At 43.6% G+C, this 70,464-nt stretch overlaps 4 protein-coding genes across 7 annotated transcripts in view; 2 read left to right on the top strand and 2 right to left on the bottom strand.

Annotated features, from left to right (window-relative positions):
• The first annotated feature begins 29,827 nt into the window (after nucleotides 1–29,827).
• LOC129200236 (complement C1q tumor necrosis factor-related protein 4-like) lies at nucleotides 29,828–51,710 on the top strand. Of its 2 annotated transcripts, XM_054811571.1 has the most exons (3): nucleotides 29,828–30,249; nucleotides 41,079–41,166; nucleotides 50,185–51,710. In XM_054811571.1, the coding sequence occupies exons 2-3, from the start codon at nucleotides 41,124–41,126 to the stop codon at nucleotides 51,291–51,293; spliced, it is 1,152 nt and encodes a 383-aa protein (XP_054667546.1). In that variant the 5' UTR covers nucleotides 29,828–30,249; nucleotides 41,079–41,123; the 3' UTR covers nucleotides 51,294–51,710. The 2 variants fall into 2 exon arrangements, with proteins under 2 accessions (XP_054667546.1, XP_054667548.1); XM_054811573.1 differs by lacking the exon at nucleotides 41,079–41,166 and having other exon boundaries at nucleotides 29,829–30,249.
• Nucleotides 51,711–53,540: 1,830 nt separating this feature from the next.
• On the bottom strand, nucleotides 53,541–58,416 carry LOC129200237 (protein FAM180B-like). Its single transcript, XM_054811574.1, has 4 exons — nucleotides 58,354–58,416; nucleotides 57,277–57,454; nucleotides 55,315–55,394; nucleotides 53,541–54,723 (listed from the first exon to the last, which is right to left on the bottom strand). Exons 2-4 carry the CDS (start codon nucleotides 57,341–57,343, stop codon nucleotides 54,280–54,282), a joined length of 591 nt encoding a protein of 196 aa, XP_054667549.1. The 5' UTR covers nucleotides 57,344–57,454; nucleotides 58,354–58,416; the 3' UTR covers nucleotides 53,541–54,279.
• A 4,202-nt stretch (nucleotides 58,417–62,618) lies between these two features.
• On the bottom strand, nucleotides 62,619–69,415 carry LOC129200239 (NADH dehydrogenase [ubiquinone] iron-sulfur protein 3, mitochondrial-like). Its single transcript, XM_054811578.1, has 7 exons — nucleotides 69,284–69,415; nucleotides 69,065–69,130; nucleotides 68,092–68,189; nucleotides 67,673–67,822; nucleotides 65,633–65,758; nucleotides 65,224–65,343; nucleotides 62,619–64,000 (listed from the first exon to the last, which is right to left on the bottom strand). Exons 1-7 carry the CDS (start codon nucleotides 69,330–69,332, stop codon nucleotides 63,833–63,835), a joined length of 777 nt encoding a protein of 258 aa, XP_054667553.1. The 5' UTR covers nucleotides 69,333–69,415; the 3' UTR covers nucleotides 62,619–63,832.
• Nucleotides 69,416–69,446: 31 nt separating this feature from the next.
• Nucleotides 69,447–70,464, top strand: part of LOC129200238 (kelch repeat and BTB domain-containing protein 4) — a 7,723-nt gene continuing 6,705 nt past the window's right edge. Inside the window, exon 1 of one of the 3 annotated variants that reach the window (XM_054811575.1) lies at nucleotides 69,447–69,583. In XM_054811575.1, coding sequence (XP_054667550.1) covers nucleotides 69,565–69,583 — 19 coding nt within the window. In that variant the 5' untranslated portion in view covers nucleotides 69,447–69,564. Of the gene's footprint in view, nucleotides 69,584–69,981 lie in introns of those variants that run through there. The other 2 variants (XM_054811577.1, XM_054811576.1) reach the window with 2 other exon arrangements.

Genomic DNA, 70,464 nt, shown 5'->3' with positions numbered 1-70,464 from the left:
AGATATAATTAATATCAACCTGGATTGAGGCATAAATTATTCTGAATGAGGTACTCTGCCCCTCTACTCTGCCCTGGTGAGGCCACATCTGGAGTTCTGTGTCCAGTTCTGGGCTCCCCATGTCAAGAAAGACAAGGAACTACTGGAGACAGTCCAGAGGAGGGCTACAAGGATGATTAGGGGACTGGAGTATCTCTCTTATGAGGAAAGGCTGAGAGAGCTGGGTCTGTTTAGCCTGGAGAAGAGAAGACTGAGAGGGGATCTCATCAACGCTTGCAAATATCTAAAGGGTGGATGTCAAGAGGATGGGGCCAGGCTCTTCTCCGTGGTGGCCAGCGACAAGACAAGGGGCAACGGGCCCAAACTGGAACATAGGAAGTTCCACCTGAACATGAGAAAAAACTTCTTCGCTTGGAGGGTGACCGAGCACTGGAACAGGCTGCCCAGGGAGGCCGTGGAGTCTCCTTCTCTGGAGATATTCAAAACCCATCTGGACGTGATCCTGTGCAATCTGCTCTAGGTGATCCTGTTCTAGCAGGGGCGTTGGACTGGATGATCTCCAGAGGTCCCTTCCAACCCCTACCAGTCTGTGTGTGATTCTCTAATTCAACACAGACCTCCCACCTATTCTCCAATGCAGTTAAGAATAGAAGACCTTTTCACAGGACCGCTTCAAGACAACTGTTTGCCAAGAGGCTGTTTATAGGACTGCTATAGACCTAAAATTAAACATGAGGGGGAAAAAATCCCTTCTGTCCAATAAACGGTCAAAAGTATAATAGAAAACAGTTTATATTCTTTTTCCTGCAGTTTCTTTCTGTTCAGGAAAGGCTGAATGACCTTGACAACAAGACTCCAGACCATACTTGTGAGATCAGGTTTCCATTCCCAGCCCCTACCACTCTGTGAATTTGTGAATCTGTACAGACTCGTACTCAGTAGCATCCAAAGGAAGTGGAATTTCTCATGTGGACAGTCAGTCTCACAACTCAGACATATACAAGAAGTCAGAGAGAATTTTAAAACATATTTCACTTTACCTTTGTTTTCTTTCCTCTGGTACAATGAAACAAAATAGCTACAGGCAGCTGGCCGCACCTTTTGGATGATAATTTAAAATGCAATGTTCTGGTAGAACGCTAAGTCTTAGGTTCTGTAAAACCCAAAATATACAGAACAATCTTTGTGAACTAGCTCTTACTCTGTAATTCCATGGAGAATTTAATGTGAATATAATTTTCTGCTGTGTTTGCAGCCTAGTCAAAGTGGCCTTGTTCTAATGCAAAAGAATAAAAAAGTGAAGTCTTAAGCAGAAGTGAAACTTACTGGTCTATTTTCAGCATGTATACCCCAAGATGACTGAAAAACCGAACACTGCTAATGATGAGAAGTAAATAATTTTCATTCTTTCAGTACTAGCTGGTAACTTTAACATTTTAGTATGATTTTTATAGTGACGGCATCCTCTTAAAATAAAACAATAGCTTAATTAAGAAAGTAAACATGTCCATAAATATATGCATAAAAAATTAAACAGCCCCATATTTCTGTGAGAGTAGGAAGTAAGGAGAAAAAAAATGTACAGCATGAGGTCAATATGTACCATTTTGATAAGTTGCTACAAGGTAGAGGAAGAGAAAAGGGGACAGCATCTATCGTAGTATCAAACCCATTGGAGAAATAAATGCTAGTAAAAGTTTGTTGAACCGGATCCTCACATAGCTGGGGCTTTCATCTTTAGTGGAAATAAATGAACTCATCTGACGTGGGAAGAATGTTTGATGAGGGTGGAAAGAATGCAAGGGCTTTTTGAGTAATCAGGGTTTAAGCTTACAGGAAACAAGTGTCAACTTGCTAGAGGTCACTTCACCTCTGTATGACAGGCGATCATTGTGGAGAAGTCACAGTCTAAGATGTGGACAGTGAATGTTGTAAAGGAATGGAGGGCTCCTTCCATTAACCAGAAACGCAAGAATAATCTAAGTGATAATGCATAGCTTTGTATCAGCAAGCAGAGAGGTGGTTTGTATATAACTAGGCATCTAAAGGTCTTGTGAGAGATCAGTTAGAGCTTGGAATTGGAAATAAAACATAAATGAAAGTACCCTGCACCATAAATTTATCATAACAGAACTGGAGATGAGCTCTGAAAAGGTCTTCTGACAACAGTGAGTTTGGCTACAGAAATGACCTGTCTGTTGAGGAGAATAGAGAGAGAGGCTTACAAAAGAAAAAATCCTGGGAAGCAAATAGACAAGGCAGTTTCAGAGGTGGAGGGAAGAAGATAACCTGACAACACACGAAACAAAGCTTTCAAGCACTAGCTAAGTAGTCTTCCGTACACTCACAAAGAAACATAAATTTACTAGCAAAACACAGAGTTAGAAAATATTATGAGCTCGTGGATCCAAACTAGGCCACAGCTGAGTCCAAAATCAGGAGTCTCTGTCCAAACTCAGGTCCAGAGATAATGCTTCTCATTCCTCTTAAACTTCTAAAAATAATTCCCAATGATTTCAAGACTATCCTATTTAGAATTAAGTTGGTGCCAAAAGAAGGCTGCAGCTAGAAAGCCTTGGAGTTCTTTATTTTTTAGGTATCGACAGTGTAGATACAAGACCAGAAATGTCACAGCATGCTTCCTTGTCTCAGAGACAGGAAACTGCTCATGAGCCATATTTAGTCAGGGCCTTGGATACATTAAGGGCACAAACACAAAAAAGTCCCTTTACTGACCCGAAAGCTCTCAGATGCATTCTTTTGCCCCAATATACACATAGCTCTGCTCTCTGGTGCACTTTGCTGCCTTTGCACAGCTATGACAAGTTGCAGAACAGTACCCTCTTGCAAACTGTTCACACTCTGCTGCTCTCGCATGTTTGTCCACCACAGACAAAGACGGAAGTGTTTTAAGGCTTTGAAAAGGACAGAAGAGGAAATGGCATAGCCAGGATGCCCCACCAGGAAAGCCTCAGGCTTTCCCTGCCACTGAAATAGAGAATAGACATTTTGAGCTGCTGCCTCCCTGCCATACTCCTGTGATGTAAGGAGAACTTCTCATTTCCTCTGAAGGGCAGAGAAGCAACTGGGAGGTTCCTGTCTGACGGTGTCAAGACAGCATCTACAACTCCTGTAAGAAGCAGTACCGATGTCTTCTGGATCCTCCCTGCCACCTTGGGGTAGAGAAGGGTGTCTAATGTCTTCTGAGTTTCGAGGCAAGATAATGGCATAGGGAACATTTAAGCAAATACCTCCCAGATCCCTACAATTATTCTGGCTGCTCCTCCAGCTCCTCCCAAGGAAGCTAGCTTGAATCTCAGCTTGGTGCATGTTTCAGTTTCACTGAATGTGCCTGCCCAGCTCTCTGCCAGGTCATTTTGTTTGGCCCTCAGGATGGCAGGGCCCTACATCCAGTCTTCTTCAGCCCTTGCACTGATCTGGAGAGATCACCTGTAAGAGCATGAAAGAAGTTTGTTCTCCAAGATCTGTTAAGCTTCTGGCCTCTGCACTGATTAATACCAACTTTGATGATAAATTTCAATTTAGAAATTGAGTGGTGACCTGTCAGAGCACTGAGGTGTGAAAATTTAACAGAAATTTATCAGTCCTTTCTCTCTTGCATTTGTCTGTAAATATGGCCTTTCCAGTCCTTTCAGAGAAAGTGAGCTGATTTGCCACAGTCTGTCATTATTACTGGAGCTTACAGCTTTTTGAAACCTCAAAAAGTTAAGGGAATAATTTAAATCACCAATAGATTCAGTTACACTCTGACATATGAAGCTGAAAACAAAAACTTTCTGTAATGTGCAATCATTATCCTCCTCTGATGGTGGTGTTAAATTGTGCACAATGGCAAGAAAAGCGAAGATCCCAAACGTACCGACTGCTGTGATAAGAGAGAAAATCCTGAAGTGAACAGGACTGCAGTGGGATTGTGACATTTTAATGATAGTTTAGAAATACAAAAAATGTCTGAAGTGGAGATAGTCAGTCTTCTATTCATTCTCTTTCTGTGTGAATAGCAGTCCTGATGGAAGCATAAGGTGAAATTCATCCACTAGCCTTTCAGTTTTGTAGACGTAGATTTAAGAAACTGTTTTAAATCAGAAATAATTTTTACCTGAAAATAACGTAGTGTTTTAGTTCTGCTTCTACAAAGATCTGTCTATAAGCAGTGATACAAATCCATTGCACATGGCCCTGCTTTCTTCTGGTATTTTCTCCCAAGTTCACACGATCTGACCCCTACCTAATGACTCATAAACCCCCAAAATAATGTCTTCTTCAATTTTTAAGATTTTCCAGTAGACCTCATGATGTAAGGTTAGAAATTCTGTCAGTTTGACACCAAGCTGTTATAATAGGCTGTTCAATACAAAATTGTAGCTATCTGGCTAAATTAGTAAGTATTGTTTCGCAATTGAAATTGATGGAACTGTGTAGGTAGATCAAGATGGGAGCCAGGGAGAGAGCCTGAGTATAAGTGAGGAGGGTTCAAGGTGGAGAGAGAGATCATAGCTAGACTAAGGAAGTAAATTCTGTTAAAAATGTGATGTTTTGGTCAGTGCAGCCTCTAGGCTGCCTTCAGGACTCAAGTTTTCCCCACTTCCACTAGGGCATTAGGAAGTTAAGTGTTTCAAAAAAGCTTTTTAAAAATACATCTTGTATCTAAGCAAAGTGTAGTTTTGAGAAAGTAGCAGAAGAACAAACTGTGGAGTAGACAGTATTTCACAGAGCACCAAAGGAAGGAAATTCATTACGTATGTAAGGGTTTTGGGGAGGATCTGTAGTGTGAAGGCTTATTTGTGGAACGTTTTACTTGCCTCACACCCAGTCATACCACAAAACTGCTTGTTTTAGCTCAGGAAACAAGAGGTTTCGTAATATCTGGTTGCTTGATACAGTTGCATAAAAATAGTAAAACTGAGATAATGGTACCCAGTCTGCAATTATTAAAAGTAATCAGATGACTGGCACTAAGTCTGCAAACAGGTAACATCTATCTGGTCCAGCCAAAATGGGCTGGCTTTCACCTATGAGAAGTAGTAACCCTTTGGACCATGCTCATCCTGGCCCATGCTGAAGGCCCTACAAACAGCAGTGATACACCAAGGGCTCGAGGTCAGGACAAGATGTCCACTTCATTTCCAGCCTTCCTCATCAAACAGCTCTCAATCCAGGCTGTCTTGGAAAATAAGAACCAAGCCAAAATGGCATCAGATTTGCAGTATTCATAGAATCATAGAATGGTTTGGGTTGGAAGGGACCTTACTGGTTCCAACCCCCCTGCTACAGGCAGGGACACCCTCCACTAGACCACATTGCCCAAAGCCCCATCCAACTTGGCCTTAAACACTTCCAGGGATGGGGGCCTCCACAACCTCTCTGGGCAACCTGTTCCAGGGCCTCACCACTCTAACAGTAAAGAATTTCTTTCTGACATCTAATCTAAATCGACCCTCCTTCAGCTTAAACCCATTACCCCTTGTCCTGTCACTACACTCCCTGATAAACAGTCCCTCACCATCTTTCCTGTAGGCCCCTTCAGGTACTGGAAGGCCACAAGTAGATCTCCCCGGAGCTTTCTCTTCTCCAGGCTGAACAACCCCAACTCTCTCATCCTGTCCTCATAGGAGAGGTGCTCCAGCCCTCTGAGCAGCTTCGTGGCCCTCCTCTGGACTCGCTCCAAGAGCTCCATGTCTCTCCTGTACTGGGGCCCACAGAGCTGGACGCAGTACTCCAGGTGGGGTCTCACAAGAGCAGAGTAGAGGGGCAGGATCACCTCCCTCGACCTGCTGGTCACACTTCTTTTGATGCAGCCCAGGACACGGTTGGCTTTCTGGGCTGCAAGCGCACACTGCCGGCTCATGTTGAGCTTCTCATCAATCAATACCCCCAAGTCCTTCTCCTCGGGGCTGCTTTCAATCCATTCCTCTCCCAGCCTATAGTTGTACTCTGAAGATTTATCTAACAGGTTTGATAAGTGCTTGAACTTTAGTTGTTAAGAGAGTTAAGAGAGTTAGAGCTTTGAGACTTCATGGTGTCTCAGTCTTGCAGGTGCTCCCATCATAGTGGCCCCAATTCCATGTTTACAGTTGCAACAGATCCAGTGTGAGGAATTGTGAGGTTTTTGGGGAGAGAGCTCCCATGTTTGAACAGATCGCGAGGGAATCTGCATCTATTTGCCGATTTTGAGGGACAAGCTTTAAAGTACTATGGCCAGAGACCTGTACAGCTTCATTAGAACAGAGGAGCTGCAGAGCTGAGAAAAGTAAATTTTAACCAGTGCCTGCCTGTACAACTCAGTGTACCAGGGAGTGGTCAGTAGCTTCCTGAGCTTACAAGTAATTAAAAAATGAATAGAAATTCAATAGTATAATAAAGATGACTGTCACTGCTTATATGTCCCAGGAGAAATACCATTGCTATGTATCACAGGCTTTTGAGGTCTGCCTTCAGTTCTGCTCCACTGTATCATGCTGTTATCAACTGTTCCTCAAATCATTCTCTCCTCTTCCAAAAACTCCTACATTCTCTTGCTAAAGCTAATAATGCTAATAATACATTGAAGCTCTAATAAATGTATCATATGTGATTTAAACAAAATGTCTCCTCCCCCACCCACCCCCAAAAAGGTTAGAGGAAGAGTAATCATGGCTTTAAACATTCCCCTTTTGTTCCCCTTTGCCTAGATGAAATATATTACAGCTTCTTTATAGCATATGAATGAGAACAGGTACCTTCCTATACCAGAGAGAATGTAAACAGAATACATTTCTGCCTTCAGCAGTTGAGCAACAAAATATGGAAAACAGTACTGGGATCCTGGATGGAAAACAATGCAGTCCAGGATTATTCAGTTATCATGGAGATTTAGCAGACTCAGTCTAAGATGAGCACTTTTAGCAGCTTCTGAAGTGTTTTATTAACACCAGTTTGCTCTGGTACACTGTTGAAACTATATGTCAGTTATTAGATATAAGTAACTATGCTTTCTGTAATTGGGACTATATTTGCATTTCACTGTCTCACTTAGAAAAGACCCTTAATAATTGGCTACAGTGACCTGGTGTGAGGGAGTAGCAGAAGAGAGCTGTCTCAGGAAGGTACATGGCCAGGCTACATAGCTGCAACATAGCTCAGGCAAGGACGGAAGGAGGGCCTGAGCCAAAGAGGATGCCTCCAGTGAGGCTCCCCCTTGCAGGGGACAAAGGCTGTGTCCAGGGCCCTGACAGCTGAAGTCCAGGAGGGCTGACAGAGTGGGCTTGCTTATCTACGAGGATGCAAGGATGTTTAACGGAAAGTACGTTTTAAGATTTTATACTTAGAGGAGGAAATTGTTTCTTTTGAACTCCTCATTCACATTAAACCAGGTTTATCAGTTAATCTTGCATTGGCAAATTTACAGTAACAGTCAATCCCCAGGTAATCCACTTTGATGGGAACTTTTGTTTATCCACAGAAAAAAAGGGGTGGTGGTAGCTCTACCTTTTAGCCAGATGTTTCTGTGAGTCATACCTGAGATAATTGATAATCCAGGCAGTGATAGCTGGAAATAATGGCATTACAGGACTTCCAGGTTCAGTTTAAGTAACTCTAATCTTAAGCCTTGCCTGGTTCCATGTTTGCACAATTAACCACTTGTTCTCTGATATCTTAAAGCAACACAGTTCAATTCCTCCAGCAACACAAGACAGACGGCACTTTCACCGGCCACATGGGTGTTGTAAGTGCTGGGCCATGCTCCTGTATGAGAAGAGGCATGGCTGCAGCCTCACACTCTTCTCCCATGGAAATTTAGTCTTAAAGCCACCGCCTTCTGCAAGGACAAGCTGATACGTTCAGCTGGTTGGGCAAACAGCACACACTACCAAACACACACTTGTCTCCTCTCAGGAAGCAGAGATGGGCTGGGTGTGTTACATAGTCGCTGGACTGCCAGCTGGACCAGGCTGAATTCAAAGAAGAAATTTTCATAATCCTTGTTTATGTTTCTCTGCTAGATCCCTTTGGATTGCAAGACGTAATGAGCAACTAACTCTGAGAATAGACTGTGATACTCCTCATAGTTACAAGTTTGCTCATCACTGTTTTAAAAAATTATTAAATATTTCATTCGGAATTTGGCTTATAGTCAGAAAGTAAGATATTTCCTTTTTTATTATACTTGGAGGGGTTAATTTAGGGGCAGATTCATCCTTTGCAACTGAATATTTGGTCCTATGCTTGCTATGATTATTTCCAATATGTTTTTATTTGTCTTCTTTTAGTGCCTTGAGCATGTTTCTCTTTTGTTGTTTGTAGTACGACTGATGGAATCAAATGCAATAACATGGAAGTAAATATTTCACACGTCGTAGAACCAGAACCTTAAGTATAGTTTCAGTTAAGAAATCTATGAAACTTGTCTAGTAAATCTCAGAGCTCGTCAAAAAAATCTGAAATATCAACACAATTTTGAAAGACTGATCTTTTAATAATACGAGTTACATTAAAAAGAAATAAACCTTACAAGAGGAGAAATATTATGTGCATTAAGAATGTCCAAAAAAGTAAAAAGGCTACTGTAAAATTATTTTAAATTAAACATGAGAATCTAACAAAGATAAGTCCGATCAACTTCCTTCCTTCTACAAAAATTGCAGTGAAATTTGTTGATTGGCTCCTGCCATCTACCGCATGGTGTAGGAAATGCAGCATAGAAGTGTGAAAACCACACAGCGTATTTGCTGATAAGTCTCGCATAACAGAAATAGCCCCTATTTTCTTACACTTCCAAAGCTTAAATACTCTGCATGACATGCTTTCCCCATCTCTGTGGATTCAGAAAATAGTTTTACAGCGTCTCATCCATTCAGTGTATCAGAGTCACTCTGGTACCGTGATGTGAGGTGCAGCTCATTGAAACCATGTAAAGGCTGAGGAAGGGTAAGAAACTGTCTGCAGTCGTTAAGGCTGCACAAGTCCTGGGGAGAACAGCAGTAATCTCAGATTATGCTTGTGGCTCAAAGCTTTGCAGACTAACTGCACCTGATTGCTTCCCACTGTGAACTAGCAGTGTAGTCTGGACAAAACTGTCTTGAAAGCAGAAAATACAGAGCCTTTGGTGTAGTGAGACCACTTAAAGCCACATCTCTACTTTTTGGCAGAGCACACAGGGGAAGAAGTCCACTGCTTTTGTTCAGCAAGCTGATGAAGTTTAATTCCAGAGATCTTGCTCTAAGCGAGTTCTCATGTTGCACATTATCTGTCTCAGAAATGCATCAGCTATTAAGGGAAGCACCTGTAAGATCAGTTAACATTTTTTTTGTTCAGGAAACCATTGCCCCAGTGAATTCTGTTTTTAGGAAAGAAGGCAACATCTGCGTGCTGTTTAGACTCACACTGTCAAAACAAATGGTTTTCGCCTTAAGCATCCAGGATTCATTTTTAACAATTTTTTGTAATCTAGTTAATGGTGATCCAGCCTAATACCCTACTTCTCAGCAGATTTTCATATTCGTGTGAACAGCCTTTCCATAACTGTCCTTATGTGACACCCGCTCACCTTCAACCAGCTTTACCTGATAGTTGTGAAAGAGAGAATATAGTTTCCAAGGCTGGTAGACTGATAACCACACAGACAAACACGCAGAAGGACGCAATAGAACATCTGCTGCCTGTATTCACAGTGCTGACATCTGTTTCCAGGGACATAGGCTGTATGATTAAGATGTCTCCTGTGTTGGCAAGACTAGTTTTGGTCTGACCGGGTCACTGCACACTCAGGCCTAGTGCACTAATAGGCCTTAATGGCTCTGACAGGCTTCACCTGGGGCCTCCACCCACAGCCCTGTCCTGGGCCTGGGGTCTGCATTTAATCTCAGGCCTGAGCTTTCAGTCCGGGCCTGGTTTATGTTCTAGGTGTTTCTGTTCTCAGTTTTGCCACAGCTATGCCTATGGGTGCTGTTGTTCCAGGCCCTGACCTGGCAGGCTGACTTTCCAGCTCAGCTTTGGGTCTGTCTTGTCACTGTGAGTTTGCCTGGCACTCTGGGCGCTCAGCCCTCAGTCAGGGCCTGACTCTGCCTCTTTTTGCTTGGCTTGGGGGCTGTGGGACTGGGTCTTGGTTGGTGAGGCCCCTGCCCCGTGGGCCACCCATGGGTTTGTGCCTTGTCCCCCGGTGAGCGGGGGGCCCTGGCTGCTCCACAGGGTCAGAAGCCACCTCGCTGCGCTGCATGGGCCACATGAGTCCTCGGGAACGGCCATACCACGCCACGCTGCCCGTTCCTGTCAGGAAGCAGTTACAGGAATGGGAGAAACCAGCATCTCCCTTTTAAAGTTCAAAGAAGGAAATAAAGCTTGATTTCTTCAACTTGGAGCTCAGAAAATTCTCACCTAACCTTTTGTTAAATTATGTTACGCCCGATGGAAGTATTCTGGGGTGGTATCACCTACTAGCATTAACTGTTCTGCTGTAGGTGCCTCCTCTTAAAACTTGCTCTAAATCTGTGGATGAAATGTTAAAATATTTTGACTGACTACATGCCCTAGACAACAGATACAGTTAGAAAGGGCAACAGTCTGGAAACAGCTACAGGTGTGGTTCTCCTCAGGCAGAGATTAGACTCTGTTGCAGGTTCCATGTTGTCCCCTGGCTCTGGCAAAATTAGATGCCTATGAGCATAGCACAAAAAAGGACTTAATGGCTCATCGAGTCTTTGCTATTGCACATAGCCTTGTCAGAAAATCCTGTGAATAAACCACAGTTCTCTCAAGACTACGGAAGTGGGAGAGATTATAATTTCTTACCTCCAATTTCCTCTATATTTTGAATTCTCTCTGCCATGAAATGGCTTTTCAGACTAAATTTTAAGTAGTTAATAGCACGCTTTTGCTAGTTAAGTGAGTTTCTAAATGCGAAATCTAATACTGAATAATTTCTAACATCCAAAGTTGCAAGGCCCTCTCCAGGTTAAAATTTGTTAGATGAAATTGTAGTAATTATAAGCTCCCTTTTGTATACTGTTCTTAAAATGTTGGCATTTCAAGTATTTAATCAGACTATAAACTTTGTAAATTCTGTAACTGCTTAAAATTAAGAGCAATTCTAGAAGTATTGTTAGAGCTTGTCTTCAGGACCTATTGACTAACTTTATATAATTGGGGACAGTTCACTACTAGGAAAATCAATTAAAAACCCACCACCATGATAAAAAATGTAATGTAACTCAAGAAGTTAGCTACTGCTTTGATTCGGTGTATGAAATTCAAGCAAGAACAACTTCAAGACAGTATATATGTGTTAGCACTGCAATAGAGCACACGTGTCTGTGCAGATCTGCCTGCATGAATGTGTTGCTGACCTCTAATGATGGGAGCATTTTGGATCAGGTCAAGCCTCATATTTTTGCAACCTATTTACCCAAGGAACTAGAGGACTGAAAGGCACAAAAGGCAAGTTGCCATGTCAAAGGTAGTTCAGAGTAATTGTCCTGCAGTTCAAGAGGTAATCTGGTTGCTTTGGGATTTCTATATGGTTTTGGATGTCAGTAAGGGCCATCCATTAAGCAAAGAACATGCTTTGCATTTCTACTTGCTCCTCTACAACAAAGAACTCTAAAATGTGAGAGAAGTGCCAAGAAAAGCCCTTGGCTTGCTATCTTTTTAGCAAAGAAGTATTTTTTTCAGTAGCAGAAATAATGGGGCCTAGTGACCTACAGAACTGTGTCCATGGATTTTCCTCCTTTCTTCCACTCCCTCAGTACCTCCAGATAGATTGCTCCCCTAGTTTCTGCTTCCTTAGCTGAACAAAGGGCAGCATGGTTTGCTGGGTTAGTCATTTGCAATTACATTCGAGCCATCTTTCTGCTCAGGATCTCCAGGCTTACTCCCTAGCCAGCTAATACCTCTTAAATGGGTAAAGGGGATGTCTCTCTCCTCATGACCACATGATCTTTGTTGCATAAGAAAACAAGATTAAAAAACCAAAAGCAGTCATGAATTCGGAAGCCTCTGAATGACTGCCCTGGAATTTGTCTCTGTTGGGCCAGATGGAGAAACCTTACTGGTTCTCTATTTCCTCCCTTTCCAGTATCTTGCAGAGAAAGTCGCCACACAGTTTTAGATTTAGGGTGTGTTGGGGAGAATTCCAGTGAGGCAAACCCTCATTTCTGTCCTTCATAACACTCACAATGTGTGACTTGAGAAACGTTACTACACTGACTAGCATTTGCATAAACAGGATTTCGCCCTCAAAGTCACCACAATTCTTAAAGACAAAGGAAGAGCACTGATCTATTGGCTTGATAATTAGCTTGGAAACTTTCCTCTTCTTTTACAACACACTGTGTGTCATCTGACCACATAGTTGGCAAGAAATATTAATTGAAGGAGACATTTTAATATGTAGGAGGGATTGCAACAATTTTATGTGGTTGCACAGGGTAGGAAGAAAGCACAGAGAATCAAAGGTTGAGAGAATCTTAGCCTTTCACTTCTAATACACTTTGAAATATTAAAATCTGACATGTTTCTCCAATTTTCTTGTATGTTTCATTATGAAAAGATGGGCACGACTGGAAGTTTAACCCCAGGATCCCTTCCTGGTAGTCCTGGACAGATCTGGCATCACGTACTGTGATCCTGGGATTGGAGGAGTTTTAATTTTGCCTGACAGCTCATCATCCTGCAGCATTAGTGGATGCTTACTGTGCAAGAGAGTTGGAAAGATGAATTTAAATGCAAGATGACCTCTCCCTCACCTTTTAGGAACCTGAGTACAATGCTCATTTTAGATTTCTGTGTTAAGTAGATGATTCTTAGACTTTATTCCTAGGAAACAGCATGTGTGTAGGCAACTATAAGCTGCTCAAGGGTAAATGAACTTTCTTTGAGAGTAGATGTGGGGAAATTTGAGATAGCTTACCCCAAACTGACATGTGTAAATATATTTAGAGAGAAATTTGTAAATATAAAAGTTACAAAATATTTTTTCCTAATCCAATACTGAAAATTAATTTAGTGATTCAAAGCTGACCTACTTGTGGGTGTATACCATAATTTTCCTTTGAAAGAGCTCACATTTGACGATGCTTCTTGCTTACAACATTTGAGGTCTTTCTTTTTTAAACCTTTCTAGTATTTTATGAATTTTTGTAACCTATCCCAGAGCTCAGTCAGTCTCTGATCACACTCTACTCTCCATAGTTTCTCTCAGTGTACAACTGTACATCTATATGGCGTTACCAAATTCCCTCACCAAAAGAAGCACTCCTATAGAGAATCTTTGAAGGGACACTATACATATATTTTGTACAGCTGCTTTCTCTTCTTCTGTTATTGCACACTATTTGATTCCAGCCAGGTCTTCCCTGATACTCTTTTCTGGTACATGTTTGTGTGTTTCTTTATTAAGGAGAAAATACATCTTCACTTTCAGAGAACTTATTGAGTTCCTCTTTACTATCCAGAAGGAGGGAGCAGCAACAAAAGGAAATTGTAGATGAAACACAGTAGTTTATCATTTAACCTCAGGCTCGTCAAAAGTAGCAGCAATAATTAAATTTGTATTACCCAAGACAAGTTTATGTAGATGACTGAGTCGTATCTTAAGAGGTTAAGAGCTTTGACTCCAAAAGATCTTTGTACCAGAAGCACTGCCTTAAGCTCTATTTTCAACTTGGGGTTTTTTTGTTTGGTTTTTTTTTCTCTCAGAGCAAAAGAGATTACATATCCATTGTATGTCCCTTTTGCATTTCTGTGTGTGCCAATGGTAAGCATGAAAGTTTCTTTCTGCACCTGATGACTCCTAAAGTTGTTTCTTTGACTGGTCAGCCTTTAGCTTGAGATGCTCAAGAATCAAGCCAAACAGTAACTTCCTGATTTTACACCCAAGTTTTTTCTCCCTTGTCTCTAACAAGTTGGTATGTCAATTGTCACAAGAGGTCTCTCCTGAATGATACAGTACACGTGTACTTTATTGGTCCTTCTAGATGTCCACAATCATCCTATTTCTTGTCTTAAAAGTGAGAGGCATTTTGGTTTTACATTCTAATGAGCTATGTCAGACTGACAAAGTGATCATCTGTCTATTTCCAAAATCTAAAATATCATCTGGTTCTGACCATCGTGGTTTCATGACTCATTGGCCAAAGGATGCCAATTAGAGGATGCCACTTAGCTCGTGAGCCTGTACATCTGCCAGAAGGATGCCATTTTTTTGGACATGTTTCCACTGCTGGATGGAAAAGGACAACAGCATTGCTCTGCAAGAGTGACGCTGCATGCGTTTCATTGTGCATTACCAAGCAGGCATCAACAGCAATGGTGAACTTAACTCACAAAGTTTTCCCAATGTTTTTAGTCATCTCATCTTCTGTTGTGGCACTATACATCACCCACGCTACTCTTCTGAAATTTCCACAGGGTAAGAGAAAAAAAGAGGACCAGTTATACATACCTGGAGGCAAAATACAAAGCTCTGTTCTTCAAAGCACACATGAAATGCAGCTCTACAATGTCTGAGAAGAAACTGTGAGCAAATAAGTCCATTGCTTGAGTCCCCTTCTTTCCTTATAGTTCCTACCCTTCTCAGATTGGGGATTGTTATTAGGGTTGGAAACTGTTTCTTTTGGAAAATAGTGAAGGACAAAGAGGCAAAGTCTCTTTTCATGTTCCCTCTCATGCTATTTTTTTACTTTCTTGCTTTGTGATATATGGTGCTGTACCACTGATGAGCTAGACTTTTCTATTAGATGGAATGAGAAAAACAACCAAAAAAAGCAGCTGTAAGTAATACCTCATTTTCCAACAGAGGATTACATTTCACAGAATTGGAAATCAAGAATCAGAAACCTAACAGATTGTGCAAATCCTGCTATAAGTCTATTTGCACCTTTGGCAAAAGATGCCTTTGAAAACTCTTCCCTAAAGGACTTATCTTTTAGAAAGGGGAATAAAAGTGGGAGGTGGCAAAAAAGAAATAGGAGGCAATGTGAGTTCTCAGAGCTATTCTTTATTAAACTTCATGTTGAAACCAAACTGAAAATTGGCAAAGCTTCCAGGAAAATTTAGCAAAGAAACAGCTTGCAGTAATCTAGCAACCAGGGTTACTATGGCAATAGCAGTACACTGTGAAATTTAGTAGATATAATTTTCCATGATTCACTGTATATTTTTAGCTATTTTTCTTTTTGTTCTTTCATGCTAATTGCCTTTCTGAAGAAAAGGAAGGACTGAATGGTTAGGTCATGCCCTCAGAAAAAATAGAGAGGTGTCAGTTGGTGCTTAAGGGGAGCCTTAGTGTTCTAGCCTCAAATGATCTACCGTCCTAAGGAAATCTTAGGGTCTCAACTGCTACCTCATTCATCTTGTCTTGAGCCTTTAAGGCCACTGTTCCCTGCTTCTTGAAATCCTTCCGTCCCTTGTTCACCTTAATTTCCTTCTCTAACGCTTCTCTCCGCTAGTTCACAGTCTGAACCATATGAATAATTTTTCTCCTTTCCTTCTTTTTCAGCTGTTATCCAACATGATTCTTTTCCATAACACCACCTCTTCTCTTTGTGACATGGTTTCAACTCAGAGACTCAAAAATCTAGCTCTCATCTCCTCACCCCACTCCCTCTCTTTGGCCTCTCATAACCTGAGCTGATGAAGACTTAAATGTTCCTTCTTTGTCAATGTCATGGTTTAACCCCAGCCGGCAGCTCAGCATCATGCAGCTGCTCACTCGCTCCCCCCCGGCAGGATCAGGGAGAGAATCGGAAGAGTGAAAGTGAGAAAACTCATGGGTTGAGATAAAGACAGTTTAATAGGTAAAGCAACAGGCACGCGTGCAAGCAAAACAAAACCAGGAATTCATTCACCACCTCCCATGGGCAGGCAGGTGTTCAGCCATCTCCAGGAAAGCAGGGCTCCATCACACGTAACGGTTACTTGGGAAGACAAACACCATCACTCCAAACGTCACCCCCTTCCTTCTTCTTCCCCCAGCTTTATATGCTGAGCATGACGTCATAGGGTATGGAATATCCCTTTGGTCAGTTGGGGTCAGCTGTCCCGGCTGTGTCCCCTCCCAACTTCTTGTGCACCCCCAGCCTACTTGCTGGTGGGGTGGTGTGAGAAGCAGAAGAGGCCTTGGCTCTGTGTAAGCACTGCTGAGCAGTAACTAAAACATCCCTGTGTTATCAATGCTGTTTTCAGCACAAATCCAAAACATAGCCCTATACTAGCTACTGTGAAGAAAACTTTATTCCAGCCAAAACCAGCACAATCACACTGATTCTGTCACTTTCCTAGCCATTTAGATACACAGTCGTGATTTTATATATACACCATCATTTTTATACGGCTCTGACATGCAAGCTGTCATGCTCTGTTTACCCTCCTAATATCTCTAAGATCTGCCCTCCTGTTCTTTGACCAAATGTCACAACTTGTCATACGAGTCCTTCTCTTGTTCCACTACAGCTAGAGTCTCTGCTCCTGGGCCGCACATGCTGGGAGTCATTCAAAATGTTGATGACTTCATGATCTTCCCTGTTTGCTTCTTCAACTGCTAATCTCCTTTGTGCTATTCTTCCTCTGCTACACCATGTTCTACTTCTGTTCCTCAGCTGCATGAACTTATAACTAAGTGCCCTTCTCTATAATAGTGCTTTTATCATATACCATCACTGATCAACCCCTTCATTTTACCATTGTCTCCAACTTTTGTTATTTTATTCCACAACCTCTACTGGTATCTTGGTGCTTTGTTACATTGACCTTGATACATGGTAGATAGGTCATGGAAAAAGTAAAGAATATCTATCTGCTTTAGCTCCCTTTTTGCAATTCACCTCTGCCACCTTCTATGAAACAGTAGCATCTAAGGAGCATCTAAGTTTAGGCAACTAGAAAACTACACAGAATCACAGGCTGTCACCAGAACATGCTCACACTATTATTACTTGACCTTCCTTACTCTTCACCTCTAACCATTTGTTTCTTGAATTCACTTCTGTATTGTCAATAGGGCTCTAAGTGTTTTAAGGCTGGGACTGTCTGCCTGCTGTACTGCTGTATATAAACAGAACAAAAGAAATGAGGCTCTGTGAAGCCTCTGTGAATTTTGGAAGGAAGGCATAAATGGAAGGAGTTGCAAAAATGCTGGAAAAGAGCAATTCTTTAAGTCAGTCGAGGCTGGGGAGGCTTACAGCGATCTCTGAAGGACTTAATAAAGGACCAGAACTTGAATACTCACAATTCACAACTCCGACAGATTTTAGTCTTAGCTGCTAATATACATAAATACAAATAAACACATAAAAATTAAGAAAATATTCCTAGAAATTAAAAGTTAAAAAACATACAGAAAAATAATTTTATTCAAGCAGAATATATTTATATAGTCAAACTTCCTGCTGCAAGATACAGAAAAAAGCTATGTATTTGCTTATGTATATTCATGAGCATTTAAAAGGACCACAGTGCTTCATCTCAAGGCACAGCTGATCAGTAGCTGGGGCTGTGGTGCAGTGTTATATAATGCAAGTTTATGACTTTGTAAGACATCATTTTCCTTTCCAGCATTTATGGGTTTGCTTTTTTCTGCGGTCAGAAAGTAAACTATTTCAAATAAATACTCACTTTATGGTTTTTTTACACCATGTAGGACATACTAGATGCAATCACAGTACGAGATATAACAATACTAATTGTCTTCTGTCACAGAGGATAATAGACTAAAGATGTCCTCATCTGTTCTGTGGCAACATCCCTGTGCTCCTGAAATTACATTTTTCTTCTCTCTGAACCCCCATGAACCATGGCAATATGAGCATAAGGAAAAGTCGAAGGAAAAGCTTCCCAGTTCTGAGCGACTCTCTGCGCATGAGGAAGAAGGAAATGCCCCATCCCTCAGAATTACTTGATATTAGGCAGGTGATTAATACAAAACCCAAAGAATGAGAGTTCCTCTCACATGAATCAGCAATACTGGGTGTCCACTGGCTCCTCTGTAGTATCAGAAGACCCTCGTGTTGCAGCAGGCTCAGCTCGTGAAGAGTCTGCTGTGCTCTAGCGTGGCACGCAACACCACAGGATGGTAACTCTTGTCCAGCTCTTGTGCGAGGCACAGGGCCTTCTGCTGAGAATGCAGCATTGCCCTTGCAAAACAATATATCCAGTAATCAGATAGTAACTGATCTTTGCCTACTATAGCTGTTCATGATTCTCAACATCTGTTCAGTTTTGGAGAGATTTAGAACAATCCCTGTAGAGTTCTGCTGATGTTATTTTTTAACAGTCTTTTCCATGCACATGAAGTGCATCCCTCTTTCAATCTGTCAAATTAACGTCTGACATCCCTTACAGCCAAGGCTTTCAAGACTTCTATTTCCCACCAGGCTTTATGTTTTTCCAACGAAAACCAATTTCCTTTTTTCTCTCTAAGGTGACTGGGACTGCTGCCTTCTGACTGGATGGTTTTTCCGGGTTTCTTTGTAAAGATGCTCAAATTGTTCTATAGCTAAAGTAATTAAACCCCTTTTAGTAAATGTTACATTTGTAATTAAATGCCAATATTGTATTTTCAGAATGTCTGCTGTTCCTACAGTTATTGCACAGCACTTTCTGCTACAGACTTTTTAGGCAGAAAATCCCTATTTAATCCCCATGTTTTACCAGAGAAACATCAAAGTTCCAGAAAGAAAATTAAATATGAGATGTTATTAAAAAAAGGAGTTTGAACTGTTCCCCCTATTCTGGATGGCTTGCCAAATACAATAATGCTATCTGTCATAATTAGTATTGCAGTTTCCAAACTGTATTCCCTGCACTATCCAGCAGATGATGCTAATGTATTACAAACTATTCTCTGTTCGATTTTAGTCAGCGGAAAGACGACCAGCTAAAAGAAGTAGTTTTGTCACATTCCAGACATTTTAAAAAATTTTCCATTGCCCTCTAATTCTTCTCTCTTCTCATATGTGTGATTCTGAGTCTCAGAATGTATAGGTTTTCTAAAGTAGTTTTGTTACTAAAGGTTGACCCTTTCAAGTACCTACCTACTAATTTTTCATAACCCTCTGACATTCCAGTGACAGTTAAGTTTGACCATTTCATTTTCAGAAGCCCCTTGGCTATATTTACCATCTATTTACTTGTATCTTGTGACATACAGCATTTAGGTTTTGTGCTCTGTCAAGCATTTATTCCCATTTCCAGTCCACAGTAAATATGTGAAGCCAAATCCTTGCACTAAAAACACAAAAGCTAGAAGGGGAAATAAAATATACCATTCCATATATAAAAAAAAGATAGAACTGAGTTTCCATGAATCTTCCAGGATCCTCAGCTTTCTAAGCTCTTTTTCTAGTGTAAGCATACTTTAATTATAGGCTATGAAAGGAAGCTTTATAATCACTTCTATTTTGCAATGGATTCTGATTTTCTTACTCAAGGAGACTTGCTCCTACTTTCACAAGAAGCCTCCACAGAGGCTTCTGGAATTACTTGCAGAATGAGCATGCTACTAATCATATATATCAGAGTCCAAGATTTTTCAAACAGAGTGACAGTGCCTGCATGACATTGTATATTTTGCTAATGAACAGAAAGTAGGGTATAAAGAACAGATTTTCCAAGGCGGATGCAGAAAAAACTTGAGTTTTCTCTGCTTACCTCAGTCTTGACCTCATTCTCTGAAGTGATGGGATTGTAGCCAGCCCTCTCCAGAAGCTAGGCAGCTAGTCACTATTTCTCCTGTGCTAGCAGACTAGCACTTGCGGTCCTTCCAGCCACTGGATCCTGTTGCAGCTGTTACCTGCTTGCTGAATTGCTGCACCACTAGAAGACAAGCGAACATGAACAAATCCCAACTTCTGAGGAGAAAATAGAAAGTACAAAAGAGGGAACTGAGCTGCCTTTCTTTGTCCTTTATTTCTTTCTGTGTCTTTTTTTTTTTTTTTTTTAACTGTGCTACCTTGGGAAAAGTATGGGCCCTTGAGGAAACGGAGAAGGAACCTTCTTGCTTCCTGCAGCAAGCAGGTCTGATGTCTGTCCTTTCCAGACTGTGAGGCTGAGGCTAATTAAACCATTTGGCTTTTCTTATACTTTTTTCCCCCAGGAGGGCTGAATTATATGAGAAAGTTGAAGCTTCTCATGTCACTCTGCAGCAGGCTCAAGGACAGGCAAAACCCATTACTGATAATTGTATTGCAAGAGTTGGCAGTGTAGAGGAGATCTAAGAATAGGCTGCTTGACCAGCAGGTGGGACATGAAGTAGACAGGACATGCAGGATTCAAGATATAGGCCTTAGGCTGGGGTGCCTTGAGCTAACAGCCAGGGAAAAAGTTTCAGAACTTACAAGTAAATCAGCACGAAACAATTCAGCAGAAGCATATTTAGTCATGTAAGTCATACAGGCATAGTTGTGTGGTTAGTTGTTGTGCAGTCATTAAAGCATAGGAAAACAAGAAGTCGGTGGGTGGGCCCATTATTTGAACAGACAACACACAGAGTCACCCAGTGCTTTCCTGTTTCCCTGGCATCTTTCACCAACAAAACACCTTTGTCACCATGTGCAAGGAGGCGTAGAGAGAGTAAGAGATGGAAAGAGAAAACACAGCACTTCAGCCAACAACACATGTACTTTCTCTTGAACAGGAACCACTTGCCTGGCCAGAAGTCTGCCTCAGATCTGGTTTTGTGATGTCCAAAGTCCCTTTGGATGCAAACTTCATGCAAGTGTATCAGAAGACACTATATTAATGTTAGAAATAAATCACTGAAGTACATAATAATTTGTATTGGTAAGTGTTGAACACTTGTCCCTAACAATCCAAGTAAGGTCCTACCACATGAAATACCTGCTTTTCTCCACAATACCCTGTTATATAGAGAGCTGGAGGGCTTAACAGAAGAAGTACCTGGGTTCCTCTGCTCAGCAATTGTCTCTGTGAAGCAAGAGACGGAAAAATATTTTACAGAATTCTAAAAGAAAGGGAAATGATTGAGAAAACACAGACCTTAGAGGCAGGCTGCCTTCAGCCCTGGCAAAAAAAGAGCCATGGAACTGGAGAGACAAATATTGAAGAACTGGATGTAGTTTGTTTTATTTTGAACTTTGATACACCCTGGAAAGAGGCAGACTTTTTATGTAATCGACAGCAATTTAAACATAGAAGTACAGCTGGATGATGAGAAAGAAGCTGCTGGTTGCTGTAGCTTAACTTGATAGAATTTGTCAAGAATGACTTTGCTTCCTGCAATGAGTAGGCACAGGAGACATATGATTGCTACTGTGGGGGCTGTTTTTAATTCGTTGGAGACATTTGGGTTGGGAGGCTGAGCTTTATGGGCCATTGTATTTAAGTAATTTGGAACAATAGTTTGAAGTATTATCGGGGAAGCTAGGTTTAGAGTATTGTCGTGGTTTAACCCAGCCAGCAACTAAAACAACCACATAGCTGTTCACTCCCTCCCCCCTCCGAGAATCCAAAAGGGAGAAAAAAAAATAGAACTCATGGGTTGAGATAAAGACAGTTTAATAGGACAGAAAAGGAAGATGATGATGATGATGATGGTGATGATGATAATAATGATAATAGAATATACAAAACAAATGATGAACAGCACAATTTCTCACCACCAAAGCCGATGCTCAGCTAGTTCCCAAGCTGTACCACCTCCCAGCCCACCCACCAGTTATATATGAAACATGACATCATACGGTATGGAATATCCCATTGGCCAGTTTGGGTCAGCTGTGGGGGGCTGTGTCCCTTCCCAGCTTCTTGGGTGCCCCCCACCTTCTTGTTGGCAGGCCAGTATGAGAAGCTGAAAAGTCCTCGACTGCTTGGCAACAACTAAAATATCACTGTGTTATCAACATTATTCTCATCCTAAATTCAAAACACAGCACTATACCAGCTGCTGGGAAGAAAATTAACTCTATCCCTGACAAAACCCAACAAGTATGTTGATAATCTGGAGGAAACACTGAAGTCAGCCTATATAAAGCTTTGGTTGGAGTAATATGCATAGCTTTGCATGCATGCTTCATTGTATACATCAAGATGGGTATTTTTTAGTTTAGTAGAACAGATTTGCCTTAAAATGATTTAGCTTTAGGATATACAAACATGAATTTGTGGGATGAATGCTTGGGTCTGGAGGAACCTTTATGTATAATAAAGATACATCCAAAGAAGGTAGATGGTGGGAAATGCAATGAATTTCCAAGCAATTAACAGGAGTGCAGATGTCCAAGAGATGTCATCTAGAATGGCCATAATGGGAAAGAAGTTTCTCTCAAGGTATTAGTTATTTCTTTAAGAAAAACTGAATTTTTACTGAGAAAAAGGTTTACAATAAACATCCAGTTCATGCAATATTACACACTTAGCATTCTGAAGGAATACCGGGTTCTTTGTCATTTTAAGCAGTGCACAGTAAAAGTACACACACTATAATTTCTATCACTTCTTTGTATGCAATCTCTGCATGTCTAAATTGCTTAGAAAATTTAGACATGTCTCAGCTAACAATCTGAGACTGCATGATTCACATGTGAGATTTCAGGGGGATTGGAGCATACTGGATAAGGAATTAAACATTTGAATGGGAAGGTTTGAGATCTTGAGAAAAACTGTAAATGTTCTAAACAGCTTAATGCAAGGAAATATTATGGACAGAGTTAGAAACTACCAAACAGAAGAAATCTGATCAAGCTTCCTTTTCCTATGGGGAAGCAAATAAAAAACATTGTAGTCTTTTGTGGAGGGCAGAGGCAAAATTGCAAAGAAAGTAGGACATGATGACAATTTCTGTCCAGTTATGTAGGGTATTTAGAAGAAAAAGGAATACAGTTTGTACTTCAATGTTTTTGCTTCAATGAATAACAAGAAAAGAAAGTTATTCATAAATTATAATTAATTGAATGTGTGTTAAGTTCATCCTATGATTTCAATGAGAGATCTGAATATCAGGAAAATATTTTAATTCAAATAGTGCAGCTCTTTGTTTGCAGACAAAGGAGCTGGCACAGATGGAAAGACAAAAGTGCCTTCTTTTGCCTCTTGAGTTAAATACATAGAACTTACCACAGATAGCAGTTGTGTAGGAAATTTTTTGAAGGAAAACTATTTTTTGAGTGATAAAACTGACTTGGAGCCATCTCCGATAGCACCAAAGTCTCAAGAATGATGGAGAAGGTGGTTTCCAAATGTAAGAGCTATCTTCAAGAAATATGCTGGGGGTTTTTTTTGGTTGGTTGGTTTTTTTTAAATTAGTTGAGAACGATGCTGCCCTCTGATCATGGATTCTTTTCAGAAACATACATGTAGTGAATGCCTTGGACTTTGTTATGGAGATCTGTGGTTCAAAGTTAGCTTAAACAGGGAAGGGAAAGAGGAGTCTACTATTTCACAGCACTGTTTGAAATCAAAAATAGTGAAGAAATCATCTCTCAAGAAATGAGCCTTTATGGCTGTCTTCTGTTGAGTGGGCAGGATAGTGTAGAGGGGTGATTTATTGCAGGCACTTCTGTTGTGTCATTATTCACTCAAAATAATGTGACTTATCACACATGCAGACTGGTAGCTTATTTCAACAGACAGTTAAGTGCTAAATTGAGAAGTGTGGAAGTGAAAAAGGCTATCTTGAAGAGCTGGAACGCGTATGCTTGCTGATCAGTGGCCTGGGATCAGATTTAGAGAAAGGGGAGTTTTGCAGCCATGTCGGACACTTGAAGGAACTACCTAAGCACACCCAGAAGGTTTATATAAGCCTTATGAAGAGACCTAACATGATATTTGCAGGAGGCTGTGTGCATGTTTGATGATGCCGGTTGACAAACACTTCTTCTATGGCAATGCTGCCTCAGGCTGTCTTTGCCCATGCCTGATTTCTGACAGATGCCGGGACAACAGTTTGTGGAAATGCACAATGAACAGGACCAGGGAACTCATCCAGGTGATGAACTGCATTTTTTTTTTCTTTTCCTTGGACTGTTTTCCAGACAAATCCATTTTTAATGTGCGTTACCACATGACAGCTTAAATACTCATCCTGAAATATTTAAGAACACATTTGAGGGACAAGAAAAAATTGCAAAAGGTTAGAGGTTACTGCTTAGACCAGCCCTGCTTACCTTTGTTCAGTTATATTTGCAGAGGTTCAGAAATTCCCAGGTGTATTGTTATTAGTAAAAATAGCTTGGCAGGGTGTTTTATAATTTCAGCTAATGAGAGATCTTGAATCCCAAGGATGCCTAAAGGAGAGTTGGTAGTAATAAAAATTTGTCAATTTACAGAATTTAAAAAATGTGAAGAATCAAATCTTAAACCCACATAGGTGTGAGGAATATGGTGGGGTTCTGATACTATGCAGATTGTCAAAGTGAAATATTGAAGAACTTTTAGTTACTGAAAGGTTGATTGATCCTGCGAAGACTTTTCTCAGCTTCTTTGATTCTTCTGTTCTGGTTAGTCTCTTGGAGTGAGGATATTTAATATTTAATATTCAGATTTTCAGGAAAACAGCTCAGAGTTGAAAAGTAATTTTAGCTGTTGTGGGTAAACACCCACATAATTCAGAATTTAATTCAAGAGACTTGTAGGAAAACCAAAGGTACATATATATATAGGTATGCACTGAGGACAGGATGACTTCAATATGGTTTTATTGTGTGCCTAAAATATAGAATTATACTATCTTCATTTGGATATAAAAAATACTTTTGTAAAAAGATGTATGAGTTCTTAATAATTTCAGGCAAGTTTTATTAACACTAAAAAAAACTATGAAGTTAGCTCTCAGTGGATACCATTTTAAATTAAGATATTTGTGCATTAAGGAAATAATTGTGTCTCTGTTTATATTGTTACCATCTACAAATCATGAGGGTTTGTTTGAGCTTCTGAATAGATGCAAGGACAATGGTATTGCTAATCTTTCCTACCTGCATATGCTAACTGATCTTCATACTTAGAAGCCCATATGGGGACAATACTATAGAATGTAACCACTTCAGACTTGGTTATGATATTGACTTGTATCCTGTTGATATGTGAAAGGATTACATTTTCCAGAATATTTGTAAGGAAAAGGGACAAAGACTGAAAGAGAAGGGGGAAAGCCAATACCGGGAAAGGTGGTATTTTCTTCTTTGGTAATTGGATGAGAATTAGTTGTTAGGCAAACTGTTTTAAAACAATTGTTGTTTGTTCGCTTGCTTGCTTGCTTGCTTGCTTGTTTCTCCCAAGTTAGATTTGATTGTGGTGTCAGTTAATCTGTTTTTGAGTATATACAAGGCCTGTATACTTGTCCATGGGTGTCCCAGTGGAATTCAGAGCTGTACACCTTTCTGACATATGTTAACTTCTTCAAATACAAGGGAAAACACTTAGTTTATTTTAGGATGATTTTGGACATTCTTTTCATGTTTGGTCATAGTGAAATGCTTGGTAGACCTTTAAATTTCATGGAATTATACCACACCTTCCTTCCTATAGAGATTATGTGAGCCCTCAACATTCCAGTCATGAGAATTGTTCTGACATGTCAGTATTGTCGGTTATATCAAATTTCTTTTTATTCTTAAGAATCATCACCTTTTTTATCCTTGTATCTCAGGCTCTAGCATTAGGAGATAAACAAGTGAAATATTTCTTCTCTTTAAATTCCTTGACACCTCGTGTGTGCCATACACTGAGTTCAAACAACATTTTTTCTACCTTCTTCTTCTGTTGTCAATTTTGTGTCTTCCTGACTGCTTCTCCACTGAAAAATATCAACATTTGTGTCTATCAAGTACAGCAAAATTGCAGCATGCTGCCCTGTTATCACTGTGCCAGTGGCTTCATCTGCCTGTTTTTGTCATGGAGTCACCAGCAGCTATTGCTCACCTTCTTGCAAGAACTCCCATCAGATATCTCCGGCAATTTTCTGTTACATTTTGCCAGACAAGTTCCTCAGTAGGTGACTTGCTGAGAATCTAACACCTATTTGATAAGTTGAGTGTTTTCCAGATGTTTTTTCACCTCATGTCATAAGTTGCCAATCAGCTACATGGGTTTTTGCTTTTCTGTGGTTTCCTGCTGCTGACTGTTTTCTCTGTGACCCCTGCCAATGATTCCCAAACTAGTCATTCAAGGAAAATTAATTTGCTCTTACTGTACCCAGGATTACACTTCAATCACACGAACTTCACTTATGCTGCATTTCTGCTGGCTTGCACCACATGCACCCAAAATCTTTTTCAATTAGCAGAAAAAGGAAACACAGCACATCCAACACTGATCACAACTGTTGTTCCCTCCTCATTCATGTACATGGCATAGAGCCACTCCTCTACAGAAGGAATCATAGTTTCCCTCTGACCTGCCTTTCTAGATGGACCTAGTCCAGATTTCAGCAAACCCAGAATATCTCCCCTCTTGGCCTTCTGCCATTACAACACACTCCAGATGCCTGATGTGATCAATGACCTCAAGACTCAAGCTTTGAATTCTTCTAAAGGATACGACATGCATGTCTCTCTTAAGTAGACTATTCAGAATCACGGAACCCCAGACTATGAAAACAAACAAACCAAACAAAAGCTCAGCAAATCCCTTCATTTCCAAGAACACAATTTGCAGGTGGGCTCTCAAAAAATCCTGTTAGTTATTCACCCATGATAGTCATTGATAATATCTTTGCTGTTGAGATTTCATTGTAAGTCAAGTGATGTCATCTGCTAACAGCTGATCATTCCATTTCCAGTAATAAATATACAAACCAGTAGCAGCCAAATACAGAATTTTGAGGCACCTCACTGTTAACTCTTACCACATCAAAAATGGACCACATGGGTTTATTTCTTTTAGCCTTATTCTATCCCACTATAAGTTGGTTTACCTATTAGTGAGTCTTTACGTATTCTTGGGGTATTCTTTTTAATCCTTGGGCTTGTTTGAATCACTACTTACTTTCATGTTTCTCATCTTTATGGTGATACAATACAGATCAAGGATTAAAAATATGGCACATATGGACTACTAAGAGTACAATCAACAGCAATAAAACTGATACTAAGGAATATGCATACCTGAAGACCAGAAGTTCTGCACGCCAACAAGGCCACATCAAAGATGACTTAGCAGCAGAGAAGGCTGGGGTCTGATAACAGGAGGATGGGAACAAGGGTTCAATATGTCACATGGGCCATTCCTGTTCTCTGAACTAGAAGGCAGCAATAAAGGTACCCAGAATGAGAAAACAAAGATGATGGGTAGCAGCCTTGCCTAAGAATTAGGGAGGATGAAGAATGCAAAACTGAGGCCACAATCATATCATAATGACTTGCTTGACTCCCAGAGGATATAAAGAACTTGTCCAGATTATAGTTTGTTGCACCTGATCAAGACAAACCAAAGAGACATAGCAAGGACTCAGTAGCTGGTGTTGCCTGTCATTTGTGTTAGACACACACACACATGGTCCTGAGCAGACCACTTAGATACACCTCTTGGTGCTTTTAAGTATCAGTGAATGGGTAAGTAAGTGAAATAGGAGCAAATGAGTACGAGTGACTGAAATCAGTGTTATTTAAAATAAATATGAGCATCCTCTTCGATGGAGTCCTGAACTGTTTTCTAACACTGATTCTTACACTTCTAAGGCTGCCATTTATTAATGAGTTATGCCATGAGAATTTTCATTATATTAACACCAAAAAAGCATCTCTGTACTCCTGTGGGGCTTCAAGGGATATGTCCTTGTGGGGAAGGCTTTCACCTGCAGTGAAGACAACAGTATGAGATGGCACTAGGAGGTCTAGCACTTCTCCTTCCCTTCTCCATTTTTGGGGAGTTTATTCCTTTCCCCTCACAAAACCTCTACCTTCTCCTGCCTCCTTCCAAGGGACCCACAGTTAAGGCAGCTCTGCTCTGTTTCAACACTTTTCCAGGAAAAAGGAGTAAATCCACTGGCTGCTAATGCGTAGAAGCACCGTCCACTTCTCAGCCCTCTCTCTCCCCTCAGCTGAGGCAGAGAAGGCATGTAGCAGTATCGCCCCAGTGAGAAAGAAAAACTGGCGGGGGCATAGGCACAACTGGCAGAGGCAGAGCACAGTTCATCTGGATTACACAGCACAATGCAAAATATATGCCTAGTTTATAATACTGGAGTATCTCAGTACTCAATCACTTTAACCTCAGTGGCAACATATATATTTCAAAAAGCAATTCTATCGTACCATTGATAAATTACTCATCACTCCTATCATTGCTTAGATGATTAAAAGGAATGCATTTGTCTGGGCTATGCTCAAGATGAGCATTCTCATCTCCTGGGAGTCAGTGGTCCATTCGTTCCTCCAGGAGCAGCAAATTGGGTGTTGAGTAATCTGTTCTTTGAAACATTGTAAAGGAGCTGTTAAGAGAGCACAAAATATGTTTAGCCAGCAGTACCAGCTGGATGTGAGCCCATCCTGGATACTCTGTTCAGCTGACAGCTGTTACCAGAACCACACAAAGGTTAGTCTCCAGCTCTCTCATGTCTCATTCTGCTTGTCATCATCCCCTTTGTTTTGCTCTGTAGGAGGGGAGAAGGAGAAAGATATAACATAGGGATGGATGCAGCCGCTGGTGGGTAGAGAGGTGGGGAGGATTTGCACTGTGGCAGGTATTTAATGGGATGTGCACACCACGTTAGACATGCTGTTGGGGAAAAGAGTGGAAGGAAGTTCCTGTTATGCCATAAATTACATCCTTGTACTAAAAAGGAAATTACTTTCTGGTCATTCCATCTGTCAGTCCTCTTCCTCTCTGAGGAAAGCTATTCCCTTTTCTCTTTTTTTTTTATTTTCTCACTGTCTGTTGTGGGCATCAGCCTCGTGACTAGTACATCGGTATACCCGAGCTCTGGCACCTCATGATGAAGGGAGGAGAGTGGAAAGGGGTGATCTGAGAACTGAATCAAATGTGTCGGTGCAAAAGTCCAGCACTTGCTGCAACAGGGGAAGGTCCTGGTGCCTGCCACAAGAAGGGTAAGTGGAGATGGAGGTTGGAAAGCAGAGCGTGCTAACACAGGGCAGCAAAGGCTGGACCATCCTCTAGGAGAAGCATTACTAGGTGCCCCATCTGTACTCTGAGATGAGTACACTGGCATCTACATTTCTCCCATGGCAGGTGGGTATAGGAGAGCTAGAACTTTTTTTAAATATTCAGATGTTTACATCTTTTTTCTGGAAGTCAACGTTAGCTTTTACAGGGCTAGCAATAAACATGTTTTACAAAACCCCAAATTTGCTCTTCAACATAGAACAGTAACGTGAAAAGCCTGCTATTTTGCTGTCAGCAAAAATCAATGCCGACCTTCAAAGGAACAAGTAGTAGCCTTGTTGTTAGGTGACGATCTACGGCAAGCCAAGCTTTCTAGAGAGAGAAACGAGCTTTTGTTGGACCAAATAACACAGTTAGACAAGCTTTTGGGCTCGCAAATCTCCAGAGCAGGTCAGACATGAGCATGGTCTCGGGTAGCCAAAAGCACGTCGTTTCCCTCAATTACATCGTTTAGTCTAACTAACGCTGTTACCTCTCCCTCATCAACCTGCTCGAGGACCGCCGGGGTGGGAGCGCTGCCCCGCGGGTCGCTTCAGCCGGGACTGGAGGGCACTGCTCTCTCACCCCGCCACCCCACCGCGGGCCGATCGGTCCCCCACCGCTGCCGCCGCCCCCTCACCGGCCGGTGCCCCGCCGGCGGCTTGGCCCGGGAGGGGAGAAGGGCAGGGCGCTCTCCCTCCCACCCGCCCTGCCGCCGCAGTCGCCGCTGTGGTGAATAGCTGGTGCATAATCCCAGGGCGCCGGTTTCCAGCGCGCTCTCTTCCCGGGAAGGCAGCGCGGAGCCCAGCCCGGCTTTCTCACACCGCCGCATCGCCCCGCCGCCCCTTCCCGTGTCGGCGCTCGCACTCCTCCCCCGCCCGCAGCGCCTGTCGGCGTCGTCGCCTCCCGGAGGCCGACCCGTCGCCGGCTGTGACAGGGGCTCCAAGCCCCTCTTCGCCTCGCCGCCCCTTCCCCTTCCCCTCTCCTGCCCGCCCCCGGGCCCTCCTCCCGTCACTGATTCGGCGCCGGAGCCCTGGGTGCCCGAGCCCCCCTCCCCAGCCCCGGCCCCCGCCGCCACCGCGGCTCCCGAGCTGTCAGTGCGCAGGCAGCGCCGCGGCCCCGCGCACAGCCCCGCGCCGCCAACGGCCGCCAACCGCCGCCAACCGCCGCCGCGGAGCCGCCACCGCGGGGCGGCAGCAGGTACCGTTCCGGGGGAGCCGCTGCTGGCGGGGTCGGGCTGCACCTGAAGGGGAAGGGATGGGGATTGGGATCACCCGGCCGGACAGGGGCTTTAGGAGGAGGGCCTGTGGGGAGGCCGTCGGTACGGAGCGGTGCCCGGGTGGCGGCAGAGGGGCCGTCGAGGCTCTCACGGCGGATGCCGTGGTTCTTGCGAAGGCGGACGCTCGGGACACGCTGCGGTGTCCGAGCCCGTGGCCCCCGGGAGCGGCGGGCAGGGCGCGGACGGCCGCCCGGGCTGGCTGCGCTCCCTCTCCAACCCCGCTGAGAGGCTGGACAATAGCGGGAAATGCCTGAGTTCCACCCCCCACCCACCCCCCATCCACCTCTTTTATTTCTAATATTGAATGGGTAGAGTTTATGTGGGAAAGGGTACGAAATTTTGTTCCTGCTTAGCATGGAGCCGAGGTCGAAGAACCTCCCAGGGGCTAGCCATGGGGAAGGGTATCCTGGAATATTCCCACAGGGGCAGTTTCCCAGGTAGGAAATAGCATTAATGTTGCACGGATCTCTACTTTAGTTTCCCGGGGGAACTGATTCCCAAGGGTTCTCCCAAGAGTAGCATATGCGACTGATTCTGTAACGTACAGTTTTCTCTCAGGCAATTTAGCTTAATCCTTCTCTGTGTACTTGGCAATCCCACGGTCATCTCCTCAACCCACTCCCTAAAGCTTCCAGGGAAGTGGGTCAGCATCTCCAAATGATGTTTGTATCAGACACTTGGCGAGTTTCTGCACTGCTGGCTGACTAGAAGGCAGCATTGTGACCCTTCAGTTTATGCACATACTGAATGAGACATGCTTCAATTATTCATTCTGATGCTATTGCAACCTTCTGCAGTTTCTCTTCTCCAGAGACATGATGTGTAACAAGACTTTGAAATACTTTGCCAATGAGGCTGCGGTCCTATCTAGGCATATGGCAGCTGTTTGCTTGTCTAGCTATTCTTAAGGGTTAATTTAAACCAGTAAAAGGTATGTCAAGGAAGAATAACAATTCCCAGTAGGGCAGCATTACCCTGTACATTCCTTCTGTTCTCCTCTAAAAAGCCATAATAAAGCTGAGACTTGAGTGCTGAATGGTTAGTGGACTAGGCTCTACAAATGAGTTTCATATTTTCTGCCTGGAAGAAGCAAAGCCTTCAAAGTACATTTAATCTCCATAATGGAGAACCTATGGCTTCAACATGGAATTGATTGAAATCTGATAATTTGGCAGTGTGGTAGATATTTTCTGTTTTGTAGATGAAGAAACAGGTGCAGAAATGAAATATGTTGGAACCGAACCTTGGAATCCCATTTGTTGTTATTTATGTTTTACTAGCGTGATCATCTGTCCATTGTGCTGTGCTCTCCAGAAAGTGCTCATTGATAAACTGAGAACCATTCATATTTTCGAATTACAGGAGGCTGGGTGGACCCACAATGGCAGGAGCTATACTTGTGGAAATATAGGATAATTATACTGTGACCTGTAGTCAAATAGGTGTATAATAGCTCTTATATTCTCCACTTTAATAATAGACATATTTCCAAACAGCAGCAAGACCGATTGTTGATCCTCAGTTCTTGGAATACTCACTCTTGTATCAAATATAATCTAGATGAACACAGCCACACAAAGAAATACTGTGTGTCTAAGGTGTATAGAGCCAAGATAGTTGGAACCTTCTATGCATAGCACCCAATAATATGAAGACCAAAAGAAAAAGAAGCCAGTGCTAATGCAAAGTGAACATGCAGTGAGCCTCCAAGTGATCACTGTCATTCTGTCAAAATTTCCACATTCTTATGGTTAGTTATAGGCAGAGAGCATTGAAATGAACTAATCTTATAGTGACAGTAGATTTCCAAGGTGAGAGTACCTCTGAGAATATCATATTCTCAGCTGAGAAACGTATCCCACCAAGAGATACTCATCTCTACATTGACTCTAAAGCATGAGAAGCAAGCAAAAAATAGGGCTTAAAAATGCTGAAGTCTTGGGCTTTGTTACCAGCATCTGAGGTCAGATGACAGAATTTGGTGGGGTTTACTCCTGAACTCTTCCCTTCACCCATCCTTTTAACTGCTCAAAGTATGAAGTGTGCGTTCTACTCCAAGGTGCACAGTTAAGGAAAATGATGTTCCACTTGCCTTAGAATTACATCTTACTGACTAGTCTGTAGGGGTGGGGATCTTTGTACTGTCTTGGAAGACACACTAAGGCTTGGAAATTTGATAGTTTGTCATCCATTATTTGAAAGAATCTACCTGACTGACTCCGATTTTCAGCCAGTAGAGATTAAAAGCTTCAGCTCTTATGTCTTGATTGACACACAGAAATTTAGTATAGATCCCATTGCCCAGCAGATCCAAGCTGAAGTGAAGTCAGGACTTTTTGTTTTTCTTTCAGCTTTCCTTTACCTTTTTCTTTGCCCCTATCCCAGGAAAGGAAATTTGTCTGATGCTCCAATGAGATAAGCCAGTAATACACAACTGCTGTGCTGCTGGCTCTCTTGTCAGTCCCTTGTCTCTCCGAGTGCTTTCGTGTCCCTGCAAAGCCTCGCTCTAGTTGCATACTTCCTTCAGACAGGTTAGAGAACAAAGGAGGAATTCCTGCTGCATCTAATCAAAGGTCTGAGGTTTCCAACAGAGGTAACACAGCTAGAATCAGGAGATGATCACAGAGCAAGCACTAAGTGGCTACTCCAGAGGCTAATAATTGATTACTAGGGCCCCACTGGGAAACAGTACAAATTCATAAAGTCCTATTTCTCCCTCTTCACCCTCCAGCTGGTTAATTCGTCCCATGCATGTTTTCTGCTGTGCCAGGGCCCAAGCCACCATGCCAGGAAAACCATCCATATTGGGTTAAGGAATCTGGGGAGACTATGGAAGTGGTTACTGGAGTGAGAGCCAGAGCTAGATGAGAGAGTCAAGCTACTATTGTCAGGAGGAATACAGATCATCTTTATTCATATGTACACAAAGGCTTACTATCTGTTAGTGCCTGCTTGTGACCACCACGGCTGGTGTTTGAGCTCTGAGGAAAGGACCCTGCAGTCCTTTGGTCAGGGGCAGATGCAAAGACAATGTTTAGTTCATTGAAATGAACTCACTGCCTCGGTGCATCCCTTCCAATCAGTGTGTGCTGCTGGTGTAACTACAGTGAATGTAATAAATGTTGACATTTCTAATATATCCCTAAGTCTATGAAGAAAGCTGGTCACATCTTTCCCTATCATTGTTTCAGTATTCCAGCAGATTCTAACAGAATTGGCTTTTGTTCATTTCACATATTAAAAGATTTTTTGTGGCATAAGAGTGAGAGATTTCATTTGGTTTTTTTTAAGTAAAAGTTGAGAATCTTGATTGTGGTTGTACATTAATTTTATATATTTGCTTTGGTGAAGTGCAGGGTATAACAGATGAAGGAGGCTATAAACTGGGTAAACATAATTTTCTGAACAGGACGATCTTCTTTAAATAATCTCAGAAGATTCGGAGCTCATTATCTGTGTGCTTTTAGTCTCTGCCAGTCCTTCAGAGAGGCCAGAAGCTGCTTAAAACTGATATGATAGCTGTGTTGGTGTGTCCTGGATCTGCTTTTGTTCAGTGTTTTCTTAGATGACCTGGATAGTAATATAAAGAGTGGGTGTATCACATTTGCCAGGGACATAAATCTGTGAGACTTGAAATATGATGGAGGGAAAGATTACATTTAGAAATTATTCCAACAAATTGGAAGAACTGCTAGGAAAAGAACTAGATGAAATTCGGTAGGGATAAATGCAAGGTGCTGCAATAAGGCAGGAATAATCAACTGCATAAGCACAAGAGAGAAGCAAATGATTAGGTTGCAACTCTGCAGAAAACAATCTGAGTGTTATGATAGATCACAAGCTGAACATGAGTCAATGTCATGCTGTTGTAAATGAAGGCAAACATCTTGCTACGATATATAAAAGACATATAACCTGGCAGACATGCGAAGCAATCCTCCTGCTCTGTTCAGCATTGCTAAAGCCTCAGCTTGGAGGCTCTGTGAAGTTTTGGTTATCACACTTTGAGACAGGTGCAATTCAATTGGAGAGAGTCCAGACGAGGGTAGCAGGACTCATTAGAGGTCTGAAAAACGTGACCTGCAAAATTATTTGAAAGAACAAATTATTTAGCCCAAAGACCAGAAAGCTGGCAGGGGAATATTACAGTCTTCAGACACAAAATTTAGGAGGGAATGATCTTTTCTTTGGCCTCATGGTGGATGGAGCAGAAAGAAAGAAGTAGCAGAAAGAAAGATTGTTTTAGACTGCAGGAATAATTTTCTAGGACCTAAGATAATAAACACTGTTCAATATTTGGTCGGGAGAGTTGTGGAGGCTCCGTTATTTTAAGAACAAGTTAGACAATTATCTGTGAAGAATGAAATTGTGCTAGTGATCCTATAATGGAAAAGTACCTTGGACTACTTGACATCTTAAGTTGTCTTCTAGGCCATTCTTCTATCATTTTATGAAGGCAACATGGCCATTTCATGTAGATGAAATAAAAGCTGTCTACTGGCCCTGTTCTGATGTTTGTCCGATATCCAAGGATAGCACAGCACCAAAAACACAGTGCAGCTCTTTCTGAAAAGAACCTGAAAGAAAAGTAAGAGCTTACTAGAAGTCAGTTAGAAGAGGTCTCTCTTTTTGGAGAAGACATAGGGAACACGACATTCTGATTTCCCTGGAGCAGATGCTTGACCGACTGTATGGATACTGAAAACAATGATATGGAAGAAGAAAAATGAATGAGGATTAGCAGTTAGCAAAATGATCTGAACTGAAAATACAAACTCTTCTAGTATTTTACTCTTTGAGTGAAAGACCGTAGTCCAAAAATGCTTTTGTAGAGATGAAATAAAATAATGGAATTCAGAATAGGAATAAAATAAAACATAGTTCTACAATTTATGGTTTTAGGCATTTCTCCAGCAAGAGAAAGTCTAGGTCCTCTAGTATTCATGATTTAACATATATTGTTTAATGTAAATGGAACAGACAGTCCCCTGTGCATGGTGAAAAAATGCTGGATCTCTGTGAGGAGACAGGTAGAAAGAAATAAGAGAGCAATGATCATCACTTTCGGATGCTGCAGTGGTGAGGTGCACATAAGAGCCTGAAAAGAACACGTTTTGCGTCCAACCAAAGAAATTTTTAATCCTCTGAAGGGAGAAGGATTTTTCTCTCTCCCCAGGCTTTAGACCTTTCCACTCAGACAAAAAGGAAAGCTCTTAGAGTTAAAGACATACTGGGAGGAGTTTTTTAGACACTGAAAGTGTTTTTTAGACCAACCAAGCAATAGGGATTTTTTTCTATGAAAACAGATGCTCTCTGGGACTGAAAGGCTGCAAAGCAACTGCTGGAAAGAATCTGTGTTGAATGAACAAGACAAGGAGAAAATTAAGAATTAGGCTGTGCTTTTTGGAAGGCTGTTTTCATGGAGCTGTTGCTCAGTGAAATGTAGCATATTAGCATTATAATCTGGTGTCATTTCAACACTTTTACACTGGAATTATCCATAAACTGATGGAAATCCTCATATTTTGATTTACTCTGGGACATGCAAGCATAAACTGTGATACTCTATAAGCTCTGATTGCTTTTCCCCCTGCTCCCATCTTCTATTGCTGCCTGAACACTTTGGAAAAAATAATGATTTGCTTAGAAAGCCAGTCACTTGATGCCCTAGATATTTCAAAGTAAATTCATATCCCTTCCAGCCAAGGACTTGCATTGCTTTGCCTGAGTTTATTTCATCGCTCCTTCTATCCTTCCCTTTGCTTTCTTTACTTCTGTGGTGGGTTGACCCTGGCCGGACGCCGGGTACCCACCAAGGCTGCTCTATCACTCCCCCTCCTCAGCTGGACAGAGGAGAGAAAATATAATAAAAAGCTTGTGGATTGAGATAAGGACTGGGAGAGATCACTTACCAATTACCATCACAGACAAAACAGCCTCAACTTAGAAAAAATTTGTCTGTTTTGTTACCAAGAAAACAGAGTAGAGCAATGAGAAATAAAACCAAACCTTAAAACATCTCCTACCACCCTTCCCTTCTTCCCAGGCTCAACTTTACTCCCAAATTTTCTACCTACTCCCCCACAGCTGCACAAGGGGACAGGAAATGGGGGTTGGGGTCAGTTCATCACATGTTGTCTCTGCTGCTCCTTCCTCCTCAGGGGGAGGACTCCTCACACTCTTCTCCTGCTCCAGCAACTTCTCCAACATGAGTCCTTCCTATGGGCTGCAGTTCTTCACAAACTACTCCAGCGTGGGTCCCTTCCATGGGGTACAGACATCCAGGAGCAGACTGCTCCAGCGTGGGTGCCCCACGGGATCACAAGTCCTGCCAGCAAACCTGCTGCGGTGTGGGCTCCTCTCTCCACGGGGCCACAGGTCCTGCCAGGAACCTGCTCGAGCGCAGGCTTCCCACAGGGTCACGGCCTCCTTCAGGTGCCTCCACCTGCTCCGGCGTGGGGTCCTCCATGGGCTGCAGGTGGATATCTGCTCCTCATCATCCTCCATGGGCTGCAGGGGGACAGCCTGCCTCACCATGGTCTTCTCCACAGGCTGCAGGGGAATCTCTGCTCCGGTGCCTGGAGCACCTCCTCCCCTTCCTTCTTCATTGACCTTGGTGGCTGCAAAGTTTTTCACATCATCTCACTCTAGCTGCAAAAGCCCCCATTGGGGTTTTTTTTCCCTTCTTAACTCCGTTATCCCAGAGGCACTACAGCCGTTGCTGATTGGCTCGGCCTTGGCCAGCGGCGGGTCTGTCTTGAAGCCGACTGGCATTGGCTCTATCGAACCTAGGGGAAAGTTCTAGCAGCTTCTCACAGAAGCCACCCCTGTAGCCCACCCCACTACCAAAACTTTGCCATGCAAACCCAGAGCAACTTCTCATATGAGTATATGAAACCCAGTCTTTATTTGTGAGACAGAAAGGATATTCAAAAGAAGTCTTACTGTGACCCGATGCTAAAGGAGGTTCAGCTTGGGAACAAGGTGGTTCTGGAAGGAGATAAAGCAAAGGATAGCTAATGTAAAAAGTCTTTTTACTAGTAGGGGTAGGCAATAAGGTGGAGGGATTGTTCTCTGTGAAACTTGGGAGGAAATCTGAGGCAGGCTGGGCCGAAAACCACTGAACATGCTGGAGGGCATTCTGCAGATGGTAATCTCCTGTTGGAAGCTGTTAATAATTGTCTTGAAAAGGAAAGGTGTTAGAGGTAGCTAGAAGGAAGGTAGGGGACTGAAATAATTTGAGTAGAGGGAGCATTGGCTTGAAATATGAACCGAATGTGAACATTTGGTTTCAGGGTGCCTGGCTGAAATTTCTCAGTGTGGTTGCGAGGAAATTGTGTAGGCTATTGCAAATGGCACTTCTGTCAGTATGAGCTGCATATTTAATGCAATGTAATGATATCCAAGCCTGCTTTAAATAAAGTGTCTGCATAGCAGTGTTCAGAGCAGCCATATCCTTCATGTCAATTCATTTTTCTTTCCTTTTATATAATGTCCAGTTAGGTTCTAAAAGTTATGTAAAACCCACCAGTGGGTTGCTGCAGCCTTTATTTCAGTATTTTAGCAAAATTCTTTTCCTATAAGCAAAAATCAGAGGCAGCAGCTTCAAGCTGTCAAAGGCGATTTTGCCTAGGAGGAAACTGGCTGGTCACGCAGATGAGCCTGGAATCTGTGAACACTTGACAAGCTCTGAGCGCTTTCTCACTGTGAATGAGGAACTGATGAGTGAACAGCAGTGTCCAGCAGTGCTTTTTGATGGTAATGCCAAAGCCTTTTACCAGCAGCTTCCCAGTGCATATGGAGTTTTACAGAAATAGTCACATAAGCATTTCTACTGCTGTTATGAGGGGACTGGCATTTTTTAAATACTGGAAACAACATAAAGCCAGAAAGCAGATATGGAAAAACTTTGTAAAGCTATGTGTGCATTGAGAAGATTGTTCAGCAGTTCCCTGTCCCTCCAGCTAGGGTGGTAGACTCTGTCAGATTGTCACAGAAAAATCCAAGTTCAAAAGCACAACTGTGAAAACTTGACTTGTACAGGGTTTAAGGGAGGAACTTCATAGCTCCCTGTTGAAGAAGATTATGAGGTGAGTAAATCCACAGACCGAAATATACGTAGACTTTAAAAAGTGGAAGCAGAAACTGGGGTTTTCCTGAAAATACCAGCTATGAATTCACAGCCTTGGGGTGTGTCGTTTGCATCAGCTATAGCCTTCTGAGAAACAGTTGTTAGTAAAATGGCTACAAAATTGGAAGGGCCCTAGCTGTCTATAGGCATTCCTCAGAGAGGTCTCATTATGAGGGATTTGGCAAGAAAGCCCACTGGAAATGGGGAATTGCATGTTGCTGATTGTGAAGGGTCAGTATTAACAAACATGAGAATGACTAACTTTGCTAACTTATTTTGCTACTTTTAACTGTGTATGTAGACATAACAGAAAGAAAGAACGCTACTAGGCCTAGAATTTGATAAACATGATTCATGCAAAGCAACTGATACTGAAGAGCACTATGTGTATTGCAGAATTTCACTGTTAATCAAGAACATCTGTACCACCCAGGGGAAGTCTGGGTCTCAAGAGATTGGCAAAAATGGGGGTAGTCACGTGCAATGATTATTCTTTTAATGCTTGTTTCTTGATCTGTCTACCAATTCACTAGGTATGAAAGCAACAGGATTGCCATGTCAGACAATTAGAGAACAGGACCAGAAAAAAGACTTATTAGCATATGTGGGCTTTGATTGTGTGTTGGGTTTTGTGTGGCAAGGTTTTGGTAGCGGGAGGGGCTACAGGGGTGGCTTCTGTGAGAAGCTGCTAGAAGCTTCCCCTGTGTCTGATGGAGCCAATGCCAGCCGGCTCCAAGATGGATCCGCCCCTGGCCAAGGCCAAGCCAATCAGCGCCTCTGTGATAACATATTTAAGAAGGAAAACAAAGGAGTTAAAAAAAGTTTTTGCAACCAGAGAGAGGAGCGAGAAGATGTAAGAAACTCTGCAGACACTAAGGTCAGTGAGGAAGGAGGGGGAGGAGGTGCTCCAGACACCAGAGCAAAGATCCCCCTGCAGCCCGTGGTGAAAACCATGGTGAGGCAGGCTGTCCCCTGCAGCCCATGGAGGAAGGATGAGGGGGTGTAGAGATTCTACCTGCAGCCCGTGGAGGACCCCACGCTGGAGCAGGTGGAGGCACCTGAAGGAGGCTGTGGCCCATGGGAAGCCCACGCTGGAGCAAGTCCGGGCCGGACCGGTAGACCCGTGAAGAGGGGAGCCCACGCCAGGGCAGGTTTGCTGGCAGGACGTGTGACCCTGTGGGAGGGACCCAACGCTGGAGCAGTCTGCTCCTGAAGGTCTGCACCCTGTGGGAGAGACCCTACGCTGGAGCAGTCTGCTCCTGAAGGTCTGCACCCTGTGGGAGAGACTACGCTGGAGCGGTTTGTGAAGGACTGTAGCCCGTGGGAGAGACTCCATGTTGGAGCAGGGGAATGTTGAGAGGAGTCCTCCCCCTGAGGACAAAGAAGTGGCAGAGACAATGTGTGCTGAACTGACCGCAACCCCCATTCCCTGCCCCCTTGTGCCGCTGAGGGGGGAGGAGGTTGAAGCCGGGAGTGAAGTTGAGCCCGAGAAGATGGGAGGGGTGGGGGGAGGTGTTTTAAGACTTGATTGTATTTTCTCATTGCTCTACCCTGTTTTACCTAGTAATAAATTAGATGAATCTCCTCTCTACATTCAGTCTGTTTTGCTCCTGACGGTAATTAGTGAGTGATCCCCCCCTGTCCTTATCTCGACCCAAGCCTTTTGTTAGACTTCTCCTCTCCCATCCCGCTGGGGGAGGGGTGAGTGAGCGGCCGCGTGGCACCCAGCTACCGGCTGGGCCTAAACCACGACAGATTGACACGTCCCTTTCCCCAGAGTTTGGCAGAGGAGAGTTTTCATTCTGGAACACTACTGGCCTCTGCTTTGGTACCGAGCACATGATGGTTGTTTCTTCTCAATTCTCCAGTTCCAGGCCTGTGTCCTGACCTAGCAGGAGGAGGAGCAGAAAGGAAGATGCCAGAGCAGAGGTGGAAGACATACAGATCTTAATGCCTTTGATCACCTTCTTTACTAAACTAGAGCTCAGTGAATTTCCAAATTGAGATGTTGCAGCATGTTGGCAGTGAAGAGCAGCACTGCAGTGCAATTCAGTGTTCTCCGAGTATCTTCACAGTAATGAAACAGCAGGGCATGAAAAGAAATGAAGGTGATTTTTTTTTTGGCTGAGTGGGATGGCAGATGTTAAAAGACAGCATGCTTTCCTGCCTTACCTGTCAAGACAAGAAAAAAACTCCCAAGGAAAGCAGCATTCCTGTAGGCAAATGCCCTAGTACAGATAGTTTTTCAGATGGATTTTCAAAGCTTACTGTCAGAAAATACCAGTCAATACCATGTGACATTTTCTCAAAGTATGTTATAGCACAGCCCTTGATGGGTAAAAAGACCAAAGCAATTATGTTTCCATTGATAAAACATGGTGTTACAAGTTGATATATCAAGCAAAGGGAACTGAATCTCACCCATTCTGAAAGTTTTCTGTTAACTGCAGGTAATCAAGAGGGGGACCAGAGTTACCCAACTTGTGAACATCTTTGATTGCATTGCTAAATCAGCTCTTAGCAGTCAGTGAGCTCAGACATGACCAGGAAACAAAAATGTTTTTTGTTGTCATTGCATGTAATCCCAGCTGGCACTCAGCTACCTGTTAATTTCTTTAGGGGACGATTATTGGACTCCAAAGGCTCATCCTAACTTGTGATTTGATGATCAACCAGCAAGAACCAGCATATTCCCTCTTTTACCCAGGTGGGTGATGTGGCAGGTCTTAGAGCAATGACTGGAGGGCAGCATTCCAGTGAGTGGGGGAACGGGTTGGAAGCAACTACTGCAGGCAGAGTTCCAGGAAAAATGAGAATTATGTGACCACTCAAGTGAGAGAGAGAAAGAGAGAAGGTGTGGCTATGCAGCTAGAGGAGAAAGCAGACAAGAAAAATCTAAAAGTTGTTCCCTTTTTGGATTAGTTAAATTACAATCATATATTGGCTGATACAAGGTGCAGGAGCACAGACTCACAGAATGGAAATCGAGGACATAAAACCTTTACAGAGGACAATGAACAAACCATGAAAGTATACCACAGGTTCCAATATCTCTTATAATACCTCCATGATCTCGTGTACAACAGTCTTCGACAGGATTCCTGTAATGTATAGACAGTCAAAATTACTTTCCTATTTAGTGCCCCTTCATGAGTGGCAGGTTCCACAGGTTCCTATTAGTTCCTGGACAAATAAACCTACTATCAACAGTTGTTTTTATTCTTAATGAGAGAATGAGAGGAGAACATGAAAGGATCATCGCAAGATTTTTCCCAACTGATGGTGGTGTACCTGACAGGTCTGCTGGACAATGGGATGTGTGAATGAAAGTGGCAGTATGGAACAGGAAGGAAAGCCAATACAGCCTGTGTTTAACTGGAACACTTACTCTCATCCTGATGAAATTTCCTTTAATGTCTATAAGCATTTGTTATAACTGAGGATTGAAAGAAAATTGAAAAATAGAGCATCAACTCTGAGAACAGCACAGGAACCTCCTCATCTGATCTGCATGGTTGGAGGATGAAAACATTCAATCAGCTGCATTGAAGGAAACTGCTGCTTAGATGCATAGAGGAAAGTGTGGTTTAAAAAAATCAAACAATAACCACCTATACTTATGCCTCTGAACTGTTACTAGAAATTCGTTTGTTAACAGAAGGAGTGGGACTTGTCCCGAGAGCTGAACTTCCCTTCACTGGAAGGAGATGAGGTAGAAAACCTGAGCCATGGTACATAGCAATAAAAGAGAAAGAGTAAAGGGGTAAGAATCTGAGTTGATTCCAGAGTACTGATTCTAGTGTTGTTCTGCCCACCTAGTGTTTCCACTTCCACTCACAGCTCAGTTTACCCTATTGATTATTATGCAGAGATTTAAAAAAAAAAAAAAAAAAGTCCCTAACGATGTGAGCTACACCACCACTTCAGGAAAACCTAAAAAACAAGCTTGTGTGCAGTGGAGCTGTCTAAACAGCCTTTTTTTTCATTCTTTATCTGTAAAGTCCCCGTGCTTCATTAGTTCTTAGGGAAAATGTTCATCTTTTTCCTGCCCAAACTCTTACTAAAAGATAAAAATTACAAGAGTAGTATGTGATTCTGAACCCATCTGCATCTTCCTTAGTTTGCCAGTTTTGTCTCCAACCCACAAATGTCTTCTGCAGACACTTGTAAACTTTCTCCCTCATTGCCTCTTAAGAGAGGCTCTCATGGTCTGTGTAGCCGTTACCTTCCTCTTCACATTCTCCTTTAGCACTGCTGTGGTACTAATTGGATCTTGCATGTTGACTCCAGCTGGTCAGATGATGAAATGGAACTGTCTTATTTGCTGACTCCTTCATTTTAGCACCTTTAATCCTGCAGGGTTTGTTGGGGTTTTTTCCAGACTTTATAATAGCATAGTAAAAGTAAGATATTTTATGCTACATTTGCTTGTTATTACCCATGTCCCCTATCCTATGTCTTCTGGACTGTGAGCATCTTTTAAAAGGTGTTCTACAGAGTCCAGCAATGTGCAGTTCAGCAGGCTACCGGCTTCTTTGCAGACAACCATAGTTTAAATATCTTAAGCAAGGTGAGAAGTTTAAAATAAAATCATCCCCGTAACTAAGTCTTTTTCATTTTTAAATAATAATTTCCTATTTGTCTTTGGAATAGCCTGAATTGAGCTGCTTGTGCTCAGCATTCATCCTCATAAGGTGTCTCTCACTCCAGTAGGTCTGTTGCTGGGGCAGTCTGTCTGGCAGCATCCCGGTGCTTCATATGGTTTTACCTCCACAGCCAAAGCAAAAAAAAAAAAAAAAAAAAAAAAAAAAAGTCCTCCTGCTACATGGCTTCCAGCCCAGCCACCTGGAACAATGAAATTGCCCTCTAGTCCATTCTCTGAGGTCTTTGTGCCTTTCTCTCTCTTTACAGCTAACTTTTGCACTGGCCAGTCTGCCTTTTGGGGCCTTCCTCTCTTGCTGTCTTAACTGCGATCTTTATGGTATATGCTGCCAAAGTGTCAGTTACTCTTTCACCTATCAAAATACCTCCCAGTATTCCAGGCCAGACTGTCTCTGTTAATCCTTTATGTCAGTGGGATCTGCCTTCTGGTGCAGCAATCCGGTTCCTTCTAGAGAGATGGGATGCTTCAACAAACCTCATTCCACAGGCTCAGCATCTCTTGTGCACTCCAGGAGAAAGAAATGCACATATAAACCAGGCTAAGAAAGGAAATTAGGTTTGGGGGTGGGAAAAGAGATGGTTTAATTTTGTCATTACTGTAACTGGATCCATGCAAAAATTCCTGCTGTTGAAATGGTCGCAGTGTTTTATGTCTAAAGCTGGTAGTGTTAAATAAACACTGTACAGCAACAGAGTTCTGGCTTTCTCACGCTGTGTTTTCCAATCTTCTCTGGCCTATGCTTTCACAAAAAAAACCATTGATCACTGAACTCATTCCCAGCAATGGCGAGTTTTTTTCACTACTTACTGCTGGTGTGATTTCAATGATGGCTTATCAACAGTTTGTTTAACTGCATGTGCAGAACAACTTTATAGTATTCAACATTTTATGAACTGCGGTTTAAACTCAAATGGTCTAACAATGTTTTCTGTTTTTTCACCTCTGATCAGTGTTAGAGTATGTTTCTTTGCTTTACAGGTTTTAATCTTGTTTGCTTGAGAAGTGCATATGTGGTGGAAAGTTGGATTTGTGTAATTTGTTCATTTAGAAAAGGATGTAAAAAAATACATTAATTATGTATAATATAACATAATATAATAAAAAATTAAGGCATTAGTCTGTTAGAATAACTCCGTGCTCCCACCTAAGGTTTATTCAGCCATCGTCTCTACTAAAACACCACTTTCTCTGCGTAAATGAATATCTTTTTAAATATACATAGCAGCCGAAACAGAAGACACAGTGTGTCACCCTGGCACTTCAAACGTGTATAATAAATTTCCTTCAATGCTTCCTTGCTATAGGAAGAAAAATCTTAATGTCTGAATTATCGTGTTTCCGTTCTGATCAGTGAATATACATCATTTTATATATCATCATTTTAGCTTAAACGGAGTTGTTAGGGCTTCAGTTGAAATATAGTAGGTTTAATTAATATTCTGAAGTGCAGGCTAACATTAGAGGCTTATGCCAAAATACAGTCTCTCCATTTCCTTTTCCTGAGTATGGCTGGAGTTGAGGCACTTCAAAAGATTTTTTTGTCTATCCAGAGATCTTTGAGTACACAGAAGCTGGTTTATTATGTTAAAGCACTCTCTTGACTCAAGGAACCATTTAAAATTAAGTACTTTCTATATTAATGCCATACAGGTCTGTCATTCAAAGTGTGGCTTATAGTCTCCAAAAAGCATCCTGACTGCTTCAGACAATGTTTTACCTGTCAGGATTGTTCCAGAATTCAAAAAAAATGCATTCATCAAAAGCAGAGAAAGGCTGAAGCCATAAGTGAGTCCCTGATTTTGTCACACAGTACTCTTTATACAGATTTTGCTTTTGAGGATCTGCTACAATTAATTTCTCCTTGATGTTGGAAGAAGCGATGCATTTGCATCATTATCTGATGCTCTTAATCTGTATTGCATGAGTGGAACAGACAGTATGCGGTGTCTGGGGGAAAAAAATCTTGCTAACTATAGTCCAAGATGGCTGTTCATTACACAGGCTTTCACTGATTCACATAATTGAAACATTTGCAGCTGTCCTTAAATATTAGAGTGAGAGCTATGAAGAACAGGGCTTTGCTCTTGCAGCTTACAGGATTTTAAGAACTTTTGCTAACAGTTAATCCAACTGCACTGCTTCACTTTTGTTTCATATGTCATTCTTCAGTGATCTTCTGGGTAAAACTCCCACTGAAATTAAAGAACTCTTGCCTAAGGTAGGACTAGGGAATCTAGTTCATTAATATTTTGGAATAAAAAGAAAACCCTTGTGAGTTTTACAAGAAGATCTGGCCTGCAAGTCTAGAAATGGGGTGACCTTTCTATTATTGAAAGTCCTTTTGTAAATCCATGGATTTCAATAGAAGAGTAAAGTTAATTGTCTTTCCAGTGGTGGATTGATTCTGTTCCAGGACAGAAAAATCACCTCCAGCAAGCACAAAGCTATTAAAGTTTCCTGGATTGTGCAAATGGTGAATTCCACCTCTTTCTTTGGAAAAAAAAAAAAAAAAAAAGATTTGCAACTCCTGTTCTGTTATGTGAGTCACTACTATTTTAGCCCTTTCTTTTCAGGTCATTAATTTAATGTCAGTGCCTTTGAGAACGGTTTAGCTCCATCATGTGTTTTGTGCCTCCTATTCCAAAATTAGTTTCTTGACTTCTTCCCTGTGGGCTGCTGTCCCTGTTGGTACTGCCTAGTGCAAAGGCAGTAGCATACCTTGTTTATCCCTTGGGTCTGCTTAGCTTCATGGCATCCTTCTGTGGTGTTACCACAGTAAGGAATGGCAGGGCCCTGATTCATATGTAAATGTTAATGAGAATAACGTAGCTGCTATGTATGACACATGCATGGCCCATGCTGAAGACCCACTTTTCAACTTTTACTGGAAAAGCAACAGAGCATTTTGGAAGCTTTATCTTTCAGACTTCCTATGCTAATACTCAAGTCCAAGAGTTGTCGTGAGTTGTCTCTGTTTATGACAGCTCTGTAGCTAGCTGAGTCTTCCTAATGATTGGGAAATTATTCTTAGACTGGTTTAGTGTGAGAGGCAGTTATTAGATGCTTTCTAAATTATTTTAAAAAGATAAAGAACCTAAATAGCCCTGAAAGTGGTGAGTGGGAGCTGTCAAGGAAAAAACTTGCTAATGGAAACACAGCATAATTCAATGCCTTATTTAAATGGCTTGCCAGTAAGTTATTGGGAAGAGCTGATAAAATAAGGGACTGCAGCAGCAGAGTCCTTGCAACTGTAACTGAGTGATCCAAACTTTAATAAGTGACCTTATTACAGAGAAGTTAACTTTGGGACAGAAACAAGGATAGTGGTCATTCGAAGGAACATAAGGTCAGATTCACTACAGAGTTTATTAAACTGTTTTGTCTTTTTGTGTTTTTTGGGCCAGCAGCGACGTGCTTGCAGTATATTCCCTGACTGCCGGATCTGCTGAGCGAGCTCTGGAGCACAGGCAGCACTTTAGAAGCAGGCTGGTTACTGTGGCTAAAAACACACATGCCAAACCCTTCCCTGTCATTTCTTGTCTCAAGAGCATGCAGCCATGTCACAGTCATCCTGCAGCCACACCATGGTGGTCATTGGAGTAACAATGGATGAGTATAAACCAGAACCATCTAATAGCCCTTATAAGTTTGCCTTTAGGGCTTGGTTTTCTAAGCTGGAAGCTGAAATGAGCCTGCCGTGCTAGATGTAGCGCTCTGCACTCTGCAAAAATAATACTGCTGAACTGGAGGCTGAACTCACAGTGTGACAGTTTGGGATTTAGTTCTGGGTGGGATGTTAGGACCTGTTAGTATTGTTTAAATGGCAGCAGCGGCCAAACGCTGTACAGACATGGGAAGAGAGAGTCTTTGCCCTGAGGAGCTCACAAACTAATGCCAAAGTGAGGAAAAATAAAGACAGCATGGAAGCAGATGCATGGCAATTAGCTATGGCTTAATAGTTCCATTGAAAATGCTTTGTTAAATTAATTTGCTGGATGAAAGATGGTCTGTCTGTCAGACCTGCCATTAGCTGGTTAGTTCCATGTAAGTGTCATGGCTAGTGTTAGTAGCAAGTGAAGTTTCAGCTGTGAGAAGTCAGTAGTTATGGGAATCAGTTATAGAATCAGGAATCATGACTTAGGAGATCTGTAGTCCAACTTCTGCTGAAAGCAGGGCAATACTGAATGAAGACCAGGTTGCTCACAGCTTAATCCAGTCCGGTCTTGAAAACTTCCAAGGACTGAGATTTCAAAATCTCTCTGGGCAAACTGTTCCATTCTTCATTGCCCTCATCATGAAATTATTTTGCTTATGTCCAGTCTGAACCTTCCCCTTTGGATTTTATGACCATTGTCTCTTATTCTCCCACCATGCACATCAGCAAAGAACCTCGCTCTGCCATCTCAGTAACTTCTTCATAGGTACAGGAAGGCTACTACTAGATCCCCCCAAAGCTCTCTCTTCTCCAGGCTAAACAAGCCCACTTCCTTCAGCTCTCCTCACAGGGTGGGTGCTCCAGACCTCAGCCATCTTGGCTGCCCTCTTCTGGAGTCTCTCAAGTGCCAACTAAAGGGGAATAATCACTGCCTGTGGTTACTGGCTACATTCTGCTGATGCACCCCAGTGTGCTGTAAGCCTTCATTACTTGCAGGACATAGCACTAACTAAGGTATAAATTATTGTTCTCCAGGACTCCTAGATCCTTTTCCGTAGCACTGCTCCCCAGCCAGTTAGTCACCAGCCTGTACCAACACGCAGGGTTAGTCCATCCCATGTACAGGAATTTGCATTCATCCTTGCTGAATTTCCTTTCAGTCCATTCCTCCAGCCTGTCTCGGTCCCTCTGAAGAGCAGCTGTGCCTCCACGTGAATTGGTAAACCCTCTCTTTTCATGTCATCTGCAGTCTTGATGAGTGGACATTCTGTCTCCTTCTCCAGGTCATTGATAAAAAATATTAAAGAGGACATTTGAAATTAAATATTAAACACTAGCCCTTGAGCCTTACAACACAGCCAGTTTTTCACCCATCTAGTAGTCCACTTATCTAGGTTGTAATATCACAACCTGGATACAGGAATGCTCTGGGATACTGTAACAAAAGCCTTGCTAAAAGGTAGGTGACATCGACTGGTCTCTTCTCACAAGAAGGCAATCAGTTTGGTTAGACATGATCTACCCTCAATTGATCAACTCATGCTAAATGTCATGTCCTTTGCCTAGAAATGTGTTCCAAGAACACCCCATGATTTTCCCAGGCACCAAAGTGAGGGTCTAACTGGACGACCAGCCTGTAGTTCCTCAGGTTGTCTCACCTGTCCCTTCTGAAGATGAGTGCCTTTCTCCAGTCACCAGGGACCTCTGATCTCCATGACCTTTCAAAGATGATAGACAGTGGCCTCAATGTGACATCAGTCAGCTCTCTCAACACCCTTCAGTGCAGCCCATGGGGTCCCATGGATGTGTTCAGGAGAAGCAGGTTGTCAGGAAAAACATTCTGAATTTAGGGACATGAAGGAAAATACTGAGAAGTTTGTGAGAGAAGTGAGTTAATGTAAAATTAGGACATGGATGGATACTTCTTTTTGTCTTTGCTTGTGTGTCACTTTCAGGTAATTAAGTGAGAATCTAATTCATTCTTGGGTTCATATCTATTAGAACTGCATTTCAGATTTCAGTTTTATTCTCAAATATGAAAGAGCAGGGACTGTAGGTCAAGCTGAATTTCTGTTGATGAGTGATTCTAGGTATCAGATCTTGCCAAAACAGGGTCCCATTGCCACCTCACAGTCTATGTGGATTCCGTCTGCTTTACTTCTATTACTAGGCCACCCCAGTTGATTCAAATATTTACCCCTTTATCCTTTTTAATTCAGGATTTGTCTTCACTCCTCCCCCCAATGAGTAGCATGTTTTGCTCCTGTTCTGCTGGTCTGTGAATTCATTGTTTGCAGGCTGGCAAGGCACCAGTTCTGGGGTGACAGATGGGGCAGACTGCAAACCAGGCAGTTGCCTCCCAGCCTGAATGATATTTTAATAAGCACAGAGAGGTGACAGAGAGAGAAGCTTCTCACTGGAATGACTGGCAGTTTTGTTTTCAGCCTGAAAGCACTAATAGATGATTTTTGGCCTCAGTCCCAAAAAAAAAAAATCACAGAAACTAGAAGCAGAAAATCCCATTAGCTCCTAACTTATCCCTCTTTTTAAGGGTCAAAGAAGTTTTTTCTCACTGGTCTGTTATCCAGACAGGGAGTTGTTTCCCTGTTTTCGGTATTTCAGTTCTCTCTCAGGGATTCTATACTTTGGGAGACCTGCCTTTTATTTATCCTTTGTTTTCATTCTTTTTTCTTCATTTCATTAATTTTCTCCATTGCCTTCCTTCCTTCCTTCCTTCCTTCCTTCCTTCCTTCCTTCCTTCCTTCCTTCCTTCCTTCCTTCCTTCCCTAAACAGCCTCCTCCTTCTAGTTTCTTTACACTCTTCACAGATTCATGGTGAAGTCTGTCTGAATAATGGGGTCTACCGACATACTTGGCTTCCAGCTTCCATATCCCGTGAAACAGCTAGCACAGCGCTAGGGAATGGCATCTGCATGGGAATCTCTAGAACTTATGTCCTCTTCTCCCTGCCCTTCAGCTGTATCTCAGTTGTATAATACAGGGTCTGTGTAGGGCTTTGTTTCATTCTTGGTCTTATGAATAAAAGCACTACAAAAGGGAGCTCTGGCAAAGTCCCAGCAAGCTCTGAGATCCCTCTGCATTGTGAGCAACACAGTGATTTGCAGACAAGCTGTAGGATAGCCAGACTTTCAAAGGAGAAGATTATTTTACTTCCTAGGAGTACAGGGAAAAAAGATCCAGCTCTCGTTAGGAAAATATCAAAATGGTGCTGGGATCTGAACTGAGGGATGGTCCCGTACACGGATCAGAGAATGCGCTGGAAATATCTCAATATTTGGACATAGGTCTTCACATCTATTTAACAAGATTCAGGTCTGAGTTTCAACTGGAGTATGAGCTGGAAATTAATGGGATTCCTGCTAAAATATGCTTCTTTTTCCTTTCAGATACAATGATGACACTGAAGGTTCAGATCCTGTTTGGCTTCCTTTGCTGCATGACTTTTCTGCCTACAGATGGCTTCCCAGCAGACACCAGTACCGAATTTCGCTCTGCTTTCTCTGTGGCCAGAACCAGCAGCATGGAAGGGAGCTCTGAGATGGTCATTACCTTTGACAAAGTGTATGTGAACATTGGCAATGACTTTGATCCCAAGACCGGGTTGTTCCGCTGTCGGATCCCTGGAGCTTACTACTTCTCCTTCACTGTTGGGAAATACCCAAAGAAAAATTTGTCTGTCATGCTGATGAGAAACAAGAATGAGGTGCAAGTGATTGTGTATGATGAACATCACCGCAAGGAACGGAAGGTAGCCAGCCAGAGTGCCATGCTGCAGCTTGACTACGGTGACACAGTTTGGCTGCGTTTACACGGAGATCCCAAGTATGCTCTTTACAGCAATGTGGGCCCCTATACAACTTTCAATGGCTACCTAATCTATCCAGACACTTCTGCCTTCTTCCAGAATGCTCTTAGCTCACAAGAGCTGGGGCCACACCATCACAGTATTCAGCAACTTCCCGGAGAGCAGAATGAAGCTTCACAGCGACAAGTGTTATCTGACCAACCAAACAGGGAACAAGACCCTCGCTCTGCATTTTCTGTTGCCCGCTCACAAAGTCTCCTGGGCACAGATGACAAGCAAACCCAGCATGAGCCAATAACATTTGACACAGAGTTTGTGAACATTGGAAAAGATTTCAATTCCTCCACTGGCATCTTCTCATGCCGTATACCTGGTGCATACTATTTCTCCTTCACCATTGGCAAAATGCCCTTTAAGACTATGTCGGTGAAACTTATGAAGAATCACAATGAGGTGCAGGCCATGATCTATGACGACAACCACTCCAAGAGGCGGGAGATGCAGAGCCAGAGTATCATGTTGCCTCTGCAATATGGGGACACCGTTTGGCTATACAGTCATCAGCACGATGGCTATGGTGCCTACAGCAACCATGGCAAGTACATCACCTTCACGGGCTTCCTGATCTATTCAGAGGCTCAGCCAAAGCGGCTTCCAGGTGCCAGTTCACCCCAAGGGTCAAATAATTAAATGTAGATGTGAAAGGAGCATTAGAAAGCCAAGGTGCCATGAACTTGGGTATAGCTCCTCTTCGAATATCATCCTCTACTTTGAGCATGCTATCATGTGTCCAGTGCTTTCCTTACGCTGCACGCTTGTGCCCTGCCTGCAGGACCACCGCTGTGTCTGCTGTTCATCCATAGAAAGGTCTTTACAGGTTATATGTATGTGTCCTGTGTTGGTGTTTGATTTAAGCATAAAGCATGAGGTAGTTTTGGGGCAGGGGTGGGCCAGTGTAGTGAGATGCTGGGGATCAGAGAACTACTGTAATGTTGCTGCAGATGCCCAGCATCCAGAACACAAAGGGTGTGGTGACTTTCCTTGCATATCTGGGGAGGGAATAAATGTAATGAAAATGAATGTAATAAAAATACAAAAGACGTGAAATTTTGTCAGATTTGAATTTATTGTTACCTGTGAGACCTGTGTGCTTGTCACTGCCTGAGGTACCAGTTCAGGAGAGAAAGAAGCATGGTGATCGTACGAGCTGCCCATCTGTCTGTGCACACTCCTTTTACCATTCATGTGTGTGAAGTGTTGGTGCCTCTTATGATTTTATTGCAATTTTCACAATATTTGGTGCTTTTCTTAATCTGACGTTGATGAAATCAAGAAGCTTCCATTTAATGAAAATAATACATTTAGAAACACACAAAAAAAGTAGGCTTCTAGCCCTTGTAGTAAAGGATGAGGGCTCAAATCTATGAATGAACCATCTTCTGAAAGCTCAGAAGCAAGATAAGTAAGAAGAATAGAAAATGTATTTTTAAATCTCTTAATAATTGGGTCAGGAGCAGGCTCATAATGTATAAATGTGAGTAGTATCATGTCATGCAATGGCAGTGCTGACGCAGGAACATTATGTTGTCCAGAAATGAGCTCCTTGAATACAAGGGTATGGCTAACGTGCCGTATGCTGTTTCGGTAATTTAGTGCAAATGGGATCAAACATACCATTAAGTGATATTTTCAGCATCTGTGTTCCAGTACTTTCTTACACTACAGCCGTAGTGCCGCTGTAAAGAGACCGGTGTGGCTGTAGAGGGGCCTGGTGTGTTCCTACAGGGCACCTGGGACAGATGGCAGGATCCACCGAGGGGGGTAGGAGGAAAGCAGGAGGCTGGGGCTTCATCCTAGTGCGATTGGTGCTGTTTCAGTTGAGCTAAGCCCTGGTTTGTCTCCCAAAATACATAAACTGCAAAAGTGCATCATCTTCATCATGCACAAAACTTTGTGACATCACTTGAGTTTAATGTATAATCTGCTCAACGGATAGCAATGCTCTTAAACTGATCCTAACAAAATCCTGAATTCAAAGCAGTGTATTTGCATTTGAGTCTCCAAGCCAACACCCTCAACCTTTATCCAGACATTCATATAGCTCAGACTGTATATGCTCCAGCAAGACAATATTTTCATGCAGTAGTGCCCTCCCAGCTCAGCTTTTTGATGATATTCTCTGCTTGAACTTGACTTGTCTGCAGCCACTCCCTGCTTTGGTCACCCCGTACATATCCTACACATTAAAGACTGGGGGCATAGTTGGGAAAAGGATGAAGGGTAGAGGTTGGGACACGAGTTTACTAGAAGTTATACTTCAAGCACGGTGCTAATCTTAATTCCTGCATCCTTTGGGGGGGACGGGGGAAGCAACAACCAACCTGCTTTATGAAGTGTGTAAATCTATTTTCTTATCTTCTCCTGTCATAGCCCTAACCTGACCTCTAAAACCATTCTCTGTGGCATCTTGCTTCCAGGCTTCTTATTCCTGCCTCACCATTTCTCCTCTCCATCTGTTGGGCAACAACAGCTTGGAAAAAGATTAACTAGGTCAAAAGGTAGCAGTTCCCACTTTGAATGTCACACGTGCCTCCTTTGTTGAGCATGGAAAATTAAGACTATATTGATAGAAAGGGAATTATGGATCCCATCATCTAAGCACATGCAATGGATATTCAAAATTAATGTACCTATAAAGGCAGTGGGAAACCTAGTAGAAACAAACAAAAAAAAATCAAAACTCTCTAGAATAGATAATTACATTTATTTAATTCCACACTGCAATGTGTAAGACAGAGAAAGGTTAATGATCTCTTTCTGTAAAATAATTGTATTTCTCATTTTGAGGATAGAGACTGTGTATTTATTATGTTTGGCTTGTAAAGTGCCATAGCTGTACAAAAAAAACTCCATAGAAGAGCTAAAATCTGCTGAAGAAATAACTAGGTCATGATCCTTAGGAATTTAAATGAGATTTAAGGAAGTATATTCCAAACTGATGACTGACACAAAGCAGTGTACATGTGTAAATACGATATGCAAATATTAGAAAGCTTCATAGAATACATACATTTTCAGGTTGCTTTTTAAAGAAAAATGAATATGTGAGATGGGAAATTACTATGGACACATAAAATGTGATGCCACATGAGCAGAAAGCTGAAATTAAATATGTGACCTATATCATGAAACACAGCAAAATCTGCATAGCTGCTTACTGGAGAGGAGAAAAGATACTGTATTTGGCTGAAACCACAGGGGGAATATAAGGAGGCTGAACTGAATTATCTGAAATGAAGTCAGCTAGGACACCAGTGTGACATCCTGGAAAAAACCTACCAGGGCATCTCCCCAGTAAGTGTCAGTGATCAAGATAGAGAACACATCTAAATAGCACTGCTTCCTTCAGCACAACCCACTTAAAAACCCCCCAAAATAAACAGAACCAAAAAAAGAAAAAAACTGGAAAGAGTGAAATGCACTCTTAGTTTTGTCCTATTTCATTTAAAAATAAAAGCTTGTGTATAAATCCTTAGAGGGTTGCCAGCGCAATGCGAAAGCAGGACAAAAAGGTGTGGTGTATTTGTACAAAGTCCTGAATAATGTGGAGAGCATTCAAAATAACCAAGGATGCAACTGACGTCAGGTGTGTCCTTTCCTACGGTAGTTTCCCTTATTAAGTGTCTCTCTTGGTCCTGGCCAGGTTAGAATGATAGAAATGTTTCAGGGATGCTAAATGTAAAGGCTTCTCCTTCCAGGGCCAGGAAGCCAGGAGGAGGGTGGTATTTGCAGGGCAAAGCCCCTTGCACAGATCACGAAACATTTCATCGACCAGCTGAGAGAAAAAACTAATCCAGAGATTTTTATCCAGACCCTGCACGGAGCGAAGCTGATAGGCGCAGTAAACACTGGTGAAAAGGAGACGGTCAAACTCTGATAGAGGCAAAGGAGTGTCAGTCAGTGAATAATATCTCAGATGCTGCTCAATCTCTGGCGGTGTTTTGGGAACTTCATCCTCTAAAATCTGCATGAACTGCCGTGCCGGGCGCAGGGAGGCCAGCTCTTCATCCCGCAGCCGGATTGTCCTGTTGGCCTGAATATCCAGCCCTCCCCAGAGCATCTGGAAGAGAAGAGCAGCATGTGCACGGGAAGCCCAGCACAAACCCTCTGCCAGTTAGAACCGAGCTGTAAAGCCATCTGCAACACTGCCAAATCTGGCTGGACTGAGAGACAACCACTCCCTGACTCACTGCCCATGGTCCGCCTAGTCCCACTCCATGTCCTTCTCCACCAGCCCCACACCCCTTTTCTGACCGGCCCCACACCTCAGTTTCCCGGTGGGACCCGTCCAGCTCTCGCCTCCCACCCTGCCTCTCCCACCACAGTCCCTCCCGCAGCGCCTCTCCGGCACAGCCGCCTTGAGTTGGGGGCTTGGCCACTTGGTGAGGGAGTCACCTAACCCAGCGGGGATGGTCTTTGTCCCACCCTGGAGGTGTGAGGTGCCGTGGAGGGTGTCAGAGCCCCCTCTAGCTGCACCCTGCGATGGGAGGGAGCACAAACGCGCTTAGGGCATCGCTGAGGTATTTTCCAGGCACTCCCGAAATCCGGCAGGGATGAGAACAAGCAGAACGTGTGAGTTTTTACATGCAGGCAGGTGGGAGCACAGGCACTAACAGTGCCTCAGCCCATGGGCCCCCAGCGCCCAGGAGACCTCTAACATGATGTCAGCATCCTCTGGGCCACGATGGGGTGTGTTGGCGCCGGCACCATCCCTGCTGTGAGGATGTTCATCTGGAAGACATCAGGCAGAGTTTGGTAGCACAAGACCACGGCCCTTCCTGTTTATGTTTGGCATTTGGTTGTCAATAATGTCTTCAATATTTCCGAGCTGCCACTCATAGCTTGCCAAACATGACAGATGCTGACCACGGGATTTTGATGAGCAAAATAAGCTTTTTAAGAGAAGCAGAAGTGGTTAAGGGAGGCAAGCATAAATTTTGGATACAACAGCCCTTAATCCTGCCAACAGAGCTAAAGCGTATGGCAGCAAAGGTGCTTGCTTTGACAGGCAGCAAGGAAGCCCCTCACGCCAAGTATGGGTGGGTTTTGAACCTATGGGTTTTGCTTGCTGGGCAGTTTTTGCTGGAGAAAGTAATGCTGCCCAATGGAAGAAGGGTGTGGGGAGGCTCCTCGACCTGCTGGTGGAAACATAACCTGATGCTTATCCTGGTTTTATAGTTCTTCACTGAGCATCTGCCGCTGCGGGGCAGAGTGTCGGGGTAAGAGAAACCCGGTTGGATCCATTATGGCTCTTCTCATGTCCAGCTAATTCCTCGCTGGGCCAACCTACATCATTTAAACTGGGAAAAATGGATACAAGGCCAGAGAAATGGGAGTTTATTAATATGAAAGTCGCATCAATCCCAAGAATTCTTCAGTTTTCATTTACTAATACTTAAAACACTATTATCGTTTTAAGTTTCTGCATTTATTTTGCCTTTATTATTTGTTTCTTTGTGAAAAAGGAGAGACAAGTAGCCTCGGTGCAGGACTGTGAGAGGGAGGCTGCATCCCCTCCCTTCTCTGTGTTGATCAGTGTGGTCATGTAGCCAAGACCCTCTTCTACTTCTTACAGACTCATGCTCCAGGTCAAGAAACATGAAATGGAAAAAGCTCATATAAAATAGTAAGCTGTCTGACACTTTTTTTTTCATTTTTATATGGATGATGGCTTTTTTATATAAAAGAGTGAGAATTTATGTTGAGTACTCCAGATTTAAGGTCAGGAGGTGCTTATAAAAAGTAGAAAAGTGATTTAATACTGTATGTGTGTGATGACTACTACCAAACTCTGCTTCCAACTTTCCATTCTTGATTAAAGCTTTCCAGGGAGATGTATGAGCTGCCTGAAGAAGTGCACTGCCACCCCCCAGGCTGCTGAGATTTGTTTCTCTGTACAGCTGCAGGCTCCCTGATCCAAGCCAGCTGTGGCTTTGGAATGTGAGCAGGGATGTAGCTGCTCTTTCCTACTCCTCCATGGATGTGCCAGCAAGGCTTTTAGCTCAGGTAAAAATACTACATCATCTGAAAATTTCTTTGCTGGGCTTCTCTCTGCTAACTGATCCCTTAGGTTCCCAGATCCCTCTACTGACAGACGTCTGATTGGCTGCAAAGTCAGGGAATTTGTTGAACAGCTGCCAAATACTGCTGTTAGTATTAACTGTCTCATAAATATACGCAGTGTTAGATTTTTGAGTAGGGTAAAACAAAAATTACACAAAGCATAACAAATAATGTATTGAAATAATAACATAAATATCCTCTGGAGATGGGAAATGGTCCCTTACTTAATCATTCAGCAGTTGCTTTTTTTCCCCAAAAAACATCTAGAAAACCCACAAACATTATTGCAGGAGTAGACTTTGTCAGTGGACACCCAAGAAAACCCTCTCCCTGACACCAAAAATAGCAGCAGGTCTTCCTCCTGCAAGTAGGTACAAGTGCCTCCCCGCAGCGAACACCCCCAGCTGGGACCCCAGCTCTCTCCCATGCCAGCACAGCTAGCTGAAGCGCTTGATCATATTTGAAGAAGCAGGCAAAGTGTCGCGTCACTGGCATCGCCCCACCGCTTGCCAAGCCGAGAAGCCGCGTCGCTGGCAGGTGCACTCCCTACCTGTCAGCCTCTGGCATCCAGCAAACACGCACAGGATCAGCCAGGCGTTGAACTGCACCCGGGCCATGGCAGCCCTGCCCGGCGGCAGCTGCCACCCACCTCTGTGGACTGTGCCGTGCGTGAAGTGAGAGCGGTTTGCTGTGGCGTCTTCCCTCGCTGCTTCTGGTCCCAGCAGCCTCTGTTGGAACGGATCCATCTTTCTGTGTTTCTGCTTGCAGTCCTGGGAAGGGCTTGCAGTTCAACTTGCTGACCCCGAAGGATATTTTCCGTCATATTTTGGAAACTTGGAAGACTTTGTTGTGAAGTTTTTGGCAGAATTGTTTAAGCTTCTTTTCCAAAGACTGATTTCCCACTTCAATTTATTATACGAAGCTATTAGTTGCAAGAAACTTCACTATACATGATTGCATCTGAAGAAGGGAACACCTCCTGGTCCCTTCTACCTCCACACAGCACCTCTGTCACATCTCCGTGACACTTCTGCTCGGCCCCTTGGCTTCATTTTCAGTTTTCCTTTTTCCTGAGTTTGAAAATCTGCAAACAATCCTGAAATCTCACAAACGGATAAGGGCAGCAGTCTGTGCAGATTTCTGGAAGGGCAGTAGCAGCCAAAATACACAAGCAGGCAGAAGAAATGTCACTTGTTCAGTTCTGTATCAAACCTCCCAGAGGGACAACTCAATACACTGCCCAGCAAACAAGAAGGATCAGAGCCAGACAGGCTTTAGCACATCATCATCTTCTCCTGTGACAAGACCTCTGGGTTAAGAGGAGCAGTGGCCTGCCTTAGATGTTGTGAATTACACAGGCGAAACCTCATCTGATTCCCTTCGCAGCAGATACCCGTTCTCTGCACATCTTTGCACTTTTATTAGTGCCCAATCCCCAGTCAAGCTGTTCTGTACTTCTACTCTGCATGGCACAGTATGGTCCTGGGTTCTCCAAGAGGTTCTGGGATGCCAGGGTTAAGCAAGTATGTAATAATATGAATAAATAAGTAATAATACCATCTCCCTCAGGTTAAAGGGGGGAAAAAGTCTGCCTAGAACAGAGAGGAGGTGGAGCTGAAACACATACCTTTCTCGGCAAGTTACAGGGTGTCAGTTTGTAGTGACTACTGTCACCAGGTAGTTTACTGAGGGTAGGGATGACGCTCCAGTTAGTAAGTTGTCAGTGTGCAAAGTAGCATGTCTTCCAAAGCTTCCAGGATCTGTAGCTGTACCTGGCAATATGTGGACTCACACCAGCTATGAAGAAGAGCAGCAGGTAACGGAAGAGTCCCAGATTTGTCACAGGAGGAAGGGCCCTCAATATCCAGAGCCATTCTTACCCTTAGGCTGGATCAAAATAAAACCTGTGTTTCTGTCATAGCCTTGGCTATCGTCAAGTCAGGCTACCCTTCTTTCAGTTTTCATTATTTTCTGCTGCTTTAGTTGCATTCCTTTCTTCTGGGGTGAGATATCTTTTATGAAACTGTGAATCACATGCTACTGAAGAGGCAGATGCTGATGACCCATCTGTGCAGTGAGAACGATGTGCCTTCTCTTTTGTGCCAGAGTCCCTTGCAATCCGCAGCATACGCATGACTTTGTCTAGAAGTCGCTATGCAAAAAAACCCCACGTCTCACGGGCCACGAGATAGCCTCCCTTCAGCACGCAGCACATGACACAAGGAGGAGCCCAGGATTTTGGCCAACAGCTGCGAAGGCCGTATATGATTTTGTCAACAGGAGAAGTTCCTAGGAACAGCTTGCAGCTGAGGTGCCTAGAGGAGGATACCCATGTTGGCGGGAGGGAGAAGAGAGGAGGCTCAGAGGCCGCGCTCAGGCGACTGATAGAGCGGCAGGTGGGGGACAAGCGTCAGTGGTTTGTGCTGCCTTGAGCTGGGGGGGTTGTAGAATTGCCTCACTGTCCCACACAGAAAGGCAACTGCAGAGCGATAAACATATGCCTTAGTTGTGCGTAAAGCAGCAGTAGTTATATGGTGCACAGAAACAAGCCCGGTTTTCTGACAGCTGCACGTAGTCCCCGCATATATGATTGCAATGTTAGGCGGTCGGTGCACCTGCTCCTCCTGAGGGATTTTGTCCTTGCCAGGTATTCAGAGCTGAGCATGCACAACCCTGCCCCTCTGCACTCCCCCTGGTCACACCGTCTGTTGTAGGAGCAGTTTCAAAATGTCACATCAAGCCAGGTTTCTGCAGGCGCACCTTGACTGGCTTCATCCTTTCCCCATGACCTCCTGAAGCAGGGAGATGGGAAAGGGGAGCAAGATGTGAGGGATCAAAAACTGCAGGAGCTGTTTGAATGCTGGTTCAGGCACAAGGTGTGGTTAATAGAGTACTAGAAGAGCCTCTTTGGGAGGGAGGTTTCTTTGAGATGGTGTGTTGGGTCTGTGTGGCAAGGTTTTGGTAGCGGGGGGGCTACAGGGGTGGCTTCTGTGAGAAGCTGCTAGAAGCTTCCCCTGTGTCTGATAGAGCCAATGCCAGCCGGCTCCAAGACGGGCCCGCCGCTGGCCAAGGCCAAGCCAATCAGCGCCTCTGTGATAACATATTTAAGAAGAAGAAAAACACTTAGAGAGAGAGCTTTTGCAGCCGGAGTGAGAAGATGTAAGAAACTCTGCAGACACCAAGGTCAATGAAGAAGGAGGGGCAGGAGGTGCTCCAGGCGCCGGAGCAGAGATCCCCCTGCAGCCCGTGGTGAAGACCATGGTGAAGCAGGCTGTCCCCCTGCAGCCCATGGAGGAAGGATGAGGGGGTGTAGAGATTCCACCTGCAGCCCATGGAGGACCCCACACTGGAGCAGGTGGAGGCACCTGAAGGAGGCTGTGGCCCGTGGGAAGCCCACGCTGGAGCAAGTTCCTGGCCAGACTGGTGGACCCGTGAAGAGGGGAGCCCACGCCAGGGCAGGTTTGCTGGCAGGACTTGTGACCCCATGGGGGACCCCACGCTGGAGCAGTTTGCTCCTGAGGGTCTGCACCCCGTGAGAGGGACTCCATGCTGGAGCAGGGGAACGATGAGAGGAGTCCTCCCCCTGAGGATGAAGAAGCGGCAGAAACACCGTGTGATGAACTGACCGTAACCCCCACTCCCCGTCCCCCTGTGCCGCTGAGGGGGGGAAGGTTGAAGCCGGGAGTGAAGTTGAGCCCGGGAAGATGGGAGGGGTGGGGGAGGTGTTTTAAGAGTTGATTTTAGTTCTCATTCTTCTACTCTGTTTTGCCTGGTAATAAATTAGATGAATTCCCTCTCTAAGTTCAGTCTGTTTTGCTCGTGACAACAATTAGTGAGTGATCTCTCCCTGTCCTTCTCTCGACCTACAAGCGTTTTGTTATGCCTTTTCTCCCCTGTTTAGTGAATGAGGGCAGTGATAGAGTGGCTCTGGTGGGCACCTGGCCTCCAGCCAGGGTCAACCCACCACAGATGGGACTGCAGGAGGATAGGCAGCATCCTCACAAAAGGGAAATTCTGCTTATAGAACTGGAAAAACCTCTTGCTCCAAACATCTTACCCTGAACTTGGGGAGACCACAGTCCCTAGCCTGGGTCTGTCTGGCAGGTGCTCAGGGGAGGAAGATGAGGAGAAGGCGGCTGAGGAAAGAGCAGAAAGAAGAAGGACATACATGGTTCCCAGGGAAGGTGAGGTTTGAGTCGCTGGAGAGGAAGAAGAAAGAGGACCTTGAGGGAAGTAGGAGTGAAGCACTGACCATAACCAGACGGGACCTCCACTGTTACACCAGCATTTTCCAGGTACGGTGCTGCTGGTCCCTATGCAAACGCTTTCCTTGTCTTGTTCTTTCAATCTGTGAGCGGCATCAACTGTTTGAAGGAATAATGGGCTGTGTAACAGTGTCAGGGAGGGCCCCATTCCACTCCACCTACTGCGCAAAAGGTTCCCCCCCTCAGGCCTCACACAACTTGGAGAAGATGATGTCATGGAGATCAATTGTAAGGGCCTATACAGAGTGTGGCCGTGATGCAGGTGGATACCCTGACACTGTCAATAGCCACATTCTCAGGGAGGAGTGTCTACTCACCCAGATGTAGGGAAAAATGCTGGAGTTCTGGAAAACACCAGCAAAACCTACTCAGTTGAGGAAGCTCAACATGGTGGCTGTGAGTCATCACCTAAAGTCTATTTGTCCCCACAGCACCAGAAAATCTCTCTTCGGAAGAGCGTGCCTGTAAGTCAGCTACGTATGACTTACATCTCATCCAACATCCTCCTACAGCTGGGAAATGCAACCCAGGCAAACAAGCCTCGTGGAGGCCGGCAGCGTGAACCAGGCAGAGACAGCAGATTTGGAAGACAGCTTTGTGCTTGACCAAGCTGACCACAGCCTTGCCCAGCATGAAGCAAGTGCCCACCAGCCACAAGGAACTCAGACTGAGCAGGCTCCATAGGCAAGAATGGCCCCTGGAGCTCAGGAGCAGTGGAGGAGGTGGTGTGCCAACACTGGCAGAACTTTGTGAGGCTGTGTAACCTCTTATGCCCTGGGATAATGCATCTGGGTGAGTAAATTGTATTCTTCATAACCTCCCAGGCTTCTCTAATGAGAAGAGATGTGGGTCCATTAGCAACTATTCCACATATTAAAGACCTACTGGAGCCAATGCTTGTCCCCAGAGGGCTGGCTACTTTTCCAGTACACACATTCTTCAGCAAACCTTGCATGTTGTCTAACTTGACATGGCATTGTGTCTAACATTTCGTGATGTTACGTCAATCAAATTCTCCCTCTGCACAAACATTATGTTCAAGTGGCAGTTTTCCTTCTGTTCCTGTTACCATCAGTCTTCTGACTTACCATACGGGGAAATATGTATTTTTTTATGATACAGAGACCACGAGGCTTGCCATGGTGCCTCAAGCAACCTGGGATGGGGGAGGGAGAATGTGGGGGGAACTGTGCTTTATAAAGAATTTTCACAGTAACAGAAGTGGTGCCAGGAACTTTTCTGTCTTGTGCAATAGGCATCGGCATGCAAAAAGAGCCACTGCGACAGAAAACAGAACCAGCTGTGGGGTATGTTGTAGGAAGGACTAGAAGTACATTTCGTATTTAATCAGCTCAATTGATGGCAGATCCAAAGTGGAGCTAAGAATTCTATAAAACCTCAAACTTCTGCTGATTTGTGTTCCCTTCTCTTTCCTCTTTCCCATATAGAGCTACAACTTTTAAGGTGAGTGGCAAATGCTATTAACTAGAGAACACTGTTCTGAGTCACATCCCAAACACTGCCGACCACAGCAGCCTGAAACAAATTATATTTAAAAAAAAAAAGAATTTAAGAAGCCCATGCTTACAAGGCTGGGGTGGAAAGAAACAAACATGAAACCTGATTCTTACCATACAGTTCATCTCTTTATTCTTGAAAACAGATCACATTCTAGTCACGAGTACTTGTCCCTTTTTTTTCTTAATTGAATTTATTATTGTCCTATTCCTTCCTCCATCCCATACTCCAACTGCCCCCAAACCCCTTTTTTTAATTAGTGCTTTTACAATTTAAAAGCTTAAGTAGTGATTCAGGGAATCTCTACAAACAGCCTGAGAATTACTTTTATGAAATCTCTTATACAATAGTTTTCAGATTTTAATGAGGTCAGTCAGCTTTGTGATGCAGAACTGCGTTATGCATTTTCTGGACTAAGGACAAGGGACATTATTAATTGATGACTGCTGTAATGTAATCACATTCAAACAGGTGGTGGGTGGATTGAAACAACAGTATTTTTCCAGCTTTTTTGGAGAGCGCTGAGATTTTCCACAAGAGCAAAGATAGTGGTAATGCTATTATATCATACAGCTCAAAATAATTGGAACAGTGACAAAAAGGCACAGACTCTTGTCTATGGGACAAGGGAAGGGAGATATTTTTGACTGCAGGAAAAAGTACAATCTGAAGATGCTGGAGAAAGTAAAGACTGCTTGATTGTGAAGCAAAAGCTGGCATGAGGGAGCGGCACGTGAGAGGTTACCTGCAACCCCTTCTGCCAGGAGAACTGGCACCGACCTAATTCCCAAGGAAACGATGCAGAGATTTCCATGATTGTTTTGGTCTGGATCCAGGTACATCTTGTGTTGTCCTAATAACAACTGTATCAGAACCATTTACAAAAGCTTTGCCTGTTTGCTGTATTATTACGCTCTCCCTAACACCCATCCTGGAGCTGAGATACTGCTGTCCCATTGCTTAAACTACACAGCTGCTTCGGTACCGTCTCCTAGTGAGTGCTCAGGTTATGATTTATGCCTGCAGGGGCAGCCAGCAGAAGCAGCGTAAATAAAGCATCTTAGCCACAGGGAATGCCTGGACTCCGTTCAATTTGCAAACCAAAAACAAATTCAGTGTCTTACAACTCAAAGTGGCAGATAAACATCTACCAGTTGGATTATCAGGATTGTAAATTAGCATCCCTCACCCTGTGCTTTTCATCTGGTTTGAAAACATTATTCATGTGACCACAACAGGCAAGAATCTTGTATCGATTTTTATTATTATAAATACTATGTTAGAACACAGAGGATGGTGCCTTGCATCCGCTCTGTTCTGCTGCTATTTTGCATCTTCTTTCTTGGCTCCTGCTTCTATTTTCAGGGGTTCTGGGGCTGCACGATAGGCAGGAAATGCCTCCCAAGGACTATTCAGATCAAACTTGCGAAATTCCTGAGATAGCTCCACAGGCTCTGCCACTACCCGTTTCACTTCATCATCATACCGCACCTAGAACAGTGCAAAGGACACAGACCAGTCATTTTCATACAGTTCCCATAGCATCTCTGCTATTAGCCGTATGCAGTAATGACCCAGACCACCCTCCGGTACAGGCAATCCTACTTCTTAGGCCATGACCTCTCCCACAGTTTCAGTTCTCCTCATTATTAAACGAAAGCCCTCCAGATGCCACCAAGACCTCTAGACTCTCCAGGAAAACTCTCCTCTTTGTTATCACATTCCTCAGGTGTCCCGAGTAACCACCCTGAACTAGGAGTGCCCAGTCTACAGTCCACATGAAGGTCCACATGGAATAACACATTTAGTTTGTCATATGACAAAGGAATTTCTCCTGAGTCACTGAAACGAGGTGGCCCGACCACCTGGCATAGCTGTGGACTAGTCTCACGAATCTTTATAATCTGGCAGTTTGTTTGGCTTTAGTTGCGCTTCTTAGCGTAACATTCAGAACACGGGACAAAAAGACAACCAGGGTGAAATGCAGGCAAGTACCAGACACTTCTGATGGGCTTGCTTTATCCTCACTGCACCAGTCCAGATCTCCAAACCACAGCTCAGGAGATACCACCTGGTTCTCACTTGTACAATTTGCTGCTATTTCTATTTTTGTTAAAACTCTTTTGCTTGCAGAACCTCAGTGTTTCCTCCTGGGACTTAACTCAGTTTTAGAACTGCAGCAAACATGACTGCTTCTGCAAGGCGGTTGTTTGAAACTAGATAGATACCAAGCACACTCATTTCACTTGTGGTTTGACATACAGAAGGAAATATTTGATAAATGGCAAGAGTCAGTTCAATTAGAGCTTTATAATCCGGGCCTACAAAAACTCAACAAAATGGAGTTCCAACTGCATTAAGATCAGTTCAGTCCTTTATTCCTCTAGGAATCTCCAGTTTTGCAGTGAAAAGTTTAATCTTCCAGAAGACATGCTAAAAGCAGAAGCACTCTGTCTGACAGATGTCTTTGGTATGCAGCACATGAAATCTGCTCAATGTCTCTGGCCTTAGGCTGCCTTATTACGGATGATATTTTGTGATGACTTCAAATTTCCATGCAGGTAGATCTATACAACTCCTCTGGAATACAGACAAGTGAAACATCTGTAGTGCCTTTTGGACAAAGGATTGTAAAGCAGTCACATCTCTGTACCAAAACTCAGGTAAGAGCATTGGAGAGATCTGATAACTTTAGACATGAGCATATCTCATACCTCCACATAACCAGAGAGTGGGAAGTCCTTCCGGAAAGGATGGCCCTCAAACCCATAGTCTGTGAGGATTCGCCTTAGATCAGGGTGGTTGGCAAAGAAAACACCATACATGTCCCAAACCTAAATGAAAGGGAGCCAAATAAATTGAATTAGATTAGGAAAAAAAAAACCAAAAAAAACCAACCTTCATATATTACATCCATAAAATTTCAGTCACATGCCTGGCTTTGGGCAGTGCCAGTTAAACTGATGCAGGAACTCATTAAAAAGCAAATCAAACACCCTTTTATCTCCTATTCTGAAAAGGCAGCCAGGGAAACACTTCTCTCAGGGCCCTGGGAATCAGTTTAATCAGGAAAACACAGCCCCTCTCCACAAAGACTGTGCTCGCAAGTACACTGGCACTCACCTCTCTTTCATACCAGTTGGCTGCCTTGTGCACAGACACTGCTGAGTCAACAGGCGTCAGCTCATCAGTGTAGGTCTTCACGCGGATCCGACTGTTGAACCGCAGAGACAGGAGATTGTAAACAATCTGAAGCAGAATAAAAGGCGGCATTGGTCTTGGGTGACATTTATGGATCTTTTTGCAGTACAGTACTGGCAAAACAAAGGCACACAAAGACCATTTCAAACATTCTTTATCAGCAGAATCACATTCAGCGCTTCAGAGCTGGGCACTAAAAGACACTATTACAACTGAGGTTCCAATAGCTTACCACTTTGATCCTTAGAAGTGTAACAAAAAGGATGTGAGCTTTAGAAAACAGGACTGATGAAGAAGAGCTGAAGTAAAGAGGTATACTAAATCTTAAAAAAAAAGAATTCTGAAGGGATGGAGACACTTGACAATAGTCTTTCGATAGCATGTCACAAAGAAAATGGCTATCAATTACCCTCAGCATCCAGTGGGAGAAAGCTAAGAATACACTTAATTTTCAGCAAAGAAGTTGGATACCAGGGAAAACGTCTAACTCTTCTGGTGATGAAGTACTAATAAAAAGGCTGCTTCTGTGGACTACTGGAGCCTCAGCGGTGGGGGCACGACACTTATTACAAGCAGACTGGAAAAAAAAAAAAACCCAAACTTTTGTTAGAAATTGTGTAGCCTTGTTTGATACTGCCTCTGTGAAGATAGCTGGAAAATGTGAAGTCATTAAAGTCTATATTTCTATTATTTATATGAATCTACTACCCTAATTTTTCAAAGAAAAATCCTGAATTAAAAAATCTTCAACTTCCTCAGAGACTGGAGGCCTTAGAGTTAAGAAACTCTCTCTACAACTCTCAGGATTTTTGCCTAATCACGAGTTAATTACTAAAAGTCAAAGCAAGAAGGAGCTATATTTGAAAAAAAGACATCTGATTAACTAATATAGATAAGGCAAACCTGCCACCCTTTGCTTTCTGAGCGGCTGTTGGTAAGAGATTTAATACCACAATATAAAACAGAGGAAAAATAAATCAGCTATTTTTCATTATCCTTGTTACTTTCCGGGAACTAAAAATCTACCAATTCACTTCTCTTGTCTAAAAGATGGTCTGGCCCGATTAGACAAGGGAAGACAGACATCTCTTCATCCATAAGGATGCCTAAACCGTAGTCAGCCTCCTACAGCACGTGAGCCCTAGGTATTTTCCACAGCTGTCTTTTACAGATCTTCCTAGGTTAAACTACAATAATATCTTTGCAACAATACTGTGAACAAAGCTTTCTAATAGTAGGTGAGAAGACAATATGCTGAGTCTGTGTTGTCCCTAAAGATGTACCTTTTTTTTGTCTATTTGTAGATGCAATTTTTCTGCAACTGAAAAGCTATACGGTAAGATTTTTCAAAAGCATCTGTGGGAACCAAATCTCCAATATCCACTGAAAGTCAGTGGAAGTTCAGTGCCCCAAATCTTCTGAGAGCTTTCTGAAAATGTGCCTCATCTCCTTCAAATAGGTCCCAACTTTCAAGGAAAGTTTTTAAAACAACTAAATAGTTTTTGTTTTGTTTTGTGGTTTTTTGTTTGGGTTTTTGGTGTTTTGGGTTTGTTTGTGTTTTTAAAAGAGGGAAATTGTTAAGAAGATTGATCCGATTTAAAGAAAAACATGGTCAGTTGTGTCAACAGCAGCAGCTGCCAGGCCTAAGTGGAAGAAGGAAGAGCACCAATTCATATCTGGCCAGAAAGAAGTCTCTAGACACTTTGGTAAAACCAAACCAAACAAAATTAAACAAAAAAGAGACTTTCAGCAGAGCACAAAAGAAAAGCCAGACTAGGAACCCATGCAGTGTCAGTTCTAGTACTGCTTTGAGGATCAAAAGATTAAACGAAATGCAGCATTTCAGAGTGGATTTTCCTTTCACTGTCAGAAAGCAAAAAACATGGTCATGGCTGCAACAGCACTCACAGCCATCAGCACTTGTGAAACTCTCCAAGTCCTGCACCTATGAGGAGTTCTTACCTCAAAGCGGTACTGCCGAGATGGCACATCGACAGCAGTCAAGTCAGCCAAGGATTTGAACTGGGCATTAGTGTGATCTCGAAGGAAGGTCAGAACTGGAATGATCCCATCTGGATGGATCAGAAGTTCCAGCTCATTGAAACAGGTCACCTGATGAAAACAGTGGAAAGGGTGTGAGTACAAACACCAACAGGACTGAACATTACACTGAATCCAGCAGGATACCTAAACAAAGAGCATATATGGTACAGCAGACACATAATGACATCAGATAAAGGGGCTTAATAATAGCAGTAACTTTCATGTAATTCTGAAAATCTTTCTTCCCCAGAGCAACTTCTGAAAACAGCTAACAAACAAGCGGTGTGTTCACTGGGTCCCATTACCCCCACAAGAAGAATTTCTTGAATAGCACCTACCTGTGCTTGCTGGATATACTTGGGCAGAATCTCAGCCATGTACTCCCCAAAAGCACATAGCTGCTTCTGTTCTACTTCATTTTTTGGTCTGACAGTAGCTAAAGAGAAGAATAAAGTTCCCAAGATTAAGGCAGGGAATACAGAAAGAAGAGTAGCAACTCCCATCCCTGGCTTAAAAATCCCTTTAACCAGCCTAGCTGCCTCTCAGTAGCTCTGGCAGAAGCCAGGCAGCTTCAGGTAACCCACAAAGTTTATTTAGGATAAATCCAAAGGTAAACATAACATATACATATAGCAGAACGTATAGAATGCTGTAAGAGAGACTAGACTATAGCAACATACATGTCTTTTTGTACACAGAACGTGGAACTAGAGACTTTGATAAGGAAGGAAGTTTGCGTCAGTGCTAGGCAGAATTTTTTTTGTGCACAGTAAATATAGGAGAAGGAACAGTCCAACGTGATGACAGAGAAGCAAATAACAGGTGAAAAAGAGGGAGGCAGAGATGACAGACCAATCCAAACTTAAATACCGCTCATGACATTCAGCCTGGGTCTAAAAAGGATCTTTTTTCCTAGACAAAATAATCCCGGTTTTGTTTGACATGCCAGCATCTAAGCAACCCCCTCATAATCAAAACACCCTACGACCTCATGTTGCTTTTTTTTTTTAATTATTATTATTACTATTATGATTACAAATACTCCTCAAGATTCAAGGCAACGAGGGGCTACGAAGCTGTTGCCCCGGCACAGCTCTGCGCAGAACACGCCGGCAGGCCCAGGAGGAAGGATGCAAGCCCGGTTAGCGACAGAGCCACTTGTCCGCGCAAAGTCCAGGTTTATGCCTGACAGGCACCAACTACTTTCCGACACGCTCACTGAAAAGGTTTACGCGGCACAAAAACTTCCTAAGGGCGGTCAAACGCCCAACGCCGAGCCGGGAGCTCCCGCCAAAAGCCCCGATCACTTACGGCGAGTCTCCGCGGTGGAGGTCCCCGCCAGCCGGGCCTGCGCCGCCGCCGCCGGGCCTGCGCCAGCTGCGGAGAGAAACGGATACGTTTCACCGACCGCGGCCGCCAACCGCCCGGCTCGGCCTGACCCGCGGCCACGGGCTGGCCGAGCCCCGCTGCCGGCACGGCACGGCACGGCACGGCACGGCACGGCATCGCCGCCGCCCCAGGCGCCCTCACCTCGCAGCGCGGCCCGCACCAGCCCCCGCGCCGCTGCCACCACCAACATCCCCGCCGGGACACGGACGGGCAAGGGCACGGACCGGATGCGGAAAGCGCCGCCGTCGCTGCGCTTCCCCCCGGGGAGCGGAAGCGCGCGTAGAAGCTTTCCCCAGACGCTTCCGGGTCGGTGGCCGGAAGCGGCGAGTGCCTGGCGGTGCCTGGCGCAGGGTGAGGGGTGCGGAGGAGCCGCTAGGGCACCCCGGGGCGGCGGCGGCGGCGGGAGGCTCCGGGGCGGCGGCATGAAGGGAGGCGCCGCAGGTGGGTGCCGTGGGGCGGCGCGGCCGTGCTGCGGGGGCCGGCGCCGGCGGAGCCCCGGTGCCCTGGGGCGGGCGGGAGCCCGGCGGGAGGGTGTGGGAGCAGCCCGGACGCGGAGGCAGCGAGCTCTGTGGAGATGTGTCCGCCGTCGGGTGCGGGCGTGAAGGGCGGTGGGGCCCTGACAGACCCCTGGGCTGAAGCAGCGCTGTGGGGGCGAGGTAGCTCTCCGGCGGTTTTCATAGCCTTAGTGTGGCCCCGGTGGCGTCTTTGCTTCTCCGAGAATTAGCTCTTCTTTCCTTTCCCCCCCACCCCGCGGCGCGAAGGCGCTGTCAGTTGTGTGTGCGGGTTCCCTCGTCCCCGGCGCTGTCGTGGCATCCGCGACCCTGTCGGGAGCAAGGAAGGGAGTAGGTGTGCCGGGGCTGGTTACACCGCCGTCACCTGTAGCCTGGCATACGGCAGGTCATGGCTTTGGTAATGCAAAATATGCACGGAATATCGGATTTCGCTTTATGGGACGCTTTTCTGTTCCTGCACCTCTCTCTCTTTATAGCAGAAATGCCACGGATGTGAAGGGGAACTCTGTGTTTACAAAGAGGGATGTGAGGTTTACAGTAGGCTTTAGCTGCTGTTGGCATTTCTTTTGTGACTTGGTACCAGTCCTCTGGAAATTGTGCGGGGCAGTGAGGGCAGCTGGTTGTGTTCTGCCAAGAGGGCAGAGAAGTTCATCCGTCCGTATCCTGGTGCTCTGCGTGGTCGCTTCAGCGTTCTGGGCTGCAGGTTCTGAGCACCCTGACTGTGAGGATCAAGAGCTTTAACTGCAGTGGGAGCCAGCTTGCAGAATCGGCTCGCACTTCTTAAAGCTGGAAAAATAGTACCGATGTGTT

Source organism: Grus americana, unplaced genomic scaffold (assembly GCF_028858705.1).
Source record: "Grus americana isolate bGruAme1 unplaced genomic scaffold, bGruAme1.mat H_2, whole genome shotgun sequence".
NCBI classification, from domain to species: Eukaryota; Metazoa; Chordata; class Aves; order Gruiformes; family Gruidae; genus Grus; species Grus americana.
This window is presented reverse-complemented; position numbering and strand designations above follow the sequence as displayed.

Excerpts from the sequence above, each read along its gene's own strand:
- LOC129200239 (XM_054811578.1), bottom strand. The coding sequence starts at position 69,332 with ATGTTGGTGGTGGCAGCGGCGCGGGGGCTGGTGCGGGCCGCGCTGCGA. Across the intron at positions 67,823-68,091 it reads AGTATATCCAGCAAGCACAG|GTGACCTGTTTCAATGAGCT; the intron begins GTAGGTGCTATT and ends TGTTTTCATCAG. Across the intron at positions 65,344-65,632 it reads CCAACTGGTATGAAAGAGAG|GTTTGGGACATGTATGGTGT; the intron begins GTGAGTGCCAGT and ends CCTTTCATTTAG.
- LOC129200237 (XM_054811574.1), bottom strand. The coding sequence starts at position 57,343 with ATGGCCCGGGTGCAGTTCAACGCCTGGCTGATCCTGTGCGTGTTTGCT. Across the intron at positions 55,395-57,276 it reads TGGATGCCAGAGGCTGACAG|ATGAACATCCTCACAGCAGG; the intron begins GTAGGGAGTGCA and ends GATGTCTTCCAG. Across the intron at positions 54,724-55,314 it reads ATGCTGACATCATGTTAGAG|ATGCTCTGGGGAGGGCTGGA; the intron begins GTCTCCTGGGCG and ends CTTCTCTTCCAG.
- LOC129200236 (XM_054811571.1), top strand. The coding sequence starts at position 41,124 with ATGATCAACCAGCAAGAACCAGCATATTCCCTCTTTTACCCAG. Across the intron at positions 41,167-50,184 it reads ATATTCCCTCTTTTACCCAG|ATACAATGATGACACTGAAG; the intron begins GTGGGTGATGTG and ends TTTTCCTTTCAG.